General features: G+C 37.5%; 1 protein-coding gene across 1 annotated transcript; it reads left to right on the forward strand.

Moving 5' to 3' along the window:
• The first annotated feature begins 29,188 nt into the window (after nt 1-29,188).
• On the forward strand, nt 29,189-29,584 carry LOC104680071 (cytochrome c oxidase subunit 7B2, mitochondrial). The gene has a single exon (XM_010385865.1). It carries the CDS (start codon nt 29,225-29,227, stop codon nt 29,468-29,470), a length of 246 nt encoding a protein of 81 aa, XP_010384167.1. The 5' UTR covers nt 29,189-29,224; the 3' UTR covers nt 29,471-29,584.
• The last annotated feature ends 42,505 nt before the right edge of the window (nt 29,585-72,089 follow it).

Consider the following 72,089-nt stretch of genomic DNA (forward strand, 5'->3'; position numbering starts at 1 on the left):
TTGTATGTTATCTAAATTGTTGTATAGTTATTTACAGTTGTCTCTTATCCTTTGTATTTTTGTGGTATTAGTTGCAATGTCTCTTCTTTCATTTATAATTTTGAGTCTCTTTTTAGTGGGTGTAGCTAAAAGTTTGACCATTTAGTTTATCTTGTCAGAAAACTAATTTTAGTTTCATTGATCTTTACTATTGTCTAGTGTAGTTTTTTCATTCTTTCACCTTTAACATTTCATTCATTCTGTTAACTAGTAGCTTAGTTTATTCTTGTTCTGGTTCCTTGATCATTAAAGTTAGATTGTTTATTTGAGATGTTTCTTTTACTTAATGTAGGCACTTACTGATACAGACAAGAGGCAGAGAAACGCTAGGTAGAGAAGAATGGGGTCCCTGGCGAGGGTTCCACCCTCAAGCCTGGACCCATGGCCCTAAATGAGAACTCCACATCTCCATTTTCCCACCAGAATTTTGCCTTTTGGCCTGCCATGCCCCTGTCCTGATCACATAAAAGCCCCAAACTCCACTGGCAGAGGAGCAGAGTAGCACGGCAGAGGAGAGAAGAGAAAAGCATCTAAATGTCGAGAGGAGAAGCAGCTAGATTTTGGAGACTATGTTTGAAGTGAAGTTTGCCTGGGGACGGCTGAACTCCAGGGGAAGACTGCCTTCCCATTCCATTTCCTTTCCAGCTCCCCATCCTGCTGAGAGCCACTTCCATTGCTCAATAAAATCTCTGCATTCACCATCCTTCAAGTCCATGTGACCTCATTCCTCTTGGGTACCACACAAGGACCCAGGTGCGGGTGCAAGAGGCTTTCACACTGTCTCTCCAGCGAGCTGTTTAACACTTACACCCTCCATGGACACAGCAACGTTAAAGAGCACGCTGCAACACACACCATTTGGGGCTCCAGAGGTTGTGGGCAACCCCTGATGCTGCTGGGACCTGTACAGGGTTCCTTCCTGCCAGTGCCCAAAGGCACTCGCCCCAGCCCTTGCACCTGCTTGCCTGCATGCTCTCCCTCCTATAAGGGGTTTGAGCACTGCAAACTAAGTGAGCCACACCTTCAACGGTCAAGGGAATTGTCCCGTCTCATTATCACTATAAACTCTTAGTTTATAACTGATTTTATTGAATATCAGAAGTTTTGGTATGTTTTTTAGTTTCCATTGTTTAAAGATATTTTATGATTTCCTTTTTGATTATTCTTTGAGGAGTGTGTTTTATTTTCACATATTTGTGAATTTTCCAATTTTTCTCTTGTTAGTGATTTCTAATTTTATACCATTGTGATAGGAAAATATATTTTATATGATTTTATCTTCTTAAATTTGTTGAGACTTTTTGTAGCCTAATAATATCTAACCTGGAGAATGTTTTGTGTGCTTTGGAAAGAATGTATATTCTGCTCTTGGATAGAATGTTCTGTATATGTCTGTTAAGTTTATGTGGTCTGTTAAGTTTATATGGTCTATAATATTGTTCAAATGCTATATTTCTTTATTGGTGTTTTATGTTTGGATGATCCATTGTTGAAAGTGGGGTTTTGAAGTTCCTTACTGTTATTGTATTGTCTATTTTCCCTTCAGTTGTGTTAATTTTTGCTTTATATACTTAGGTAATCTGATTTAGAGTGCATAAATATTACAACTGTTAATTCTCCTGATGAATTGTCCACTTTAGGATTATATAGTAACTTTCTTTGTCTTCTATGACAATTTTTGACTCAAATTATATATTGTAGTTGTAGGTACCCTACTTTCTTCTGTTTGCCACTTGCATGGAATATCTTTTTGCATCTCCTCACTTTCAGCCTTCATGTGCCTTGAAAGCTAAACTCAGTCTCTGTAGGGAGCACAGAGTTGGATCTGTTTTTTGAATCCATTCAGTCACTCAACGCCTTTTGATTGGAGTATTTAATCTATTTATAGTTAAAGCAGTTATTGATGGGTAAGGACATTAGTTGTCATTTTGTTAATTCTTTTCTGACGGTTTTGTGGTTCCTTTGTGTTTTTCTTCCTCTCTTGCTGTATTCATGTATGATGTGATAATTTTTTTGTGGTAGTATGCTTTGATTCTTTTCTTTTTATGTTTGGTATATCTATTACAGAGGTTTACTTTGTGGTTACTATGGATCTTACATAAAATATTTTATAATTGTAGCGGTCAGTTGAATGCAGATAACATTTAACTTTTTGCAACCACATGCAAAAATTCTACACTTAAACTTGCCTTCCCCTGACTTTTTCTTTTCTTTACTTTTCCTTTTTTTTTTTTTTTTTTTTTTTTTTTTTTTTTTTTTGAGGTGAAGTCTCTCTTTGTCACTCAGACTGGAGTATAGTGGCACAATCTCAGCTCACTACAACCTCTGCCTCCTGGGTTCAAGTGATTGTCCTGTCTCAGCCTCCTGAGTAGTTGGGATTACAGACATGTGCCACCACGTCTGGCTAATATTTTTTTATTTTTATTTTTGGTAGAGATGGAATTTCACCATGTTGGCCAGGCTGGTCTCAAACTCCTGAGCCCAAGGGCTACACCCGCCTTGGCTTCCCAAAGTGCTGGGATTATAGGCATGAGCCACTGTGCCCGGCCCCCTTCCCCTGACATTTTATGATGAAGTGTGACAAAAAAGATATCACAGTGTACACCTTTTGATATTGTGGATTTATTAACAAATTACTGCAGGTATAGATATTTTTAGTACTTTTGTTTTTTAACTTTTATATAGACTTAAATGTTTTACACACCACCATTACAATAAAAGAATATTCTGAATTTTACTATATTCCTATACTTCATGGGGTGTTTTATGTTTCTTTGTATGTTTTCATACTATTAATTAATATCCTTTTGTTTCCGCTTTAAGCACTTCCTTTAGCATTTCTAGTAAAGCAGTCTAATGTTGATGAACTCTGTCATCATTTGTGTTGAAAACAGGGTCTGGCTGAGTGCTTGTGTCTGTAGGTTTATGCCTGGAGCCTGTGTACACTGAGTGGACCTGGACTGGAATATGCATCCACATGGGCAGTCTTGGCACCTGGATCCATTAAGACTATCCCAGTGCTGGAGTGGGCCTGAAGACTAGATCCCTGGAGGCTAGCCTGGAACCTATGGTTGTGGGAGTCAGCCTGGCACCGGGATAGGTCTGCAACCTTGATCTGCAGGGACACACCTGGGTCCATATGGGCTGGCCTGATGCTAATATGGGCCTGGAGCCTTGGTTTGTGATCCTGGAGCCTGAGGACTCATTTGTGGTCCTTGAGCTTAGCGCCCCAGGGTCCAGCCTATAGCCTTGGTGTGCAGTAAAGTGCCTGGGGCCACATGGGCTGGCCTGATAATTGAGGTGGGCCTGGAGTTATGGGGCCTGGCCTGAAGCCTGAGACCACAGCAGCCAGTCTGGAGCCCAGGGTCATGGGGGATTGTCTGCTGTTGGGCCAGGCCTGGAGCTTCAGTTTGCAGTGACTTGCCTTGAGCTGGAGAAAGCCTGGAACTTGAGTCTAGGGGACAGGCCATGTCATCAGTCTGTGGAGAGTGGCTTGGATCTTCGGGCTACAGAGGCTAGCCTAGAGTCAGAGTTCACCAGTGTTGACCTGGTTCCTGTGACTGGTCTGGTGCTAGGATTCACTGGAATGCACATGCTGCTAGGGTCCATGGCAAAACTGAGTACTCACTTCACTCTCCTTACTGCCTGCAATGGCTCTGTCTCTCCATGCTGTACAGGCTTGAGGGAGGGATGACACAAGTTTTGTGAAACTGTTTTTCCTACTCTCTTCAGTGAGTCCTTTCTTATTCTGTATGTCACCCAGGTGCTCTAATATCTCACTTGAATTTCTTAGCTCTTGAGAATTTTTTTTTTTTTTTTTTTTTTGTGCATGGATAGTTATTCAAATTGATTTCTCTGAGGGGGCAAGTGCTAGAAGCTTCTATTCTGCCATCTTGTTGACATCACTTCTGCTTAGCATTTCTTTAAATGAAAAAATTATGTATTTTATTTGTTTTGAACTTTGTGCATGTTAACACTTCAGAATAAGTTCAGAATAAGGATATTTATCTTTTTTTCTTGCCCTGTTGTCATTTTGTTAATTCTTTTCTGACTGTTTTGTAGTTCCTTTGTGTTTTTCTTCCTCTCTTGCTATATTCCTGTACGATGTGATAATTTTTTTGTGGTAGTGTGCTTTGATTCTTTTTTCTTTAGGTTTGGTGTAGCTATTACAGAGATTTACTTTGTGGTTACTATGGAGCTTACATAAAATATTTCATAACTGAAAGGGTCAGTTTAATATAGATAACATTTAACTTCAACCACATGCAAACGTTCTACTTTGTGTTTTTTTTTTTTTTTTTTTTTTTTTTGAGACAGAATCTCGCTTTGTTGCCCCGGCTGGAGTTCAGTGAGCCACCATGCCTGGCCAAGGATTTATCTTTCAATAAATGTGTACATTTCAATGTGACAATATTTTCTTTCTTTCTTTTTTTTTTTTTTTTTTTTTTTTTTTTCATTTTTGAAACTGAGTCTCGCTCTGTCGCACAGGCTGGAGTGTAGTGGCCTGATCTCGGCTCACTGCAACCTCCTCCTCCAAGGCTAAAGCAGTTATCCTGCCTCAGTCCTGAGTAGCTGGGATTACAGGCACCCACCACCACACCCAGCTAATTTTTGTATTTTTAGTAGAGAGGAGATTTCGCCATGTTGGTCAGGCTGGTCTCAATCTCCTGACCTCAGGTGATCCACCCGCCTCAGCCTCCCAAAGTGCTGAAATTCCAGGCGTGAGCCACTGTGCCTGACCCCAGTATTGTCTTCTTATATCTCTAAATAACTGTTATTAAATGGATAGCATCTTCAAAAAGAGGAACTTAAGTAATGCTCACTGCCTTAATATGTACACTCAAAGGTTGTACATAATAAGCAACTATGTTAAAGAATCCTGTAGTAGCAGTTCTAGAAGATAAATCATTATGGAAAGATAATCTTTGAGATCAGTTTCAACCAGCCATGTAGGTGGTAATCTGCTCCCTTACCTGAGTATATTGTTCATAGCCATATTTTTAATTCCAAACTCTTTCTGACTGCCCTAATGTCCGACAAGAGTTTTAATTGTTTTCTTCATATAGCTAAATTATATTCAGGCTACACGAACAAGTTCAAGTATTAGCTTAAGTAAAATCTGGACTGGGGAATCAGTTTTTTCTAAAGTCATTAATCATTTGTCTGTTTCAATGTATGTGTGTATGTGCACACACACATATGTTTATATATACATATGTGTTTATGCAGCTTCACGTGTAATTCTCAAAGTCTCTGTTGTTTAGTCTTTAGTCCATTAATCGAAACCTTGTTTTTTCCATTTAAGAAATCATATATAATATATACTCTATCCTTGTCTCTTGCTGGATCTCTTCTTTTGTAAGTTCATAAAGTGTGTAATCCATTTGGCAGGGGTAGGGAGATAGTTATATATAAGTGTGATGAAATTTGTCTGAATTATAAACATGTGCATGAACTTAATAGAAATGGTCAGAAGCAGAATGGGAGGCCATGTTTTGTGCATGAAAATTTAAATGTAGTCCTCTGGAAAATGTTTCAAAGAAATGTTTAAAGACAACTCGAGCAGCTGGATCACCACTGGTAGGAATAGGATTTAACACTTGGGCCTGCTATAAGACCATGCAACACATAGAGAACACATATACACAAACATGAGAAAACAAGCAATAGCTTTTCCTCTAAGAACATGAAATTATACGCTTTATAGAAGGGGAAATTGAAACAAACAATTGTGTGTGTGTGTATATATATATTATCGTGTATATATATATATTATAGAACAATATATATTTCCCTTGAACTGATAAAACATATGAACACCTTGATGCATGACTTTCCTCTTACTCCTCCATTTTGTTGGCTTCTTTAATATGGCCCTATAGCTGGACACCTGGCCTATCATTCATTCACTCGGCAAACATTGAGAACTTTTATATGTAAGGCACTCTGATTGGTGCTAAGAATTCAAATATGAATAGAAGAGTCCTTATTTTCAACAAGTTTATGATTAAGTAGTAAAACAGAGGGCAGCCATTATTAGTATAGTTTGGTATATGCAATGAAAATTTTAGATATGCTGCTTTCTAATGTTCTAAACTCTGAGTTAGAGAGCATAGAAAATCTGCAGAAGTGGATATTTGACTGCATTGTCCATGACCAATGTCTGTTATTATTTCTTCTCTCTGCTTGGTGTATTCCGTTGTCACCTGGTACTACTCTCATTAAATCTATTATGAGCCATTTCTGTTTAGACTACAATGGGTGTTATTATCTTCATATACATATGAAGAAAGGGAACAAGGAAAGTTTGCATCCTGCTCAAGGTCACATAATTAATAAAGTTGCAGAGCTGACACTAGCAATTTTGGGGATCCTGTACGCACAATCATACTGTTCATATGGTTATTTGCAGTCTCGCTTAATGTTTTTTTTTTTTTTTTTTTTTAAGTAGGTGAGTACACAGCAGTTATGATTAAAGAGATCAGAAAGATGCCTTAATGGACGGTGGGATTTTGGGGTCTTTTATAATTCACTCATCTCAACAACTTCTGACCTATAGTTAGAATTTCTGATTTCTCCTGGGCTCTCTTGATTTTTAATCCCTAGTACTTCCAAAGGTCTGAGAAGGGCAGAACAAAAAGCAATTCATCATGTGGGCGAGCAGAGATCTATATTTCCCTGGAGCAAAGCAATGAACCTTTGAGTTTCAACCAGCTTATGATATTGAGTCCAAACATTCGGATTTCAGACATAAAATGGTGAAAGAACTAGTAACCTCTGGAAAATGCATTCTCAGCTTGAAATCTTCTCCCTCAGAAAGAAAGAATGTTACTATAACATAAACAGTAACAGTTCAGCTCTTTCACCTGCCCTGGGACCAGGAGAACACAGTGGGAATGATTGACATATTAAAGCAATATAATCTATATGTGGAAGGAAAAGGAGACTGTGTATTTAGTGAAGACCATTTCTAATGTGCCTTTCTAAGCTGTGCCAGCTCTTTAATGGATACCTTGGCTGCATGAAAACAGCAGGGAACTATATTGCACTCCAGATGCTACCATTTAGGTGGCCCCCTGCTACTGGTTCTGCTGACAAGTAGATTGTACAGATAGAACAGGGGCTATTTTTTAAGAAGCTCTGGTTTCTGATGTCATAGCATCCTTTTAAAAGCTTGTCCTACTCACTTAAAAATGCTCTAATTGAGATAGAGCTCAGGTCCTACTAAGTGAACTAAGTTTTCCATGGAAAACTTCTTATAAGGCAGATGAGCTACTTATATATCAAGCTAAGTTTTCTCTTAGTAGGAATAAATATTGCCTCAGTTTTTGTAGAACAATGTTATAATTCTTATACTAGTTACGAAATTACCATAAAGTATTGTAGAATACTTATAGAATGATATTACCATAAAGTATTGTAGCTGCAAATAAATCTAAAATTGCTTGGAGGCCTGCAAGCTTCTGCATTATGCTCTCCTGCTGACCCCTCCTAGCTTACCTGATGCCAGCTTCCCTCCACCACATGATGCCCCAGTCACATTGGGCTTTTTTTGGTTTCTGCCTCAGGGCCTTGTGTGTTAAGCTTTCTGCTTATAATTGCCTTTCTTCTTTGCTACAGAACATTTCTCTTTTTATTTTTATTTTTTCAGTCCACAAATATTTATTGCACACCTGAGCTGTGCCTGTCTCTTAACAGCAGTGGATAAGACAGATTTACACAACAGTGAACAAAATAGCATAAACTCAATAAGAATAGGAGTTTATATTCTAAGGTCGGAGTGACAAACAATTGAACAACTCCCAAAATGCACAGGATGTATGGGGAACAGTTTGGCTCGCGAGAGTATGTGTAAGGACTGGGGAAGACAAGATTTTGTAGAAGTAAGGCTAATTGGTAAAGATATTTGGCTTGCAAAAGGGCAATGTTTTGGGGGTTAGCAAAGCAGAGAAGTGACTAGTGAGTTTTTAAAAAAATAACTTATTGTAGTCAATTTAAGAGGTACAAGTGCAGGTTTCTTACATGCATATATTGCATAGTGATAGAGTCTAGGCTTTTAGTTCACCCATCACCAGAATAGTGAACATTGTAACCAGTAGGTAGTTTTTCAACCCTAATCCCCCTCCCACCCTCCCACCTTTCATAGTCTCTAGTGTCTACTATTCCACTCTGTATATGCATGTGTACATATTGTTTAGCTCCCACTTATAAGTGAGAACATGTAATATTTGATTTTCTGTTTCTAAGTTATTTCACTGAGGATAATGGTCTCCAGTTCCATCCATGTTGCTGCAAAAGACATGCTTTCATTATTTTGTATGACTAAGTATTATTCATAGATAGATAGATAGATAGATAGATAGATAGATAGATAGATATATCACACATGTTATAGATAGCACATTTTTATCCAGTCCTCTATTGATGGACACTTAGATTGATTCCATCCATATTTTTGCTATTGTGAATAGTGCTGTGATAAATGTACAAATGTAGGTATCTTTTTAATATAATGATTTCTTTCTCTTTGGGTATGTACCCAGTAGTGGGATTGCTGGTTTGAATGGTAGTTCTATTTTTAGTTCATTGAGAAATATCTAGCTTGTTTTACATTGTTTATACTAATTTACACTCCTACCAACAGTGTATAAGTGTTACCCTTTCTCCACATTCTTGCCAGCATCTGCTGTTCTTAGACTTTCCCTAAAAGCCATTCTGGCTTTCTTTTAGAATGAGATGGTATCTCATTATGGTTTTTATTTGCATTTCTCTGATGACTAGTCATGCTGAACATTTTTTCATATGTTTTTTGACTGCTTGTATGTCTTTTAGAAATGTACGTCCTTTGCCCACTTTGTAATAGGACCATTTCTTTTTCCTTGTTGTTGCTGAGTTGCTTGAGTTCTTTGTAGATTCTAGATATTAGTCCTTTGTCAGGTGCATAGTTTGCAAATATTTTTCCCATTCTGTAGGATGTCTGTTTACTCTGTTATTTGTTTCTTTTGCTGTGCAGAAGCTTTTTAGTTTAATTACATTCAATTTGTCTATTTTAGTTTTGATTGCATTTGGTTTTGAGGACTTGGTCATAAATGCTTTGCCTAGCCCAATGTCCAGAAGAGGATTTTCCTAGGATTTTTATACTTTTAGGTCTTATGTTTAGGTCTTCAACCCATCCTGAATTAATTTTTGTGTGTGGTGAGAAATATGGTTACAGTTTCATTCTTCTGCATATGTCTATCTGATCTCCCAGCATCATTATTGAATAGGGTATCCTTTATCCAGTGTATATTTTTGTTGATTTTGTTGAAGATCAGTTGGTAGTAGGCAAGTTGCTTTATTTCTGGGTCCTCTTCTCTGTTCCATTGATCTATGTGTCTATTTTTATATCAGTACCATGGTGTTTTGATTACCATAGCTTTGTAGTATAATTTGAAGTCAAATAATCTGATGCCTCCAGCTTTGTTCTTTTTGGTTAGGATTTCTTTGGCTATTTGGGCCATTTTTTGGTTCCATATAAAATTTAAGATTATTTTAAATAATTCTGTGAAAACAGATACTGATCATTTGATAAGGATTATATTGACTCTTTATATTATTTTGGGCTGTGTGATCATTTTAACAATTTTGATTCTTCCAGTTCATGAGCATGGGATGTTTTCCATTTGTTTGCATCATCTACAGTTTATTTAATCAATGTTTTGTAGTTCTCCTCATAGAGATCTTTCACCTCCTTGGTTAAATGTATTCCTAGGTATTTTATTTTTGTATCATGTTAAATGGGATTGCCTTCTTGATTTGGTCCTTAGGTAGATCATTATTGGTGTATAGAAACACTACCAATTTCTCTAACTTTATTTTGTATCTTGAAACTTTATTGAATTCATTTATCAAATATGAGAATTTTTTGACGGAGTCATTAGGATTTTCTAGATATACTATCATGTGATCAATAAACAGGGATACTTTGACTTCTTTTTAAATTTGAATGCCTTTTTTTTTTTCTCTTGCCTGATTGCTCTGTTGAGGGTTTCTAGTGCCATGTTGAATAACAGTGGTGAAAGTGGGCATCGTTTTCTTGTTCTAATACTTAGATTAGAGGGAATTAGAAATCATCAGAGGGAATGATTTTAACTTTTCCCCATTAAGCATGATGTTGGCCTTGAGTTTGTCATATATGGCCTTTATTATGTTGATATATATTGCTTTTATGCCTTGTTTGTTGAGGATTTTTATCATGAAGCAATGCTGAATTTTATCAAAGACTTTTTATGCATCTACTGAGACGATCATGTGATTTTTGTCCTTAATTCTGTTTATGTGATGTACAACATTGATATGAGTATATTGAACCATCCTTGAATCCCTGGGATAAAGCTCACCTTAATATTGTGTATTATTTTTTGATGTGATGTTGGATTTGATTTGCTAGTATTGTGCTGAGGATTTTTGCATCTGTGTTCATCATTGCATAGTCTGTAGTTTTCTTTTGTTGTTGTTGTTGTGCCCTTATATGATTTTGGTATCAGGGCAATACTGACCTCATAGAATGAGTTAGGGAGAATTCCCTCCTGCACAATTAAAAAAAATAGTTTCAGGAGGATTGGTATTAATTCTTTGTGTGTTTGGTAGTATTTGGCTGTGAATCCACCTGGTCCTAACATTTTTGTTGTTGAGAAATTTTTATTACTGATGTAATTCTGCCACCCATTACTGGCCTATTCCGGATTTCTTTTTCTTTCTGCTAGAGAAGATTTCTAATCATTGTCTGGTCTCACCCTAAATGTCTTTTCCTCAATGAAGTCTTTTCTGCCCACCTAATATAAAACAACTCCTATTATTCTCATTTTTATATCACTGTATGTTTTATATACAGTTTATCTCATACTACAATTATATAGGGTTGTGATTGTTAAATAGCTTGCTCTCACACTAAACTGATTTCCACAAGGGCAAAGAATGCATCTGTTTTATTTATCACCACTATTTCAGTATATGCTTGAGTTGACAATAGCATAATGTAAAGATATTGTTTCATTTGCTCTAAACTGAATATAATTAACATATACATTTTTTGCTAGAAGTGAAAAGAGAATTAAATGCTGATATAAGAAATGGATTATAAAAGTAGACATATAAATAGTCACTAAATAACATGGTATACACTCTACCATAAACAATGAACAAGTTCATATGTATGCCTGTGCAAAATTTTAAATGATGCATGACATATACCTAGTTTGTCACTTTGAAGTAATTGAAACAATAGATGAGACAGTATAATATCTCCTCCCAGAACAATCTGAGCTGATGACAGGAGCAGTAGTTGGAATTGACTATGTGAAGTGAGAAGCAACAAAACTAAAACAAAATCTTTGGGAAGAAGGAATGTGTGTTCCAGAAAACTGAAAGAAAGTCACTGGGATGTGGAAAGTGAATAGCAGATTTGTGTGAAATGTTGCTGATTAAGTGGTCAAGGACCATGAAAGCTTTATAGTTCATTGTTATGGACTGTTTGTGTCCTCCCCAAAATTCATAATTTGAAGCCCTAACCCTCAATGTGTCTATATTTGGAGATAGGGTCTGTGAAGAGGTGATAAAGGTTAAATGAGGTTATAAGAGTGCATCCCTAATCTGAAAGGGCTGGTGATTTTAAAAAAAAAGAGACATCAAAATGAGCTTTCTTTCCACTGTTTGAGGACATGACGAGAAGCTGGCCATCTGCAAGTCAGCAAGAGAGCCCTCACTAGAAACGACCCTGCTGGACCTTGATATTGGAATTTCTAGCCTTCACGACTTTGAGAAAATGTATTTTTGTTGTTTAAGCCATGCAGACTCTAGTATTTTGTTTGGGCAACCTAGGCAGACTGAAGAAGTAATATCAAAGAAGTTAACCTTTACCTTAAAAGAATTTAGAAACCATTGAGTGGTATTCTGTCCTGACTTAAAACAATTGACCTTTCCACCATTTTCAAGTTATTTTGGTAAATATCTGGACTCTTTAATAATTATATCAGGAACATAAAGAGTCTTGATACTAGGTGTCATTATAATAAAGTAAATTCTCATTTATTTGTTTTTGTTTTTGTTTTGAGACAGAGTCTCTTTTGCCAGGCTGATGGAGTGCAGTGGCATGATCATAGCTCACTGTAGCCTCCCATTTCTGGGCTCAAGCAATCCTTCCGCCTCAGCCTCCTGAGGAGCTAGGACTACAGGAATGTGCCACTACACCTGGCTAAAGAGTGTGTGTGTGTCTGTGTGTGTCTGTGTGTGTGTGTGTGTGTGTAGAGATGAGATCTCATTGTGTTGTCCAGGCTGGTCTTCAACTCCTGGCCTCAAGTGATTCTTCCACTTTGGCCTTCTGAAATGCTGGAATATAGGTGTAAACCATGCACCTGGCCAATAAAAGAAATTCTTAAACTTGTTCTGTCAAATATGTGGAATTGGATAGAACTTAAGTATAGGAATGTACACCCAGTGAAGTCCTTACTCTTTGTCCTTTGGCATACTCCTTACATTAAAATAAAGCCAATGGTATTCCTTTAATGGTAGGTTTGATAGTTGGAGCAAGCGGTTTGGTAGTTGAATCAGATAATAGAATTCTCTGTGCAGAGGAGAAACTGTAAAACTCTAGATCTGAATTCTTCCCAGTGCGTCAAACTGCTATACTTGCCAGATTCTCATACTTTATCACTACGAAGGCATTAGGCCTGACATAACCTTTCTAATCAGTCACATATCTTGAATATCATTCATCTCATCTCATCAATGAAAAAGTATTTCTAGTATCCACTAGATGAATTAACACACCCTCTGATTTATACTTCTATAATTGTGTGGCAGGTATATCTTGTAGCCATTCCTAGAGTGTGGATCTCTGATTAGTGTACTTCAAATGCAAACTAGCAATCCTTACACTATAAATTGAAGTTAATTTATTTACATGTACATAACACTATTTATACTAAAATGTTTTTAAAGTAAATTATCACATAGAGAGTATAACAAAGAGTTTTCATTGTGGATGTGATCTAATCACATTTCTTCTCTTAGGCCACCTTGTTAGCAGTGAGGAAAATAGATGGAGGATGGGGAATGGCAGAGGTATTGTGGAAAGACCATTTAAAGAAAGTATATGAAGTGAAGTTAAGCTAGGATGGAGACATTTTGGATAGAGGAAAGTTAGCAGATTTGGGATATTTTTTAAAATGAAAAATTAAAAGAATTTAAAAAATTAAAATTTAAATTTAATTTCAACTTAAAAATTAAAGAGTTAAATATATATCGTGAGGGAGCTGAAGGCATCAAGAATGATTTCTACATTTAACTTGCTCAGCTAAATTATGGAGATGCTGTTCACTGGGATGAACATCAATCCCAGGCATTGTAATGCACTTATTTGAAACTTTAGATGTAGAAACAAAATCATAAAGGAGGAAACATTCGTAAGGATCAAACCTGGGAGTAGAAGAACATGATTGTACACTGATTCTATTGATTTTGCTGACACTTTTGAGCTATTTTAGGAGAGATGTTGGGAAGGAAGTTTAATGTACTGTATTGCACTGGAACTGACAAGAGAGTTTATATGTTCAGATATAACATGGGAGTCATCTAATTGCACATGATAATTAAGTTTGTTAGTGTGGTTGAACTACCTAGAGAGAGAGAGAACATAAAAAGCAAAAATAGATGAGAACCTATGAGTGAGCCCTGAAGAACTCCCACTTCTAAGAATTTGTTAGAAGATGAGTTTGTAAAGAAGAAATAGCCATATAGACATGAAGAGTAATAAGGGAATATCATGGAAGCTAATGGAAGAAGAATTTCCAGAAAAGGGAAGCATCTTTGGTATTATTGCAGTGAAAAGTCATAAGTGATCTAAAATGTTCATTTTGCGGGATAGAGAGGCCGTTGACCTTTGGACTACCTACCGATATAGAATGATGGAATGGAAACTGCATGCAGTGAAAGAAGAGTGACTGGAAGTTCAGGAAGTGGCCAAGGTTTTTTGAATAGTTGTCTGAACCCAGATTCCTTTTCCTGTGGGCAGCGCCCTTTGCTCTTGCCCACCACCATTATATAATCTCAAGCAGTGTGCAGTTCACACAGTATAAATTGCTGTTTTAGCATAAAGTATTTTTTGTTTTGAGACTGTTTTCTTCAGTTAAGTAAATGAATGTTTTATTTAGGTTACTTTTCTTGGTGGGTATATGCTTTATCAGTATTTTTGGTCGTTGCTAGCATTTCAGGAGTAATAATTTGTAGGCTCTTAAGACAATTTGTGACAATTGTTGTAAGACATACTTAAGGGAATACCTTCATAAATCTAGCTTAAGTCTGGTCCTGGATGAAGCATGTGCTTATGAAGCATGGCCACTATTGAATTGGCCAGTACTGGTTCCAAGATTTTTAAATTTATTCTTTCTGGTTCTTTAATGTAAATCAGAAAGTTATAGGTGTTGATGCAACAGCATGAACTTTGAAATAAATATAAATGGCTCCACTTTAGATTCTGTTAATTCTAAACACAGTTAGATTTTAACTATCTTGACTCTGATTATTTTGTATATATTCAGTATTATAAATTACATTTTTCTTAAAGATGTCTGTGAGGCATGTCAGCTATTATTTCATAGTAACATTAAATACAAATTTTATGGTGATTACAACATGATGTTCAATCAAGATGAAAATGTGTTACATCATTGGCAAAAAGCCAGAAGGAGCTTTATTCCAATATGATGTTTAAGTATAATATCAATATTATATATGCCGTCATTAGGAATTTGACATTAAAGGAGATTCTCTTGATTATATATGGTTGGACTTGAAGGTCACCTTTAAAGGAGAAGTGTTTGAAAACTATATTTTGTCATTGATAGGTAAAGAAAAGTCCACTTATAAGTGGGGGCTAAGGCTGAGTACAGTGGCTCATGCCTGTAATCCCAGCACTTTGGGAGGCCAAGGCGGGTGGATCACGAGGTCAGGAGTTCAAGACCAGCCTGACCAAAATAGCAAAACCCCGTCTCTACTAAAAATACAAAAATTAAGCAGGCATGGTGGCATACACCTTTAATCCCAGCTACTCAGGAGGCTAAGGCAGGAGAATCACTTGAACACGAGAGGCAGAGGTTGCAGTGGGCAGAGATTGCGCCATTGCACTCCAGCCCGGACCACAGAGCAAAACTCCGTCTCAAAAAATAAAATAAAATAAAATAAAATAAAATAAAATAAAATAAAATAAAGTAAAATAAAATAGTAAGTGGGAGCTAAATGATGAGAATACACGAACACATAGAGGGGAACAACACACACTAGGGTCTTTTGGAGGGTGGAAGGTGGGAGAAAGGAGAGGATCAGGAAAAATAACTAATGGATACTAGGCTTGATACCTGGGTGATGAAATAATCTGTACAAAAAACCTCCATGACACGAGTTTACTTATGTGGCAAATGTTATATGGGTAAATTTACTCCAGGAGGCTTTTCCTGGTCTGTTTGTTTGGGAAAGATGTCTTGTATTTTTGGTGACATAGCAGCCTAATCGTATTTTTTATTACTTTTTGCATGTTGAAACCTTATCATTATCTGTTTGTCTCTTCTGCTGAGCATTCCTGTAAAGATAAATCATTCTTACCCATTTTTTTGTGGTAATTCCCATGTTTAGTAGGCTGTAGTCACATAATAGGAGCTCAGTTTAATCATGTTTAAGTAAACAAAATAAGTTTAAGTAACAAAATAGTGCTATTTAGGGTTTTCTAAGGGATCTTGTCATGCACTAAAAACCTTGGAAAGGGCAACTTTTGTTTGTGGAAACAAGTTGCATAAAAAGACTGCGTGTTCCCATCCTCACACATTTAGATTTCCCCTAGCCTTAGACTCATTCTCTGGGGCAGTGTATCACATTTATTTGAAACTTTAGATATAGAAACAAAATCATAGAGGAGGAAGAAGCTTTAGAAAATCTAGTCCACTGGTCTCTGTCACTTAATGAATAAACCTCTTCATTTCCACCGCACTTTCAATGTATAATGGACATATTTTGTTTCTGTCCCATTCAATATCCATTCTGCCTACCTCTGATGACAGCATACTCTATGTTCCACTCTTGGTCAATGCCCTGATTTTAGAGGAGGACAAAAGATTCAGGTCCCTTACCTGTTCTACATTTAGATGTTTGTGCCACTTTTATAATTACTTTTCATTAGAAAACACATATATGAGTTTGGCTCTCTGCCTCTTCCTCAATTAGAACGTGAATCCAGGAAAGGAGTATTGGATTCTGTGTATTTGCTATTTGCCATTCACACTCTAATTTCTACCCACATTATTCTTCAACATGCATAAAGTCATGAATGTCCAGTGACCAAAAGATTATTAAAAATATTAAAGGGCCATATAAAGTGATCACTAGGTCTTTCAGAGCTGATGATTTTTATTTGATGAATATAAAATACATTATCTGTATAAGAAAGCCTACCATTCCATTATCAACAGGTGTGTATAGTTTAGTATAGCTCTAAACTATACATATTGTATCTACTGTGTGAAAATTATGGCCTGTTTGCATAGAAATCTTACTTTTCCAATTAACAAATATTCAAATGATTAAATTATGTTAATTTACTTTAGGGGTGCTCTTTTAAACTAAGAAATTTTAGACTCTATTAGATTAATGAAATAGAGGTTGAAACCTTGTAACCTCTCTGAAACGAGAATGTAATTGGAAATCGTAGGATTTCAAAACAAAAATCTGTATTCTGATTTTTTATTGCATGTTTTGAGATGGGTAACCTCTTTTAGGCTTGCTTTCTTCTTTGAGATCCTTCCCTCAGGAACTTAAAAGAAGAACTAAAATGAAATATCAGTTCACTAAAATAAGCACCCTGCCCCAAGGTTTAGCAAAGTGCATCGTGTCTCACTGTTTCTGCTGAGGCATCTATAAGAAGGGAAAAAAAAAAAAAAAAAAAAAAAAAAAAACAGTTTACCAAAGGTTTGCCCCTCTGGCCAGTTTTTCTCACTTACAAATAATGAATCCAAGGGGGAAAAAAGGAAAGGCAAAATATCTTTTAAAAAGTTTTTTGACAATATCTTTTGTAAAAGTTTTTTTAAAGTCTCCAAAATGTTATGAAAGTAAAAAAAAAAAAGAAAAGTATACTGAAAGCACTGGACTAGTAAAACAACTTGCAGTGATTAGAGTTCCTACTTCAATGCTGTAATATGTTCATTTCATCAGATGAAATTTCTCTGCAAATGCACCATAAGTTGTCTAGGTGATAGCAATAACAAGCACCTTATTCATAAAAAGATTAATTAACAGGTATATTTTGAGCAGAATTTAGGAGGACAGAGATGGTCCAAGTTGGAAATAAATAATCCAGAGTTTGCAGAAGCAAGGTGGAAAAGAGTACTTTGCAGTGCTAAATCTTCCAGTCTAAAGGGGTAGTTTTATCAAAATTAACTTCTGAATTGGACCCTTACTGGCTTGAGTTCTGGTTGGCAACTGCCAACAATTTTAATGCAAAATGGAAACAATTGGTAAATGTGTCTTTAAAAATTAAAAGGCCAGGTGCGGTGGCTCACGCCTGAAATCCCAGCACTTTGGGAGGCCGAGGCGGGTGGATCACGAGCTCAGGAGATCGAGACCACGGTGAAATCCCGTCTCTACTAAAAATACAAAAAAATTAGCCGGGCGTGTTGGCGGGCGCCTGTAGTCCCAGCTACTCGGGAGGCTGAGGCAGGAGAATGGCGTGAACCCGGCAGGCGGAGCTTGCAGTGAGCCGAGATCGCGCCACTACACACCAGCCTGGGCGACACAGGGAGACTCCATCTCAAAAAAATAAAAAATAAAAATAAAAATTAAAATATCTGGCTGGGCGTGGTGGGTCACGCCTGTAATCCTAGCACTTTGAGAGGCTGAGGCAGGCGGATTGCCTGAGCTCAGGAGTTCGAAACCAGCCTGGGCAACACAGTGAAACCCTGTCTCTACTAAAAACACAACAAAATTAGCCAGACATGGCAGTGTGCGCCTGTAGTCCAGCTGAGGCAGGAGAATTGCTTGAACCTGGGAGGTGGAGCGTGCAGTGAGTCAAGATTACGCCACTGCACTCCAGCCTGGGTGACAGAGAGACTCCGTCTCCAAAAAAGATAAAATAAAATAAAGTATGTTTGATATCTAAAAGGCCAATGTTTCCTGTATACTTTTACCTAAATATATCAGTGATAGATTAAAGGCAGAAATGACTTTGACAAGTCTGTTTCAAAGTTTTAATGAAAGTCTCAGATTATGCAATGAGGGGTCATTGATTCACCTCTAGTGGCCACTGTAGAATCATGAAATATTTTCATGAGTGAGTCCATTTAGTTAATAAACATGAATGTGTGACCTTAACACCAAGGGTTTGGTCTAGGTTCTGCTGCTCACCACGCAGAAAGCCAATGACTGAGACGATTATAGCAGAGGTCGTGTGCTATAGCCAAGGAGATGGGAGGGAGCTCAGTCTCAAATTTGTCTCTCCGACCAACTAAAATTAAGGGCTTATATAGCAGGGAAGAAATGTAACAATGCATAGGAAAATAGGAGTTCAGGAGGCCTAAGGAGATAATCATGATGAATGAGGGGCCTGGTGTCCCATTGTCTGGATGCGGGGATCTGGTACTTTGATACTTTTTGAGAGGCCTGGGGGTCCTTTCCGTAGGAAGGAACTCAGATGAAACAGATGTAAGTTTCAAGCTTTAAAACAAGAAGCCTCAATTTTCTATGTTTATACAACAACAACAACAACAAAAAACTATGGGACTGTTGGGTCAGTTTTAGATGTTGAAACCAGAAAAACATCGGCACAAATATTAAAACTGCCAAAGTTAGAATCATATAATGAAGGCTAGAGTTCATTGCTCTTATGAGTGCTGTTAAGACAAACTGGGATTACCACACATCCTGTACTCCTTGAATCATATGTTAAAAGTTCCCACAAGGAAATGATTTAGTTTGTGAGATACCTCCTGGATCCATTAAGCCTTTGGAAATGAGTACAGTGATGTAGCAGTATTGAGAACACAGAGGCATCCTTTGGTTTTCCCCTAATTGTGTTCTGCAAAACACTAACCTGGAGATATGCTTCAGGGGAAAAAAAAGCATGATATGTTTAGCTACATTTGGAATACACCACATACCATCCCTCTCAAAGAATCACTGTTCAGCACAATAGAGTTTGGAAAAATACTTCAATACAGAAAATTTGACTTTGTTAACTGCATACTTCTCAAAACTTAGATGACATTGAAACCCCGTTCTCAAGTAACTTCTATTAATATAGCATCAAAGAGAACTAGTGAAATAGGCATATTTTGGGAAATACTGACATAAGGTCCCTTTTCAATTGGAATCAGTGTCAAACTATTAAAGCTAATAGACTATGTATTTCAGCCATTGGGATGGAATATAATTTTTTAAGTTAATGAAATACATTCCTAATTTCCAGTTTATACATCAGTTTCTGAGAGTTCATTAGCATGAGACAGATCCTCAGAGGTTTGTCCTTTTTAGATACCTGTGCAAAGTAATTGTGATCTTGCCTTGCAAAGCTGAAGATTGTATGCAGAAATGTGATTACACTAAGGGATTAGCACATTTTGGGACCTTAACTGGTAAACTGTACATATTTGAAAGGTACTGTAATGTAAAAATAACATAGACATCCACTTTGAGGAAATGTGGTGGGCCTACTTGAAGTTTAATAATGAACAAAATAAGAATTGTTGCACAGTTGGGACACTGACATGCAGTGTGACATGTAGAAAAGCCTTCAACCTGTATGCCACTGTTTGTTATCTCTTACTCATAGCTATCAGAAAGGAAAAAGAGTGATTATAGTTGGAAGAACCTTCTGATTAAAGAAAATATTATGGGTACTTAATGAGTGAACCACCTTAATGTGATCCACTCCATAAAAGAAACTGCCTACATTAACAGTGTGATTATTCTCAGACAGGACATTACTGAATACTTTCAACACTCCATATGAGATAGAAATGATCTGTTCATTTAGACTGTGACTGGGAAGAATGTGAGCGAGAGTGCATACCCCAATATCCCTTTACTCTTCAGGCAACATATGGCATTTGAGGACACCAGCTCACAGGTTCTTTGTCCACTCTCTTATTTTTCCTCCTGGCATAACAATTCATTGCTATCATCTGCCTTTCTGTTCGTTTAGGTAGCATCTATTTATGTAACTTTTTAGGCTTAATAAAGTGACATAAAACAGCCTTAAGCAAATGGTCATACTATCCATCAATTCAGTGACTTAGGAGATGATGCCATTACATATAAAATAGGACCATTGTTCAGCATTTTTACCAGCGGCATTGCTTCTTTAAGAGTTCGCATATTTCCTGTTACCAAATGGCTGAAAACTTGAATACATTGTGAAGGGGGACACTTTGCACTGTGGACACTTAATCCCTACTTGAGCATCATCATCTGCTGACAAATACATAAATGAACTGAAGACACTGCAGGTTATGTGCATTTCCATTTCAGGAAGATAGTCTTTTTATTGTTTCTTATTTTGCATTGATACCATGAAGCTGTAAAAAGAAGAATGGAAATAAAAGCAAGTGGAAATGAAGGTATTTCAATTGAGTAGTGTCCGGGAGTCCTGGCTCCAAAAGTACATCATTCATTTATACAGCAGAACACCTGTATTACTAATGCTTTTAATGTTTTTAAATGCTACCAAATGTTTCTCTTGACTAACTTATTCCCACAGGGTCCCTATAACTCTTTCAGGTCACTCAGGTACTGCTTTCTAAATTACCATGGTAGTAGATTCAATTACTACTGTACACTTTCAGTGGCCTAAAAGAATAAATGGTCTTCCTAAAATGCTTCTTTTTATTTTTCCCCTAAGGAAAAGCCCAGGATGTTAGAGCTGGATAGTACCTTAGAGATTATCTGATCCAATGTTCCATAAATATTTCTGATGATAAAACCCTCCTGAGAATTTGTTTCAAAAATATAGATTCTCAGGCTGCTCCCCTCAGGCTACTCTGTTACAATACATTTGAAATTGAACCTAGGAATCTACATTTTGTAATAAAGATTCCAGATGACTTTTAGGATCAGATAGGTTTGGAAAAACCAAATTCGTTCAACATTTTTATTTTATAGGGGGTAAGCAGATGTCCGGGTAGCTTAAGTGATTCACCTGAATTGTATCATACAACATTTTAAATATTGGGATTAGTTCTGGAAAAATGTTGATGGGCAACCTTTGTGCATCCCATGGTGGGGACTAGGAAAATGTATTTTCTTAGATTTTAAGTTGCCTTTTCTATTGTATATTGTAAGTTGCATTCTATTGTATAGAATGATGTCATTCATGGTGGAGAAGTGACAGGAGAGGATACACCTTGCTGTATATACAGCAGTGGTTCTGAACTGGGAATGACTTTGCACCCCAGGTAACATTTAGCAAGGTCTGGAGACATTTATGATTTCAAAACTAGAGGACACTACTGCTGTTATTTAGTAAGTGGAGGTAGGGATGCTACTAAACATCTTACAATGCACGGGATTACTTTTCCCCTCTCCAACAATGAATTATTCAGACCAAAATGTCAGTTGCATACACATTGGGAAACCCTGATATACCCCTAAATCCCTTCTTGAGCTTCATCTTTCTCTGAACTATTTTAAGAGTATTATCTGGGCAATTTGAGAAATAGGACTCTGTTTTGTTTCTTCTTGAGATTACACAGAAAGCCTATTATTGAAGCTAAGTGGGTCATTTGTTGGTCCATGTTGGGCTATACTTAGACTGGATACAGTTATTATTTTGTTTTTGGATCATACAGCAAATCCTTTCAAGATGCCTCCCCCTTCTACTCAGGCATCTGAACCTGCCTTTCTGTGGCACGCCTCAATTATGTATGCTTTGACCTTTCTGTATTCCGTGTCTAGATCACCCAAACTCTGATTCCCAAGGTCAGCAACAAGCTACAGTGTCAATATCTGCTGATTTTGAACAGAAATCAGGACAGAGGTTTTGGGTGAAATCAACCCAGAGATTAAGAGAATGGAATACTCAATTTAGTTTAGAGTAACTTACTTACTAAATTGATCTGATTTTTATTTTATTTATATTTCTCAATTCTATCTTCTATTTCAGGTATCAGTACTTAACTTAGATCCTTATTTTCTTTTTCATGAAGCATTACCATCAATGGTTAACTAACATCTTAAATTTTTGCCATTTTTGTCATCTCTCCATCCATTTTACACCTAACAGTTATGTTTGTAAATGTGTTTTCTGATTATACCAAATCAGTAGTTTCTCCTCACCTATAGGACTGTTTCTCAAACTTGAGTTATGTTTGGAATCTTCTTAAAGGAAAAACATTATTTCATCACTTGTACCAGCTTAAATTATTTTATTATAAAATCACTTACATATGGGTAAACTTGAAACTGAATTAATCTTCATTATGTTGGGAGCTTAATACCATGATAAAACCAAAGCATGTTTTCAAATAAAAAATGAAACCAACTGTATAACAAATAAAGTTCAAATTTGTTATATTAACTTAGTATAACAGTTAACATTGTCCTGAAACTCTAACACTGTAGTGATCATAGTTCTTTTATTTTCACATGTCTGTGGTTAGTAAGCATTGGTATGACTCCATTCTTCTAATTCTTTATTTTGTCCCTTGCATGAGAACACTTTAACATAATAGCTGCATCTATTCTTTTTGCATTAACCCGGGGCAAACAATTGCTATATACCATTGCAGCTAAAGTGCAGAACAAAGATAAACAGAAGCACTAGAAGTTGATAAGCTACATCATCCAGGTCTCATATTATTTTTATATTATCATGAAAATAATACATTAAAAATGAATTTTAATTTAATTTATTAAAATGAATTAAAAATTCTCATATTTAACTCACAGCAAAGGTTGTGAGTATGGTAACTATTTTTTAAATAGTGGGAAACACTGACCTGTAGAATTGTGTCAAATGCCATAGCAAGGCATGTAAAGTCCCCAGTGTGCCCTTCTTTTCTGATGTCTCCAGGCTCATTTGTTGGGCATTTGTTGCTTCAACGCTTATTACGTAGTGTTACTGAGCTCACCAGATTGCCCTGTCTCCATATTAATTCCAGCCTGTGTGCTTATGCTTTCTTCTCCATCTGTGTATTCCATCCCCCTACCACCAATTTTTGTTTCTGTCTATTTCAAAATAATATTGCAAGCTCTAGCTTAGGTATCATGTATTCTAAAACCATTCCTAGCATCCCAGGATAAAATGCCCCCTCTGTGGACTAAATAAACCCTGTGCTAATTTCTGGCCTACTTCTTTCTCTAGAGCAATAATTATTTATTCATCCACTATACCGTAAGCTTCTTGAGAGTAGACATTGTACTGATGACATCTACCCCAGGCTCTAATGTACAGTAATTAGTAGGTAAATAAATAGCAAAGCACTGTGAGCCATTTCCAATTAAAGAGCCATCTCTGGTAACCAGCTTGGTTTTGTTTTGTTTTGGTTGATCATTTTTCAATACTCAGAGTTGAACACACTTTAAGAAAACATGGTATGGTTAAAGAATTTGTTGGATTTAGAATCAGAGGACTTACATTCACATCCTTTCCTGTGATTTGTTCTTAGGTATAAAATGGGGTTAAACAGTCATCCTTCCACACCATTTTTTCAGATGTACAAAATCTTGAAACAATGTCTAACACATAGGTATATACTTAATAAATGTTAGTTTCCTTACTGTTTTACTTCTTTTGATAGCCTTCAGTGATTTGAAATTATTATTGTTACCAGTGAAGCTTCAGATTTATATACTTATTACAGTTAGACTGAGATCAAATATTAGTTATTTTTTTCTGAAAGAACTTTAAGATGACTGCATATAATAGATGACACAATCAGTCTTTCAACTTCAGTGAATACTTCACTCCCTTTAACTATTTATATTTATTCAGAACATATTTCTTTTTTTGCCGTGGGCATGAGAGAACTTTTACTTTGTTTTCAGTACCTAGAGAAATCTGTCTTCCTCCATCTTTTTTAGTTTATTTTCATCAGAAAGATCTACTTTGAGAAACATTTCCTTTACCTACTATATTATTGAATCTCTTTTTTATGCTTTCATATGGATATTAGAACCTGTAGCTTTAGTTCTTTAGATAATAGGAGTTGGACTCACTGATAACAAAAAAATTATTGTAGATGTATGTAATGTGAGTTTAAACAATATGGAAAATTCCTTGAATTTTCTTAGCTTTTACATGTATTTTATAAATAAAGATAAAGATAAGATGGATCTGAAGGCAGTTGAGACAGATGTAGCTGATGCCGACAAGGAAAAGAAAAAGAGAAAAGAGACTGCAGTTTGTTTATTATAGAATGAAATGCCAACTGCAAACTATGGAAGGAGTTCCTAAAAGAAAATTCTTAGTAGTACACACTTACTGGTTCAAGAAAATTCAGGCTAGATGGAAAAGAAAAGCTTTATAGATATGGGAATAGCCAAAGGATGAACTAAGCTTCTAAGAAATGTGATCAATGTCACTAGAGACAAAGGATCTGAATTTAAATGTAACATCATGAGTGTAGGAAAAATGAAATCAATTTGTCATAAAGCAGCATGAGCCAACCCACTAGAGATCCCTGTTATCACAAATTATTCTCTATTTGTGTGTCTTCCTAAAGCATGAAAGCAATGTGTGGCACAGGTCCTTTTGTACTGGATTAAGGCTGCACTTGTCATACCCTGACCGATGTCACCTTCTGCCTATTCTCTGAATTCAATTCAAATGAAAACCTTGGTGTCTTTGAGTGGAAAGATTCATGACTAACAGGAAACATCTTTGAATATCTGGAACCTCAGAAGAAATTAATTTGGCTCTGGTTTGCCCTATTTGTCACAATCATGATGAGTGCCACTTAGACCATATGGTAGGAAATAAAAGAGAACCGTGGGGTCTTGTTTTCAAAGTTGGAATAAAGTCTTCTGAGCTGGAAAATCTCAGTGAATAGCTACAAGTTTACAAGTACTGACCTCAGGGCCTTTTATATCTGTGTTGCCTACATTTGGGCCCCATTTAACATATGTGATTGCTGAAGACAGAATGTTGTTTGACAACTTGCACACAGGAAGAGAAATTTAAAGAATTATTTTATGTTTCTACTTCCAGATTTCTTGTAACTATCTAAGAAATAAAATAATTTTGGCTATTATGAAATACACATCTAATTTCATTGTATTTTGACTTGTTCTTAGTATTCATTTTAGCTTCCTTTGAGGATACCAATATTCACTTATATTTCGGATTGGTTTTAAAAAGATCTTTTTATGCTTTTGTGTCAGCTACTTTATATGCAGTTATTTCCCTTGTTCTTAGATAACTTGCAGTTTATCAAAGGAGAATAAAAACATAATTTCTTAAGAGAATGACAAGGCAAGCCACAGGCTTGAAGAAAGTATTTACAAAATCCATATCTAATTGAGGACTGTTATCCAGAATACACAAAGAACACTTAAAATTCAACAATAAGAAAATGAATAGCCTGATTTTTAAAAATAAGCAGAAGGCCTGAAATAGACACTTCCCAAGGGGGAGATAAAGATGGCAAACAAGCATATAAAAAGATGCTGGACATTATATGTCATCAGAGAACAGTAAATTAAACACCTATTTACTGATTAGAATGGCCCAAAACCAGAACACTAACAACATCAAATGCCGGCCAGGATGTGGAACAACAGAAACTCTCATTCACTGCTGGTGGGCACTCAAAATGGTACAGCCACTTTGGAAGGCAGTTAGGCAGTTTCTTACAAAACTAAACAAATTATTACCATGTAATTCAGTAATCATGCTCCTTGATATTTACCTAAATTGGTTAAAAACCTATTCAGACAAAACTCTACCTACAGATGTTTATAGCAGCAGCAGTTGTGTCTGTGCTGGTTGAATCTTAGAAGCAATCAAGATGTCCTTCAGTAAAAGAATAGATAAATATTGTGAATAGTGCCACAATAAACATACGTGTGCATGTGTCTTTATAGCAGCATGATTTATGATCCTTTGGGTATATACCCAGTAATGGGATGGCTGGGTCATATGGTACATCTAGTTCTAGATCCTTGAGGAATCGCCATACTGTTTTCCATAATGGTTGAACTAGTTTACAATCCCACCAACAGTGTAAAAGTGTCCCTATTTCTCCATATCCTCTCCAGCACCTATTGTTTCCTGACCTTTTAATGATTGCCATTCTAACTGGTGTGAGATGGTATCTCATTGTGGTTTTGATTTGCATTTCTCTGATGGCGAGTGATGATGAGCATTTTTTCATGTGTCTGTTGGCTGTATGAATGTCTTCTTTTGAGAAATGTCTGTTCATATCCTTTGCCCACTTTTTGATGGGGTTGTTTGTTTTTTTCTTGTACATTTGTTTGAGTTCCTTGTAGATTCTGGATATTAGCCCTTTGTCAGATGAGTAGATTGCAAAAATTTTCTCCCATTCTGTAGGTTGCCTGTTCACTCTGATGGTAGTTTCTTTTGCTGTGCAGAAGCTCTTTAGTTTAATGAGATCCCATTTGTCAATTTTGGCTTTCGCTGCCGTTGCTTTTATTGTTTTAGTCATGAAGTCCTTGCCCATGCCTATGTCCTGAATGGTACTACCTAGATTTTCTTCTAGGGTTTTTATGGTATTAGGTCTAACATTTAAGTCTCTAATCCACCTTGAATTAGTCTTTGTATAAGGAGTAAGGAAAGGATCCAGTTTCAGCTTTCTACTTACGGCTAGCCAATTTTCCCAGCACCATTTATTAAATAGGTAATCCTTTCCCCATTTCTTGTTTCTCTCGGGTTTGTCAAAGATCAGATGGCTGTAGATGTGTGGTATTATTTCTGAGGACTCTGTTCTGTTCCATTGGTCTATATCTCTGTTTTAGTACCAGTACCATGCTGTTTTGGTTACTGTAGCCTTGTAGTATAGTTTGAAGTCAGGTGGCGTGATGCCTCCGGAATCAACCCAAATGTCCATCAGTGACAGACTGGATTAAGAAAATGTGGCACCTATACACCATGGAATACTATGCAGCCATAAAAAAGGATGAGTTTTTGTCCTTTGTAGGGACATGGATGCAGCTGGAAGCCATCATTCTTAGCAAACTATCACAAGAACAGAAAACCAAACACCGCATGTTCTCACTCATAGGTGGAAACTGAACGATGAGATCACTTGGACTCGGGAAGGGGAATATCACACACCGTGGCCTATCATGGGGAGGGGGGAAGGGGGAGGGATTGCATTGGGAGTTATACCTGATGTAAATGACGAGTTGATGGGTGCTGACGAGTTGATGGGTGCAGCACACCAACATGGCACAAGTATACATATGTAACAAACCTACACGTTATGCACATGTACCCTGGAACTTAAAGTATAAAAAAAAAAAAAAAAAAAAGAATAGATAAATAAATGGTGGTACGTCCAGACAGTGGAATATTAATTAGCGCTAAAAAGAAATGCACAGTCAAGCCACAAAAAGGTATGAATGAACTTTAAATATATATTTTAAAGTGAAAGAAGCCAGTCTGAGCAGGTATACTGTATGATTACAATGATTTGACATTCTGAAAAAGGCAAAACTGTGGAGACAGTAAAAAGATCAGTGGTTGCCAGGGGTAAGTCAAAACAGAGAGATGAATAGGTGAAACTGAACCATTACCCCGTAGACTGTTATTTTTGATAAACATAGAAATTGACCCTTCTGGTGTTAAGAAGCTTGAAACTTATATTTATTTTATCTGAGTTTCTTCCTCAGGAAATGACCTTTAGGCCTCTCACAAAAGTATCAAAGAACTGAAACCAGATCACCACACCAGATGCCGGTGTGGCATCATTCACCATGATTGCTTCCTTGCTCCTCCCAAAATGCCTGTTTTCTTAACACATTTTTGCATTTCTTGCCTGCTATATAAAGCCCGGGTTTAAGTCAGTCAGGGAGATGGATTTGAGACTGAGCTCCCATCTCCTCAGCTGCAGCACCTGATTAAACCCTTCTTCCTTGGCAGTACTTGGCGTTTCAGTGATTGGCTTTCTGGGTGGTGAGCAGCAAGACCTAGACCGAACCTTTGGTGTTTCGGTAACATAAGCAGAGCACAGAGGGCTTTTTAGGGCACTGAAACTAATCTGTATGATAGTAAAATGATGGATACGTGTCATTATACATTTGTTAAAACCTATAGAAAGTACAATATCAGGAGTGAACCTTAATGTAAACTATGGACCTTGGGTAATAATGAAATGTCAATGTAGGTTTATTGATTTTAACAAATGTGCAACTCTGGTGGAAGATGTTGATAGCTAGGGAGGCTGTGGGTGTATATAGTCAGGGTACGTGGGAACTCTCAATGTCCTGTGCTCAATTTCACTGTGAACCAAAACTGCTTTCCCAGAACACATCTGTTTAAAAAGATAATGCCTCAATGTTAAGTGTTATGAAAAAAAGGTTGTAAAATATGCGATAACCCAGAGACAAAAGGGCATTTTCAACTTAGCGAGATTTGAAAAAGACTTCACAGAAGTGGTAACTCTTAGAGTGGAATTTCAAAGACAAGCAGAATTTTGGCTGTAGGAGGGGGAAGGCAAGTATTATAGATAAAGGAGAAGGAAAGGGGTTAAGCAGGAGGGCAAAAATGAGGAGGCGGAGAGTGAGGAGGCATGGCATGTTCTGTGAATTTCTGGCTATTGTAGCCATGTTAGTAAGTTTGCAGTCTGTCTGTAGAGTCAACGCATTGAATATTTGTGAGGAGTTGAAAAGTTAACATTTATTACATGCTTACCTTGTTGTTGTTTTGTTTTGGATTATCACACGTAATATTGAGGCAAAAAGAGGTTACATAAATGCCCCAAGTTCATATAGCTAATCCGTGGCAAAGCTGGGATTCGAGTTCAGATATCGTGATATCAAAACTCACATTCCTGAACACCACTCCAAGGGGTGATGTAGCCAAACATTCAAAGTGGAAGGAATTGAATGAAGATTAGACATCAATGCATTTTTCTTTCTCTCTCTCTCTCTCCCTCTCTTTCCAGGCTTCTTTGCAACAAAATAGACCAGTAGCTGCAGTCACCTGCAATCCTTCATGATGTTTCCCTTGGCCAGAAATGCACTAAGCAGTCTCAAGATTCAAAGCATTCTGCAAAGTATGGCAAGACAGAGCCATGTAAAACACTCACCAGATTTTCATGATAAATACGGTAATGCTGTGCTAGCCAGTGGGACCGCTTTCTGTGTTGCTGCATGGGTTTTTACAGCCACTCAGATTGGAATAGAATGGAACCTATCCCCTGTTGGCAGAGTTACCCCCAAAGAGTGGAAACATCAGTAACCATCACAGGTGCTGTAATGACAGAATTGTTTAAAAAACCAACTTGTCGTGTAAGCACTCTACTGCTTATTAAAATATAGCACAATTGAAAAAATAAAATGTGTTTTAAATCTTTAAAAAGTCATTGCAAATGGTCATTATATTGCCTGGAAACCATACAATAATAGTGGGTATAGATTACAGGGGATTATGAATAGCAAATATTTGAATGTAGGATTAATAAAACATGTATTCCTCTGGTTTAGTGACTTACACCAGGTATCTTTCAGTGAATATACACACATATGTAATTTACAAATTAATTTATTTGGGTGGAAAATCCTGTTGAATCTTCCTTGAAACTCTACAGATGTTTCTTGACTTGGGGTTACATCCCAGTAAACCCATTGCAAATTGAAAATATTGTAAGTTGAAAATACAATTAATACCCTTCATACCCATTGTAAAGTCAAAAGGTTGATCCATTGTATGTCCAGATGCTCCTCCATTTATGTTACATCTAGATAGATAAACCCCTCAAAGTCAAAAAATCACAGGCTGAACTATCCTACATAGGGGACTATCTGTGTTCAGAAACTGACCATTTTTCACGTCCTTCATCATTCCCACCCTGGTCTGAACCATTATATTCACTGAGATTATTATAAAAACGTTCTAACCAGCCTTCTTGTCTCTGTAGTTTCTGTCCTCCAAACCTGCCCCCCACCACCACACACAATCTTTTTTCAGCTCATCTGCCCGTGTTCATTTTAAAACATAGTCTAGTGATGTGACTCTTCATTCAAAACCTGATTCTCATTTCATTCCAGAGTTAATGCTAAAGTCCTTAGAAAGGTACACAGGTCCCCTCAATGCCACACTGGCCAGTTTACCTCCTGCATCAACAGGTTGCTACTGTCTCCTCCCTCTGGGTGGCATGCACTTCTGGATTCTATATGACTCTCTCACACCTTTCTGGGTTTTGTTCATGTCATCTTTTCAGAAGAGGCCTTTATCCTTTCTAAAATTGCAGCCTTTATTTTGGCGTGGCTTTCTCTCTCTTGCTTCTTTACTTTTTTCTATATCACTTATCATAATCTCACTTAATATGTATATGTTTATTTATTTGAGATGCAGTCTCATTCTGTCACCCAGGCTGGAGTGCAGTGGCACAGTCTCAGCTCACTGCATCCTCCGCCTCCTGGGTTCAGATGATTCTCCTGCCTCAACCTCCCGAGTAGCTGGAATTAGAGGCACCCGCCATCAAGCCCAGCTAATTTTTGTATTTTCAGTAGAGATGGGTTTTCACCATGTTGGCCAGGCTGGTTGCGAACTCCTGGCCTCAAGTGATTCACCCGCCTCGGCTTTCCAAAGTGCTGGGATTACAGGCGTGAGCCACCGCACCCGGCCCACTCTTAAAATACATTTAACTTATTTGTTTATTGTCTGCGTACAAAACTCCATAAAAGCATAGGTTTTGCAGATTTTTTTATAAGTTTTTCACAGGACTTGGTGGCTTTAAACTAGTTTGAATTAATGCATTAATGAGTGGCTTTAGGTAATTCGGAGTCCCCATCAGTCTGAAATTAAGAATTTGCTTGTCATTGTGGGTTTCAGTGATTATTGGAAGGCATATTAGTTCTATATTGCTGTTTTGCAAATTATTCCAAAACTCAGTGGCTTTAAACAACACTTGCTATCTCATAGTTTGTGTGGGTCAGATTTGAGCATGACTTAGTTGGGTGCTTCTGGCTCAAGATCTGACATTTCTACAATCAAACTGCCAGACAGGGCTGCGATCATCTCAAGGCACAACTAGGGGAAGAAGCACATTTAAACTCACTCATAAGAATGTTGGCTGGCCTAATGATCTTGCTGAATGTTGACTGGAACATCATTCCTTTGTCATGTGGGTCTCTCCATAGAGCAACTGATGATACAGTAGCTGTCATCACTTAGAGTGAAAGAGGGTACCCAAGACAGGAGCTTTTTGTAACCTAATCTTACACGTGACATATCACCCCTACCACATTCTGTTCACAAGAAATGAGTCATCAAATCAAGCTGATACACAAGGGGAGGAAATCATACAAGGGCATGATTACCTGATGGCAGGAACCACTTGGGACTATCCTGGGGGGTATTTACCACAGTTGGCAGTACAGACCTCCTCCTGTTACTGGATAACCAACTTCAATCAGTCTGTTTCTCAAGCTCTGTTATATATTAGTATCATTATTCTCTAGATAGAGATCATTACATGTGCCCAACCCCATTTTTACTATTTGAAAGTTTCTATATGGTCCCTCCTTGATGTGAAATTGGTAGGTCTTAGGGATTGCCCATTTACAGTATTTCTAAATCATTCTCCAAACTGGTTAAATGGTTTACAGTCTCACCAGCAATGTAAATAACTTCCTCTTGTTCTACCTCCAGACTTACTCTTAGAGTTGTCAAATATTTTAATATTTTTGTTCTTTCAATGAGTGTGAAATAGTAGCTCATGGCTGGGGGCGCTGGCTCACGCCTGTAATCCCAACACTTTGGGAGGCCAAGGTGGGCGGATCACGAGATCAGGAGTTTAAGACAGGCCTGGCCAATGTGGTGAAACCCCGTCTCCACTAAAAATACAAAAAATTAGCCGGGCATAGTGGTGGGTGCCTGTAGTCCCAGCTACTCGGGAGGCTGAGACAGGAGAATGGCGTGAACCAGGGAGTCTGAGGTTGCAGTGAGCTGAAATCACACCACTGCACTCCAGCCTGGGCGACACAGTGAGACTTCATCTACAAAGAAAAAAGAAAAAAAAAAAAAATGACCCGAGCGTGGTGGCATGTTCCTCTAGTCTAGTCCCAGCTACTTGGGAGGCTGAGGCAGGAGAGTCGCTTGAACCCAGGAGGCGGAGGTTGCAGTGAGCCAAGATTGCACTAATGTATTCCAGCCTGGATGACAGAGCAAGACTCTGTCTCAAAAATAGTAATAATAATAATAATAATAATAATAGCTCATGTTTTAATTTGTATTTCTCTGATTACTAATGAGGTTGGATATCCTGTGTTAGCTCTTTCCTTTCTTCTGTTTTGTGATTTTTCTGTTTGTCCATGTTGCTGCTTTTCTATTTGGTATTTGTCTTATTCATAGATTTTTTTTTGTATATTTTGCATACTAATTGTATCAGTCAGGATTTAATGAGTGAGGCAGAACCAGTATGAATAGTATGCAATACAGGATTAATTATGGAAATTAAAATGAATGCAAATATGGGAACTGGGGGAGAAATCTTTACAATGCTATTGCCTCCATGTCTGGTATTGAATGGTTCTCAGTAAAGGAAGAAAACTGCATGTGAAGTAGCAAAGAGCTAGAACCAACTTAAATTGGGAACACTGAAATCAGGAATACAAATTGGAACGTGTGCCTTTTTCTCACTTTATCTAAGATGACATGGATGACCTGCAGAAGTTGATGCCCTTCACTACAGAGCTGTATATTCAACTGGCCCAGAATTCAACAAAGCTGAAGGAGAACAATTGGTGGGATTTTGAATAGCTGTCAGTGCAGCAGGCCAGAAGATCAGCAACAAATTGCATAAGTTGCCACAGCGTTGGTGCTCTATGCCCACTTTCTAAATATAAAATGGTTGGTGTTTCGTGTTCATCTTTCCTATCTCATACATTTTTTCTTGTGGCCAACTCTAATCTGAAAATATAAAGGAAGGATGTAAGTAGTTCAAGCTTAGCAAAGTTGACACTCAAAGAGCCACAGTAATCTAACCTGTGTCAACTCCCTATCGGTGTACATCTTTTCTGAACATACCTGTATTTCCAACAAAGACAGTAGCAACACATGCTTCTACTAGCATGAGGACAACTTTTCCTCATAAGACTAAAAATATACTGTTTCCCCTTACCCTCGGGGTGGTACTCTTGATTTCCAGTTTAATGACACCATTGCTATGATCCATAGTTGACAACTAAGACTTCTAGAACAGCAAAGCCTAAAGTAATGGAAACAAGAAACAAACGTTTCTCTAGTGGATCGCAAGGGATAATAGTGAAAGGAACCACTCACATATTCACCTCTTGATTCCCGGATCTATAAACCTTGGGTCTGGGAAAATAGCACCATGTATTTTTGCTTATTTAGAGCATATTCAGCATTCTGGGAGACATTACCTCAGCCTTGCAAGGTGGTATTATCCATCTGTTACTGTAACTAACAAACTAACACTTCAAAAGGTTATTACTCCATTCTGCCAGTGATGGGAAACATCGCAATACCAGTGACTCCCATAAACATGAGCTGATTGCTGCACTCATTTGCTGTAAAATGAGTTTCTTCACCAAAGTAAGTGATGCATGGTATACCATGATGCTGAATAAGGCATTTTTGCAAGTCCATGGATTTAAGAAGAGTTTTAGGGAGAGTAGGTAAATCTACACACTTAGTAGATGTACATTGATGCGAAAACAAAGTGCTGCCTTTTCAACAATGGAAATGGTCCAATGGAATCAACCTGACACTGATGGCTGCATGATCCCCTACCTTTCCCCAAGAAATGGTGCCAAATGGAGATGCAGTGTTGGTCTGTCCATTTGGTAGGTTGGGAACTTAGCAGTGGCTATAGCCAGACTAGCCTTGATAAGTGAAACTCCATGTTGTTGAGCCCATGCCCAACCTCCATTTCTGCTGACATGGTCATTTTGTCTCTGAGGAATTGTGAAAACACAGGATTGCTAGGAAAGGCTGATGGACATAAGGATGGGTCATCTTGTCCACCTGATTATTGAGATACTCCTCTGCTGATTATCCTTTTGGTGAGCATTGATATGCAACATGAATATCTTCTTCTCTGTGACCATTTGGAGAAGTCTGTTCACAAAATCCATTCCCAGACTTCTTTTCACACATTTTGCAATAGTGTCTTTCCTAATTTCCCAACCATCCTGTCAAGCCACTGGCTGGAACCCATGACTCAGTGTAGAATTGTATCTTTGGCTATCTCTCCCTCCAGGCAAAATGAACAACCATGTACATTATTTAATGCACTGCCCACCAGGAAAATTTCCCTTTTCCTTTAGGGCCAAAATGGAGTTAAATTACATGGCTGAAGCTGTCTACTTTCAGGTATGGTCAGCATATCTTGCAGAACCAGACTTGAATTTTTTCTTCTTTGGACAGCTCATAATAGGAAGTCCTACTTGTAAACTTTAGGTTCAAAGTGACATGAAACTTTCTCAGACATACAGCTTACAAAGAATGGAGCCAGGACTCAAGCCCAGATCTCTCTGGCTTTAGAATCTGTTCTTTTACTTGCAAGTTACACTGTTTGTCAGTCTTTCTTCATATATATAAGTGGCAAGTTCTGGAGAAGGATTCAACTGGAGCTAGAAAAGACAGGAAGTCATTGTAGATCGTTGTAAAAATTATGGAAGTGAATAAGATCAAGAGAGTGCATCAGCCTGCAAATGGAGATATAAAATGCATATGGAATGTAATGAGCTTTTTGGTTGTTTTTTTTGTTGTGGTTTGTTTGTTTTTTGAGACGGAATCTCAGCTAACTGCAACATTTGCCTCCCGGGTTCAAGTGATTCTCCAGCCTCAGCCTCCCAAGTAGCTGGGGTTGCAGGCACGCAACACCACACCCAGCTAATTTTTGTATTTTTAGTAGAGACAAGGTTTTGCCGTGTTAACCAGGCTGGTCTCGAACTCCTGACCTCCAGTGATCCACCCACCTCGGCCTCCCAAAGTGTTGGGATTATAGATGTGAGCTACTGCACCCAGCCTGGTTTTTGTTTTTAAACAGTCTTGCTGTGAGGCCCAGGCTAGAGTGCAGTGGTGCGTTCTTGGCTCACTTGGTTCAAGTGATTCTCATGCCTCGGCCTCCCTAGTTGCTGGGACTACAGGTATGTACTACTATGCCTGGTTAATTTTTTGTATTTTTAGTAGAGACAGGGCTTCACTCTGTTGCCCAGGTTGGTCCCAAACTGCTGAGCTCAGGCAGTCTGCCTTCCTCGGCCTCCCAAAGTACTAGGATTACAGGTATGAGCCACCACACCTGGACATAGTGAGCATTTTTAAATGATAATTTATTTCTTAAATTTATTTTGAATATTTTCTGATTTGAAATTAGGATTAAAGTCTACCTCTTTGAGTTTATATATGTATATATGTAAGTTCATATCTGCGGAAGAGAGAGAGAGAATGTGCATGTGTATGTATCTATATATCTGCCTTTATAGATAGATAGGAATAGATATACATGTATACATAGGCATCGGTTTTTTTTTTTTTTTTTTTTTTGAGACACAGTCTCACTCTGTTGCCCAGGCTGGAGTACACTGTCACGATCTCGGATCACTGCAACTTCTGCCTCCTGGATTCAAGGGATTCTCATGCCTCAGCCTCCCAAGTAACTGGGATTACAGGTGTGCACTACCATGCCTGGTTAATTTTTGAAATTTTAGTAGAGATGGGGTTTTACCATGTTGGCCAGACTGGTCTCAAACTCCTGACCTCAAGTGATCCACCCACCTCAGCCTCCCAAAGTGCTGCGATTACAGGTGTGAGTCACCACACCTGGCCTACACATCTGTATTTTTAGGAACAAAATTATTTTAGGAGCATATATATGCTTAAAATTATGATTACATCTAAATTTTTGGCCACAGATTTCTTATAATCAAACTCAGATGTTGATTTTATCTACTGTTTCTTTTCTTTTTTTTTTTTTTTTTTTTGAGAAAGAGTCTCACTCTGTCACCCAGGCTGGAGTGCAATGGCACAATCGCGGCTCACCACAACCTCCGCCTCCTGGGTTCAAGCAATTCTCCTGCCTCAGCCTCCTGAGTAGCTGAGATTACAGGCATATGGCACCACACCCTGCTAATTTTTTGTATTTTTAGTAGAGATGGGTTTCACCATGTTGGTTAGGATGGTCTCAATCTCTTGACTTCAGGTGATCCTCCCTCCTCAGCCTCCCAAAGTGCTGGGATTATAGGCATGGGCCACCGTGTCTAGCCAGTTTTTTTTTTTTTTTTTTACTGTTTCTAACCTTTCTCACTGGAAATTTTATTCAGCCCATATGTAAAACATAAAAAATAAAAAAAAAGTGGGCTGCTTTCCAAGATGGCTGAATAGGAACAGCTCTGGTCTGCAGCTCTGAGCATGATCGATGCAGAAGCTGGCTGATTTCTGCATTTCCAAATGAGGTACCTGGTTCATCTCACTGGGACTGGTTGGACAGTGGGTGAAGCCCATGGAGGGTGAGCCGAAGCAGGGTGGGGCATCGCCTCACCCAGGAAGCTTCTCGCCAGCAATAGAACAAAGCTGGATGGAGAATGACTTTGACGAGTTGACAGAGTAGGCTTCAGAAGGTCGGTAATAACAAACTTTTGTGAGCTAAAGGAGGATGCTTGACCCATTGTGAGGAAGCTAAAAACCTTGAAAAAAGATGAGATGAATGGCTAACTAGAATAAACAGCATAGAGAAGACCTTAAATGACCTGATGGAGCCGAAAACAATGGCACGAGAACTATGTGACGCATGCACAAGCTACAGTAGCCGATTTGATCAAGTGGAAGAAAGGATATTAGTGATTGAAAATCAAATTAATTAAATGAAGTGACAAGAGAAGTTTAGAGAAAAAAGAGTAAAAAGAAATAAAGCCTCCAAGAAATATGGGACTATGTGAAAAGACCAAATCTGCATTTGATTGGTGTACCTGAAAGTGATGGGGAGAATGGAACCAAGCTGGAAAACACTCTTCAGGATATTACCCAGGAGAACTTCCCCAGCCTAGCAAGGCAGGCTAACATTCAAATTCAGTAAATAACACCACAAAGATACTCCTCGAGAAGAGCAACTCCAAGACACATAATTGTCAGATTCACCAAGGTTGAAATGAAGGAAAAAATGTTAAGTGCAGCCAGAGAGAAAGGTCAGGTTACCCACAAAGGGAAGCTCATCAGACTAACAGTGGATCTCTCAGCAGAAACTCTACAAGCCAGAAGAGAGTGGGGTCCAATATTCAGCATTCTTAAAGAAAAGAATTTTCAATCCAGAATTTCATACCCAGCTAAACTAAGCTTTATAAGTGAAGGAGAAATAAAATCCTTTACAGACAAGCAAATGCTGAGAGATTTTATTACCAGCAGGCCTGCCTTACAATAGCTCCTGAAGGAAGCACTAAACATGGAAAGGAATAATGAGAGCTATTTGTGACAAACCCACAGCCAACATCATACTGAATGGGCAGCCAGCCACTGCAAAAACATGCCAAACTGTAAAGACCGTCAATGCTAGGAAGAAACTGCATCAACTAATGGGCAAAAATAACCAGCTAACATCATAATGACAGGATAAAATTCACACATAACAATATTACCCTTAATGTAAATGGCCAAAATGGCCAATTAAAAGACACAAATTGGCAAATTGGATAAAGAGTCAAGACCCATCAGTGTACTGTATTCAGGAGACCCATCTCATGTGCAGATACACACATAGGCTCAAAATAAAGGGATGGAGGAAGAGCTACCAAGCAAATGGAAAGCAAAAGATAGCAGGGGTTGCAATCCTAGTCTGCAATCCTAGTCTCTGATAAAACAGACTTTAAACCAACAAAGATCAAAAGAGACAAAGAAGGCCATTACATAATGGTAAAGGGATGAATTCAGCAAGAAGAGCTAACTACCCTAAATATATATGCACCCAATACAGGAGCACTGAGATTCATAAAGCAAGTCCTTAGAGACCTACAAGAGACTTAGATTCCCACACAATAATAATGGGAGACTTCAGCAGGGCGCAGTGGCTCAAGCCTGTAATCCCAGCACTTTGGAAGGCTGAGGCAGGTGGATCACGAGGTCAGGAGATCGAGACCATCTTGGCTAAAATGGTGAAATACTGTCTTTACTAAATACACACACACAAAAAAGAATTAGCTGGGCATGGTGGCAGGCACCTGTAGTCCCAGCTACTCAGGAGACTGAGGCAGGAGAATGGTGTGAACCCGGTAGGTGGAGCTTGCAGTGAGCCGAGATCACGCCACTGCACTCCAGCCTGGGTGACAGAGTGAGACTCCATCTCAAAAAAAAAAAAAAAAAGGGAGACTTTATTTTTTTTAATTTTATTTTTTTATTATACTTTATGTTCTAGGGTACATGTGCACAATGTGCAGGATTGTTACATATGTATACATGTGCCGTGTTGGTGTGCTGCACCCATTAACTTGTCATTTATATTAGGTATATCTCCTAATGCTATCCCTCCTCCCTCCCCCCACCTCACAACAGGCCCTGGTGTGTGATGTTCCCCTTTCTGTGTCCAAGTGTTCTCATTGTTCAATTGCCACCTATGAATGAGAACATGCGGTGCTTGGTTTTCTGTTCTTGCGATAGTTTGCTGAGAATGATGGTTTCCAACTGCATCCATGTCCCTACAAAGGACATGAACTCATCCTTTTTTATGGCTGCATAGTATTCCATGGTGTATATGTGCCACATTTTCTTAATCCAGTCTATCATTGATGGACACTTGGGTTGGTTCCAAGTCTTTGCTATTGTGAATAGTGCTGCAATAAACATACATGTGCATGTGTCTTTATGGCAACATGATTTATAATCCTTTGGATATATCTCCAGTAATGGGATGGCTGGGTCAAATGGGATTTCTAGTTCTAGATCCTTGAGGAATTGCCACACTGTCTTCCACCATGGTTGAACTAGTTTACAGTCCCACCAACAGTGTAAAAATGTTCCTATTTCTCCACATCCTCTCCAGCACCTGTTGTTTCCTGACTTTTTAATGATCACCAGTCTACCTGGTGTGAAATAGTATCTCATTGTGGTTTTGATTTACATTTCCCTGAATGCTAGTGAAGACAAGCATTTTTTCATATGTCTTGGCTGCATAAGTGTCTTATTTTGAGAAATATCTGTTCATATCCTTTGCCCACTTTTTGATGGGGTTGTTTTTCTTGTAAATTTGTTTGAGTTCTTTTCAGTTTCTGGATTTTAGCCCTTTGTCAGATGAGTAGATGGCAAAAATTTAAAAATGGGAGACTTTAACACCCCACTGTCAGTATTAGATAGATCAGTGAGACAGAAGGTTAACAAGAATATCCAGAAATTGAACTCAGCTCTGCACCAAGAAGACCTAATAGACATCTACAGAACTCTCCACCCCAAATCAACAGAATATACATTCTTCTCAGCACCACATCACACTTATTCCAAAATTGACCACATAGTTGGAAATAAAGCACTCCTCATCAAATATAAAAGAATACAAATCACAACAAACTGCCTCTCAGATCACAATGCCATCAAATTAGAACTCAGGATTAAGAAACTCACTCAAAACCACACAACTACATGGAAACTGAATAACCTGCTCCTGAATGACTACTGGGTAGATAACAAAATTAAGACAGAAATAAAGATGTTCTTTGAAACCAATGAGAACAAAGACACAACGTACCAGAATCTCTGAGACATATTTAAAACAGTGTGCAGAGCTGGTTTTTTGAGAAGATCAACAAAATTGATAGACCACTAGCAAGACTAATAAAGAAGAAAAGAGAGAAGAATCAAGTAGATGCAATAAAAAATGATAAAGAGGATATCACCACCAATCCCACAGAAATACCAATTACCATCAGAGACTACTATAAACACCTCTATGCAAATGAACTAGAATATCTAGAAGAAATGGATAAATTCCTGGACACATAGACCCTTCCAAGACTAAACCAGGAACAAGTTGAATTGCTGAATAGACCAATAACAGGCTCTGAAATTGAGGCAATAATTAATAGCCTACCAACCAAAAAATGTCCAGGACCAGATGGATTCACAGTCAAATTCTACCAGAGGTACAAAGAGGACCTTGTATCATTCCTTCTGAAAATATTCCTATCAATAGAAAAAGAGGGAATCATCCGTAATTCATTTTATGAGGCCAGCATCATCCTAATACCAAAGCCTGGCAGAGACATAACAAAAAAAAGAGAATTTTAGACCAATATCCCTGATGAACATTGATGTGAAAATTGTCAATAAAATACTGGCAAACCATATCCAGCAGAACATCAAAAAGCTTATCCACCAAAATCAAGTTGGCTTCATCTCTGGGATGCAAGGCTGGTTCAACATATGCAAACCAATAAACGCAATCCACCACATAAACAGAACCAAAGATAAAAACCACATGATTATCTCAATACATGCAGAAAAGGCCTTTGACAAAATTCGACAGCTCTTCATGCTAAAAACTCCCAATAAACTAGGTATTGATGGAACGTATCTCAAAATAATAAGAGCTATGTATGACAAACCCACAGCCAATATCATACTGAATGGGCAAAAACTGGAAGCATTCCCGTTGAACACTGGCACAAGACAGGGATGCCCTCTCTCAGCACTCCTCTTCAACATAGTGTTGAAGTTCTGACCAGGGCAATCAGACAAGAGAAAGAAATAAAGGGTATTCATTTAGGAAAAGAGGAAATCAAATTGTCCCTGTTTGCAGATGACATGATTGTATGTTTAGAAAACCCCATTGTCTCAGGCCCAAATCTCCTTAAGCTGATAAGCAACTTCAGCAAAGTTGCAGGATACAAAATCAATGAGCAAAAATCACAAGCATACTTATACACCAAAAACAGGCAAACAGAGAGGCAAATTATGAGTGAACTCCCATTCACAGTTGCTACAAAGAGAATAAAATACCTAGGAATCCAACTTACAAGGGATGTGAAGGAACTCTTCAAGGAGGCCAACAAACCACTGCTCAACAAAATAAAAAGGGACACAAACAAATGGAAGAACATTCCATGCTCATGGATAGGAAGAATCAATATCATGAAAATGGCCACACTGCCCAAGGTAATTTATAGATTCCATGCCATCCCCATCAAACTACCAATGACTTTCTTCACAGAATTGGAAAAAACTGCTTTAAAGTTCGTATGGAACCAATAAAGAGCCCACAATGCCAAGACAATCCTAAGCCAAAAGAACAAAGCTGGAGGCATCACGCTACCTGACTTCAAAACTATACTGCAAGGCTATAGTAACGAAAACATCATGGTACTGTTACCAAAACAGATATATAGACCAATAGAACAGAACAGAGGCCTCAGAAATAATGCCACACATCTACAACCATCTGATCTTTGACAAACCTGACAAAGACAAAAAATGGGGAAAGGATTCCCTATTTAATAAATGGTGCTGGGAAAATTGGCTAGCCATATGTAGAAAGCTGAAACTGGATCCCTTCTTTACACCTTATACAAAAATTAATTCAAGATGGATTAAAGACTTAAATGTTAGACTTAAAGCCATAAAAACCCTGGAAGAAAACCTAGGTAGTACCATTCAGGACATAGGCATGGGCAAGGACTTCATGACTAAAACACCAAAAGCAATGGCAACAAAAGCGAAAATAGACAAATGGGATCTAATTAAACTAAAGAGCTTCTGCACAGCAAAAGAAACTATCATCAGAGTGAACAGGCAACCTACAGAATGAGAGAAAATTTTTGCAGTCTACCCATCTGACAAAGGGCTAATATCCAGAACCTACAGAGAACTCAAACAAATTTACCAGAAAAAAAAACAAACAACCCCATCAAAAAGTGGGCAAAGGATATGAACAGACACTTTTCCAAAGAAGACATTTATGCAGCCAACAGACACATGAAAAAATGCTCATCAAAGCTAGCCATCAGAGAAATGCAAATCAAAACCACAATGAGATACCATCTCACACCAGTTAGAATGGCAGTCATTTAAAAGTCAGGAAACAGGTGCTGGAGAGGATGTGGAGAAATAGGAACACTTTTACACTGTTGGTGGGAGTGTAAACTAGTTCAACCATTATGGAAGACAGTGTGGCAATTCCTCAAGGATCTAGGACCAGAAATACCATTTGACCCAGCAATCCCATTACTGGGTAAAGGATTATAAATCGTGCTACTATAAAGACACATGCACACTTATGTTTATTGCGGCACTATTCACAATAGCATAGACTTGGAACCAACCCAAATGTCCATCAATGATAGACTGGATTAAGAAAATGTGCCATATCTACACAATGGAATACTATGCAGCCATAAAAAAGGGTGATTTCATGTCCTTTGTGGGGACATGAATGAAGCTGGAAACCATCTTTCTGAGCAAAGTATTGCAAAGACAGAAAAACAAACACCACATGTTTTAACTCATAGGTGGGAATTGAACAATGAGAACACTTGGACACAGGATAGGGAACATCACACAACGGGGCCTGTCATGGAGAGGGGGGATTGGGGAGGGATAGCATGAGGAGAAATACCTAATGTAAATTACAAGTTAATTGGTGCAGCAAACCAACATGGCACATATATACATATGTAACAAACCTGCATGTTGTGCACATGTACCCTAGAACTTATGTATAATAAAAAAAAAATTTAAAAAGCAAGCCATATTGCTGTTCTCTATGTATCTGAAAACTAAGTTTTGAACAAGTTTTTCAAATTACCAGCCACAGCGTCAATGTTATATTGCTTCACACTCTTCGTAGAAATTACATTATTATGTATTATTATGAGAAAAATGTTACTTGACAGTTACTGAAAGCTTCATTTTGACCTGTGTTCTTCCTTTATTTGGAAAAACTGTGTTATTAGGGCTGTGTTTTCCCACTGCACTGTGGATAAGTGTGAATAATAAGTGTAGAGAGAAAACTTAGGATTTGCCATATCAATGTGTCGTGACAGTTGTTAAAGGATGGATTTTTTTTCCCATTTGAAATATACGGTAATCCTGTAAAGTCCATAAGCTGGTCATTTACCCTGTTGAATCGATTTTTACCTATTATTAGCCATGGGTTGGTTAAGTGACAAGGAAGTCACTTAAAAATAGAGATAGAAATATAATCCACACCTCTTGCCTTGTAGTCTACTGGGAATTTCACATACTTCCTCCAACCAGACAACCTTGATCTCATCCTAAGTGATGATGGTAAGTGGATAGATAGTGTATCTCCATGCCAAGTTTTGGGAGAATTGGCAAGTAAAAGAATTTGACTGGTGAACAAGGCCAATATGAGGCTGTGTGTTTGATCAGTACAATTTATGTGCAGCCGCTTTAATGGGATTTGAATGTGAGGTCCAGTATTTACTGGTTCACAGCTTCATCACTAATAGTAAGATCTATCCAAAACACCGTATGGATGTTGGTCTCAGGTGTGACCAATGGATAAAGAGATGTATCTCTGCCATGGAATTTTACTCATGTCCTTTACTGACTTAACAAATGCACTGTGTGACATCTTTAAAAATGTGGTGTAAGGAAAATGAAGTGGAGATTGCAAGCCAGTTATCAGTAATCATTGCTAAAACATGTTTCATTAAAACCCCTTTTAAAAGAGTGTCTGCTAATTTGGGAAATGATTCAAGTATCATGATAGCTCCTCATTTATTACAAATGCAGAAAAGTGCATACGTGTGTAACATACGTCATAAAGTCTTTAATGTTTTGCAGTAGCAGCAGTTGTTTTCCTTAGGTGATGACATTAATTTGAGCAATATTTCTTATTTTCTAATAACCTTATACATTACAAAAAAATCTGCAACTTCATTTTCTTCCCGTCTGGAAACCATAGAAACCGATGTGAAATTATAGCTAAGAAGCTCGTCACTGGGCTATCTCAAGCTGATCTCCATGGAAACATTTCACATTCTTGAAATGAAAGATCTTCCAATCAGACACACAACCATAACTGATGGGTGTCTGACAAATATAACAACAAAAAGAAAGAAGCATGTAGATATTTTATTGGATAATATATGCAGGAGAGTTTTTAAACTACTTCAAAAATAAGAACATTTAAATGGTAAATATGATGCCAACTACAGAAATAAAGTAGAATACCATTTTGAAAACAACATTCTGTCTGTTACTCTTTTTACATATTGTTCTTCTAGATTTTTGCATTAAAGACAACTTCCTGAAATAGTATGGACTTTAGATTCAGAAAAATCTGTATTCAGAGGCTAACTCAGCCCTCTAGCTAACTGGCTTATTGCTCCCATTTTCTTATTATAAAGTTGAGGGGAATACCTGATTTACAGAATTTGAAAGTTAAAATAAATGCTTAATAAGTAAACATAGAGTTTTATCTGATGAAATGAATAATTGAGTAAAGGAAGTATTGACGATAAGGATGATAATGTTGATCATGTTTTCAACTTTGTAAAAATTTGGGGTAGTACTTAAATATGAATGCCACATTCTCTAATATAAAGAGCTCTATTATTTAACTTTGATAATACAAAATCTATTCCTAGTTCAAAATATGGATAATCTCCGAAAATTCACTTTTATGATTGTTTGCAGCTTGGATCACATGAATGGGGTAGGGGAAACAGCTTCTTCATATTGTAGGATTGGACTCTAAAAATAAACCTGTTAAGGTAAAAATTATATTTTCAAAATTATCTTAAATTACACATGTAATTTATACATACAATTTTAATATAGCTTTCTCTTATGCATATATGAAACGTATATAGTAATATACATTTGCCAAGGCATATACATGATGAATATAATTGGACAGTAGACTCACAGAGTGTGAAGATGTGCCCTTTTGTGATGGGGAAGTGCAATCAAGGAACATGTAGACTTGTTGAGCAGAAAAATAGATGGAATTTTCAGCCCTATGTACATTTTTTGTGTCCTTTTTTGTCTTTGTGATTCTATAGCTGCATTCCAGTCTCTTTAGTTTCTCCCTCCCTTTCTCTCTGTTTGCCTTTCCACTGTCTCTGTTTCTGTCTTTGTCACAATGCCTCTATAGTTGAATCTAATTAAGTTAAATACACATATGATGTGATTCCACTATATTACCATAGAAACAATATTAAAATTAAGCAGTTTTTAAACTATTTTTGCTGCAACACATGCTGAATAGGGGATGTATGAAAAATTTCTATGTATATATTCAGAATTTGATTTTTCAAAAATAGGTGGGGAAATAAATTGATAGAAACAAATGTGGGTTAAGAAGTCATAAATGGGGCCGGGCGCGGTGGCTCAAGCCTGTAATCCCAGCACTTTGGGAGGCCGAGACGGGCGGATCACGAGGTCAGGAGATCGAGACCATCCTGGCTAACACGGTGAAACCCCGTCTCTACTAAAAATACAAAAACTAGCCGGGCGAGGTGGCGGGCGCCTGTAGTCCCAGCTACTCGGGAGGCTGAGGCAGGAGAATGGCGTAAACCCGGAGGCGGAGCTTGCAGTGAGCTGAGATCTGGCCACTGCACTCCAGTCCGAGCGACAGAGCAAGACTCCGTCTCAAAAAAAAAAAAAAAAAAAAAAAAAAAGAAGTCATAAATGTTTATTAAATTGTTTCAGGCATACATAAATAAATTGATTATATAATTTCTCAAATGACTGTTAATTTTAAGGAAATAACTAGAGATGCATAGGCCATGTGTACATTATTGTACTTTTAAAAATTTTGCTGGGGGGCAGAGCAAGATGGCTGAAGAGGAACAGCTCCAGTCTCCAACTCCTGACGCGAGCGACACAGAAGACCGGTGATTTCTGCATTTTCAACTGAGGTACTGGGGTCATCTCACTGGGGAGTGCCAGACAATCGGTGCTGGTCAGCTGCTGCAGCCCGACCAGCGAGAGCTGAAGCACAGCGAGGCATTGCCTCACCTGGGAAGCGCAAGGGGGAAGGGAATCCCTTTTCCCAGCCAGGGGAACTGAGACACACAACACCTGGAAAATCGGGTACTTCCCACCCCAATATTGCACTTTTAAGCAAATGGGCACACCAGGAGATTATACCCACACCTGGCCGGGAGGGTCCCACGGCCACGGAGCCTCCCTTATTGCTAGCACGGCAGTCTGAGATCTAACCGCAAGGCAGCAGCGAGGCTGGGGGAGGGGCGCCCGCCATTGCTGAGGCTTAAGTAGGTAAACAAAGCCGCTGGGAAGCTCGAACTGGGTGGAGCTCACAGCAGCTCAAGGAAACCTGCCTGTCTCTGTAGATTCCACCTCTGGGGACAGGACACAGCTAAACAACAGCAGGGGAAGCAGCAGAGGACTGTGCAGACGCGAACGACTCTGTCTGACAGCTTTGAAGAGAGCAGTGCATCTCCCAACACGGAGCTTGAGATCTGAGAACGGACAGACTGCCTGCTTAAGTGAGTCACTGACCCCTGAGTTGCCTAACTGGGAGATATCCCCCACTAGGGGCAGTCTGACACCCCACACCTCACAGGGTGGAGTACACCCCTGAGAGGAAACTTCCAAAGGAAGAATCAGACAGGTACACTCGCTGTTCAGCAATATTCTATCTTCTGCAACCTCTGCTGCTGACACCCAGGCAAACAGGGTCTGGAGTGGACCTCAAGCAATCTCCAACAGACGTATAGCTGAGGGTACTGACTGTCAGAAGGAAAACTATCAAACAGAAAGGACACCTATACCAAAACCGCATCAGTGCGTCACCATCATCAAAGACCAGAGACAGATAAAACCACAAAGATGGGGAAAAAGCAGGGCAGAAAAGCTGGAAATTCAAAAAATAAGAGCGCATCTCCCCCTGCAAAGGAGCGCAGCCCATCGCCAGCAACGGATCGAAGCTGGTCAGAGAATGACTTGGACGAGAGGAGAGAAGAAGGCTTCAGTCCATCAAACTTCTCAGAGCTAAAGGAGGAATTACGTACCCAGCACAAAGAAACTAAAAATCTTGAAAAAGGAGTGGAAGAATTGACAGCTAGACTAATTAATGCAGAGAATGTCATAAACGAAATGACAGAGATGAAAACCATGACACGAGAAATACGTGACAAATGCACAAGCTTCAGTAACCGATTCGATCAACTGGAAGAAAGAGTATCAGCGATTGAGGATCAAATGAATGAAATGAAGCGAGAAGAGAAACCAAAAGAAAAAAGAAGAAAAAGAAATGCACAAAGCCTGCAAGAAGTATGGGATTATGTAAAAAGACCAAATCTACGTCTGATTGAGGTGCCTGAAAGTGAGGGGGAAAATGGAACCAAGTTGGAAAACACTCTTCAGGATATCATCCAGGAGAACTTCCCCAACCTAGTAGGGCAGGCCAACATTCAAATTCAGGAAATACAGAGAATGCCACAAAGATACTCCTCCAGAAGAGCAACTCCAAGATACATAATTGCCAGATTCACCAAAGTTGAAATGAAGGAAACAATCTTAAGGGCAGCCAGAGAGAAAGGTCGGGTTACCCACAAAGGGAAGCCCATCAGACTAACAGCAGATCTCTCGGCAGAAACTCTACAAGCCAGAAGAGAGTGGGGGCCAATATTCAACGTTCTTAGAGAGAAGAATTTAATCCCAGAATTTCATATCCAGCCAAACTAAGTTTCATAAGTGAAGGAGAAATAAAATCCTTTACAGATAAGCAAATGCTTATTTTGTCACCACCAGGCCTGCCTTACAAGAGACCCTGAAGGAAGCCCTAAACATGGAAAGGGACAACCGGTACCAGCCATTGCAAAACATGCCAAAATGTAAAGACCATCGAGGCTAGGAAGAAACTGCATCAACTGACGAGCAAAATAACCAGTTAATATCATAATGGCAGGATCAATTACACACATAACAATATTAACCTTAAATGTAAATGGACTAAATGCTGCAATTAAAAGACACAGACTGGCAAACTGGATAAAGAGTCAAGACCCATCAGTCTGCTGTATTCAGGAGACCCATCTAACATGCAGAGACATACTTGGCTCAAAATAAAGGGATGGAGGAAGATCTACCAAGCAAATGGAGAACAAAAAAAGGAGGGGTTCCAATCCTAGTCTCTGATAAAACAGACTTTAAACCATTAAAGATCAAAAGATACAAAGAAGGCCATTACATAATGGTAAAGGGCTCAATTCAACAGGAAGAGCTAACTATCCTAAATATATATGCACCCAATACAGGAGCACCCAAATTCATAAAGCAAGTCCTTAGAGACTTACAAAGAGACTTAGACTCCCATACAATAATAATGGGAGACTTCAACACTCCGCTGTCAACATTAGACAGATCAACGAGACAGAAAGTTAACAAGGATATCCAGGAATTGAACTCATCTCTGCACCAAGCGGACCTAATAGACATCTATAGAACTCTCCACCCCAAATCAACAGAATATACATTCTTCTTAGCACCACATCGCACTTATTCTAAAATTGACCACATAATTGGAAGTAAAGCACTCCTCAGCAAATGTACAAGAACAGAAATTATAACAAACTGACTCTCAGACTACAGTGCAATCAAACTAGAATTCAGGACTAAGAAACTCAATCAAAACCACTCAACTACATGGAAACTGAACAACCTGCTCCTGAATGACCACTGGGTACATAATGAAATGAAGGCAGAAATAAAGATGTTCTTTGAAACTAATGAGAACAAAGATACAACATACCAGAATCTCTGGGACACATTTAAAGCAGTGTGTAGAGGGAAATTTATAGCACTAAATGCCCACAAGAGAAAGCAGGAAAGATCTAAAATTGACACTCTAACATCACCATTAAAAGAACTAGAGAGGCAAGAGCAAACACATTCAAAAGCTAGCAGAAGGCAAGAAATAACTAAGATCAGAGCAGAACTGAAGCAGATAGAGACACAAAAAACCCTCCAAAAAATCAATGAATCCAGGAGTTAGTTTTTGGAAAAGATCAACAAAATTGACAAACCACTAGCAAGTCTAATAAAGAAGAAAAGAGAGAGGAATCAAATAGATGCAATAAAAAATGATAAAGGGGATATCACCACCGACCCCACAGAAATACAAACTACCATCAGAGAATACTATAAATACCTCTACGCAAATCAACTAGAAAATCTAGAAGAAATGGGTAATTTCCTGGACACTTACACTCTTCCAAGACTAAACCAGGAAGAAGTTGAATCCCTGAATAGACCAATAGCAGCCTCTGTAATTGAGGCAACAATTAATAGCCTACCCACCAAAAAAAGTCCAGGACCAGATGGATACACAGCTGAATTCTACCAGAGGTACAAACAGGAACTGGTACCATTCCTTCTGAAACTATTCCAATCAATTGAAAAAGAGGGAATCCTCCCTAACTCATTTTATGAGGCCAACATCATCCTGATACCAAAGCCTGGCATAGACACAACAAGAAAAGAATTTTAGACCAATATCCCTGATGAACGTCGATGTAAAAATCCTCAATAAAATACTGGCAAACCGGATCCAGCAGCACATCAAAAAGCTTATCCACCATGATCAAGTGGGCTTCATCCCTGGGATGCAAGGCTGGTTCAACATTCGCAAATCAATAAACATAATCCAGCATATAAACAGAACCAAAGTCAAGAACCACATGATTATCTCAATAGATGCAGAAAACGCTTTTGACAAAATTCAACAGCCCTTCATGCTAAAAACGCTCAATAAATTCAGTATTGATGGAACGTACCTCAAAATAATAAGAGCTATTTATGACAAACCCACAGTTAATATCATACTGAATGGGCAAAGACTGGAAAAACTCCCTTTGAAAACTGGTACAAGACAGGGATGCCCTCTCTCACCACTCCTATTCAACATAGTGTTGGAAGTTCTGGCTAGGGCAATCAGGCAAGAGAAAGAAATCAAGGGTATTCAGTTAGGAAAAGAAGAAGTCCAATTGTCCCTGTTTGCAGATGACATGATTGTATATTTAGAAAACCCCATTGTCTCAGCCCAAAATCTCCTTAAGCTGATAAGCAACTTCAGCAAAGTCTCAGGATACAAAATTAATGTGCAAAAATCACAAGCATTCTTATACACCAGTAACAGACAAGCAGAGAGCCAAATCAGGAATGAACTTCCATTCACAATTGCTTCAAAGAGAATAAAATACCTAGGAATCCAACTTACAAGGGATGTAAAGGACCTCTTCAAGGAGAACTACAAACCACTGCTCAGTGAAATCAAAGAGGACACAAACAAATGGAAGAACATACCATGCTCATGGATAGGAAGAATCAATATCGTGAAAATGGCCATACTGCCCAAGGTTATTTATAGATTCAATGCCATCCCCATCAAGCTACCAATGAGTTTCTTCACAGAATTGGAAAAAACTGCTTTGAAGTTCATATGGAACCAAAAAAGAGCCCGCACTGCCAAGACAATCCTAAGTCAAAAGGACAAAGCTGGAGGCGTCACGCTACCTGAGTTCAAACTATACTACAAGGCTACAGTAACCAAAACAGCATGGTACTGGTACCAAAACAGAGATATAGACCAATGGAACAGAACAGAGTCCTCAGAAATAATACCACACATCTACAGCCATCTGATCTTTGACATACCTGAGAGAAACAAGAAATGGGGAAAGGATTCCCTATTTAATAAATGGTGCTGGGAAAATTGGCTAGCCATAAGTAGAAAGCTGAAACTGGATCCTTTCCTTACTCCTTATATGAAGACTAATTCAAGGTGGATTAGAGACTTAAATGTTAGACCTAATACCATAAAAACCCTAGGAGAAAACCTAGCTAGTCCCATTCAGGACATAGGCATGGGCAAGGACATCATGTCTAAAACACCAAAAGCAACGGCAGCAAAAGCCAAAATTGACAAATGGGATCTCATTAAACTAAAGAGCTTCTGCACAGCAAAAGAAACTACCATCAGAGTGAACAGGCAACCTACAGAATGGGAGAAAATTTTTGTAATCTACTCATCTGACAAAAGGCTAATATCCAGAATCTACAAAGAACTCAGACAAATTTCCAAGAATAAAACAAACAAACAACCCCATCAAAAAGTGGGCAACGGATATGAACAGACATTTCTCAAAAGAAGACATTCATACAGCCAACAGACACATGAAAAAATGCTCATCATCACTCGCCATCAGAGAAATGCAAATCAAAACCACAATGAGATACCATCTCACACCAGTTAGAATGGCAATCATTAAGAAGTCAGGAAACAACAGTTGTTGGAGAGGATGTGGAGAAATGGGAACACTTTTACACTGTTGGTGGGAGTGTAAACTAGTTCAACCATTATGGAAAACAGTATGGCGATTCCTCAAGGATCTAGAACTAGATGTACCATATGACCCAGCCATGCCACTACTGGGTATATACCCAAAGGATTATAAATCATGCTGCTATAAAGACACATGCACACGTATGTTTATTGCGGCACTATTCACAATAGCAAAGACTTGGAATCAACCCAAATGTCCATCTGTGACAGACTGGATTAAGAAAATGTGGCACATATACACCATGGAATATTATGCAGCCATAAAAAAGGATGAGTTTGCGTCCTTTGTAGGGACATGGATGCAGCTGGAAACCATCATTCTTAGCAAACTATCACAAGAACAGAAAACCAAACACCACATGTTCTCACTCATAGGTGGGAACTGAACAATGAGATCACTTGGACTCGGGAAGGGGAACATCACACACTGGGGCCTATTATGAGAAGGGGGGAGGGGGGAGGGATTGCATTGGGAGTTATACCTGATATAAATGACTAATTGATGGGTGCTGACGAGTTGATGGGTGCAGCACACCAACATGGCACAAGTATACATATGTAACCTGCACGTTATTCACATGTACCCTGAAACTTAAAGTATAATAAAACAAAATTAAAAAAAAAAAATACAATACATACAGATTGGGAAGGAAGAAAAAAAAAAAAAAAAACAAATTTTGCTTACCCCAGGTAAGGAAATGAGGTTTGCAGTTACGACAAATTTCAAATACATTATATTTGGCCCCACACCTTTCTATCTCAATGAAACATGGATATAGAAATACTGGTATGTAAGAAAAGCATATACTAGGAATAACCTTAAACCTTAAATTCTCTCCAACTACTTTCTTTTTCTTTGTTTATGGAGATGAGATCTCACTCTAGCATGTAGGCTGTAGGGCAGTGTTGCGATTATATTTCACTGCAGCCTTGAAGTCCTGGGCTCAAGTGATATTTCTACCTCAGCCTCCCAAGTAGCTGGGATTGTGATTCACCATCCCTGGCCGAACTTGAGTATTTAACTCTTACAACTATAATAGAGTGCTCACAACAGTCTATTATTATTGCATCAACTGATGTAATCAGCATGGTGATTAGGTTCATAGACCACCCTAATAAAGTTTGTGTATCTCATAAGTTCCTTAACTTGTCTACAATTTAACAGTTCCAGTTACTCCATAAATTACTACCCAAGAATACAAAAGCAATAGAGGTTATCATGCCCCATTGAATGGGATAGGACTTCTGACCTCACACCATTTCAGAAAAGTTATTCATAAGTTAATTACTTATAAGTAACTGCTCAGTTCTCTTATATACGTGAATATTCAATTTGTCAACACATTTACAAGGTACTAAATCTGAAATGTAAGTACATTTGAATTATGCTTCTATTATGTTCCTACTGTGACAACATTAGGACAACATGAAGTGTATTTGTTGAACATGATAATTATTTTGTAAAGTTAAAAAGATAGTATTCATTTTACTTTATCTTGATAGAACCATATTGAAACAGTGATTTTCTAATTTTCAAATTTTTGGTTAAAAGAAAAAGTAGAATTTTTATTTGATATGGAGCATCTCTCTGTCACCCAGGCTGGAGTGCAGTGGCATGATCTCGCTCACTGCAGCCTTCGCCTCCTGGTTTCAAGTGATTCTCATGTGTCAGTCTCCTGAATAGCTGAGATTACAGGCGTGTGCCACCATACCTGGCTATCTTTTTTATATATATTTTTAGTAGAGACAGGACTTTGCCATGTTGGTCAGGCTCGCCTCCAACTCCTGACCTCAAATGAACTGCCTGCCTCAGCCTCCCAAAGTTCTGGGATCACAGACATGAGCCACTGCGCACAGCTCGTGTTTTCTATATTTATTAAATGTTATACAGCTTAAAAGTGACCAATTCTTGAGCTATTTCCTAATATGTGAGGAAATGTAGAATGGTGGGTTTTGTGAAATACAATTGTAAGAAGAGAAATATATTGTTTGGAGATACTTAATCTGATATATGGAAATTTTAAGCAATATTATTCACTTGATCTTAAGTGTTACTCATTTATATAGTCATTCAGCGAATAGTTTGCATTTATTTATTTATTTATTTATTTATTTATTTATTTATTTATTATTATACTTTAAGTTCTAGGGTACATGTGCATAACGTGCAGGTTTGTTACATATGTATACTTGTGCCATGTTGGTGTGCTGCACCCATCAACTCGTCAGCACCCATCAATTCATCATTTATATCATGTATAACTCCCAATGCAATCCCTCCCCCCTCCCCCCTCCTCATGATAGGCCCCAGTGTGTGATGTTCCCCTTCCCGAGTCCAAGTGATCTCATTGTTCAGTTCCCACCTATGAGTGAGAACATGTGGTGTTTGGTTTTCTGTTCTTGTGATAGTTTGCTAAGAATGATGGTTTCCAGCTGCATCCATGTCCCTACAAAGGACGCAAACTCATCTTTTTTTATGGCTGCCTAGTATTCCATGGTGTATATGTGCCACATTTTCTTAATCCAGTCTGTCACAGATGGACATTTGGGTTGATTCCAAGTCTTTGCTATTGTGAATAGTGCCGCAAAAAACATACGTGTGCATGTGTCTTTATAGCAGCATGATTTATATCCTTTGGGTATATACCCAGTAGTGGGATGACTGGGTCATATGGTACATCTAGTTCTAGATCCTTGAGGAATCACCATACTGTTTTCCATAATGGTTGAACTAGTTTACAATCCCACCAACAGTGTAAAAGTGTTCCTATGTCTCCACATCCTCTCCAACAACTGTTGTTTCCTGACTTTTTAATGATTGCCATTCTAACTGGTGTGATATGGTATCTCATTGTGGTTTTGATTTGCATTTCTCTGATGGCGAGTGATGATGAGCATTTTTTCATGTGTCTGTTGGCTGTATGAATGTCTTCTTTTGAGAAATGTCTGTTCATATCCTTTGCCCACTTTTCCCTTTAGAAATTAGTAACATACTGGATTGTGTTAGGAGTACCCTGAGAATACATAACTAGTTTATGGAATTGAATTACTAGAATTTGAAGTGATTGTGGGGAAGAAAGTGGCAAATTACAGAAAGCATCTTCTTTTATGAATTAGTCCCAAATGCAAGCCACATTTCATTTTCATTAGGTGGAACTGATCATTTGATGAAGGTATCTTGTCACTGAGCTAATCTGTCTTTGGAGCTACAAATTTGTTAGGTTTGTCTATGATTAGTTATATACAGTAAAGTGAAGCTGAATAGAGAGACCAGATATGCAGTCTCAAAAAATAGAAGTTTATGTCTCTCCAATTTACCATTTCAGTTTAAGCAAACAGTTTAGAGCAGTAGGTTGAATACACCATAGAAATGACTTTCATAAAACAGAAGCCACAGGAGACTCAAGGACAAATAAAAAACATGAATGACTGAAAGGACAGTTACACATTTCTAAAGCCAAAACAGATTATGTTCTAACATTGCCCCAGAACAATATAGAATTTCTAAACAACAAAATTATGTATATGTAGTTGAAATAATATAAATATCATTATTTGAACATACTGCAATTAAAACAGAAATATCCAAAATTATAAAACAGAAAGCTCCTTCCACTTGTAATTTAAAAACAACAACAAAAACTCTGTTAAGCAACTTGTATTAGGGTTCTCCAGAGAATCAAAACCACGTGTGTGTGTGTGTGTGTGTGTGTGTGTGTGTGTATACATATTATATCGATATGTTTTGGCTCTGTGTCCTCACCTAAATCTCATCTTGAATTGTAATCCTCATAATCTCCATGTGTCAAGGGAGGGACCTGGTAGGAGGTGATTAAATCATGGGGGCAATTTCCCCCATGCTATTCTTGTGATAGTGAGTATTCATGAAATCTGATAGTTTTATAATGGACTCTTCCCTCTTCACACACACTCTCTCTCCTGCCATCATGTAAGACGTTTCTGCTTCCCCTTCCTCCATGATTGCGAGTTTCCTGAGGCCTCCCCAGCCATGTGGAATAGGGTCAATTAAACCTCTTCTTGTAATACATTACATAGTCTCAAGTATTTCTTTATAGCAGTGTGAAAATGGACTAATATATATATGTGTTAGAATACATATGTATTCTATATATAGATGCATTATATATACACAGGTGATGCACATATATGTATACATTATATATACATATATATGTATGTACATAGTATAGCTATAGAAAGACATTTGTTTTACTATACTGGCACAATTATGGGGCCTAAGACATCCCCAGACCTGCAGGTGGCAAGTTGGAGACCTAGTAGGGTCACTGTGTAGTTATGTATATGTACATATATATGTAATACACATATACATATACATTATATGTGCATATATATGTCTATATATATACACACACATATGGAAAGATGTATATTTACCAAATTGACTGACATGATTATGGAGGCTAAGAAGTCTTGAGACCTGCTGTTGGCAAGCTGGAAACCCAGGAGAGCCCACATTTAGTTCCAATTCAAGTCCAAAGTCCTAAAAACCAAGACAGCCTATAGTATAAGTTCCAATTCAAAATCCAGAAGGCCCAAGACCCAAGAAAAGCTGATGCTTTAGGCTGAGCCCAAAGATCAGAAAGGACTATATCCAAGTTCAACAGACAGTAGGAGGAGTTAGTTCTCATTCATGAGACTATCAGGTTTTTTGTTCTATTAACGCTTCAACAGATTGGACGAAATCCACCCACACTGGGGAAAGCAATTTGCTTTACTCCGTCTACTGATTTAAACATTAATCTCATTGAAATAGTCCCTCATTGACACACTCAAAGTCTGACCAAATATCTGTGTACCGTGTGACTCCATCAAGTTGACACATAAAATTAACCATCATATGACTGTTGTGTTGAAGAGAATGTACTAACATTTCAGACCCAAGAAATAAGGGATCATGATAATGCAGTATTCAGAACTGGTGGGATACAGCAAAGTTCAGGTATTAGAGAAAAGTTTGCAGATTATATAAATACTTGTAACAATAAAAATGAAAAGTGTATTAAATATTCAACTGCTGGAACAAGAAAATTTTAGAAAGGACTATACAAACATATAAATCAGAGCTGACTCCAAAACTGAAATATATAGCAAACAGAACACCATTAAGAACCAACAATAAATCCAAAAGTAAACCCTGTTATTTGAAATTATCGACTAGACTGAATGAACAACTAATGTTTTTATAAAGTGAAGGGCAGGAACACAAATACAGAAAATTAGAAATGACAATGTTTCCTTCTCAACTGAAGGAAGAACACCACAGATTATTCTGCATACTTCTATGCAAATATATTTGAAAATCTTGATAAAATGAATAATATTTATAAGCTATCAAAGAAATTGTACAAGATACAAATAAATGGAAGTATCCTTCCCTTTATTATCCTATGTTTATAGATTAGAAGAATTTATTTATTTATTATTTATTTATTATCCTATGTTTATGGATTAGAATAATTAGTATTGTTAAATCTTCATAATACCCAATGGAATCTACAGATTCAGTGTTACTCTTATCAAAATTCCAATGGCATTTTCAGATAAATAGAAAAAATGTCCTAAAATTCACATGAAATCACAAAAGACCTTCAATAGCTAAAGCAATTTTTAGAAAGGACAAAGGTGGATAACCATCACACTTCTTGATTTCAAACTATGTTACAAAGCTATAATAATGAAAACATTATGCTGCTAGCATAAAAACAGGCATACAGACCAATGGATTAGAGAGCCCAGAAATAAACCCACACGTATATGGTTAACTAATCTTTGATTAGAGTTCCAAGAATACACAATGAGTAAAGGATAGTCTCTTCAATAGTCTAGGGAAAACTAGACATCTACATGCAAAAGCAGAAACTGGACCCTTATTTTACACTGTATACAAAATTAACTTCAAATAGATTAAAAACTTAAATAGCAAATTTGCCATTTAAGATCTAGAACTATAAAACTTCTAGAAGAAAACCTGCAAAAAGGGCTTTGACATAGGTCTTGGCAATGGTGTTTTGGATATGGCACCAGAGGCACAGGCAACAAAAGCAAAAATAAACAACTTGGACGATATCAAACTTAAAAGCAAAATCAACAGTCAGCAAAATGAAAAGGCAAACCACAAATTGAGATAAAGTATTTGCAAATCATGCCTCTGGCAAGGAGTTAATATCCAAAATAAAGGAAGTCACACAACTTGGTAGAAAATAACCAAATAACCCAATTTTAAAATGCTCAAAGGACTTGAATAGACATACAAAAGGCCAACAGGTATATGAAAAGGTGCTCAACAGAACAAATTGTCAGGCAAATGCAAATCAAAACCACAAATGTCACCTCACACATGAGAATGTCATTGTCAAAAAGACAAGAGACACAAAGTGTTGGTGAGGGTGTGGAAAAGGGAAACCTGGTACCCTGTTGTTGGGACTGTAAATTGGTGCAGCCATTATCAAATACAGTACAAAGTTACCTAAAAAAATAAAAACTACTATCATATATCTACCATCCCAATTATTCTTCTTGTCTATCCAAAGGAAATGAAATTAATATCTCAGACAGATATCTGCATCAGCATTATTCATAATTGTTAAGCTATGGAAACAATTCATGTCTATTAAAGGAGGAATGGATAAAGAAAATGTGATGTGTGTGTGTGTGTGTGTGTGTATGTGTGTGTGTGTGTGTATTGTGCACACACACAATGGAATGTTATTTATCCATAAAAAAGGAGATCCTGCCATTTGGACAATATGGGTATGCCTAAAAAACACTATGTTAAATGAAAGAACTCACGTGTAAAAGACAAATACTGCATGATCTCACTTATATGTGAAATCTAAAAAAGTTGCGTTGAAGCAGAGATTAGAATGGTAGTTACCAGGGACTGGGAGTGAGGGAAATGTGTAGATTTTTGATGGAGGGGAAGACTAATTTCCTAGCAAAATACAATTAGTAAAAATGAAATGATCCTAAAACATACAAAGTTTAAACATATTTGCCTTAGGACAAATAGAGGAATTACTTAATGAGATTACACAACAAAGCAAAACCAAAACCAAAAATAAACCTGAATGGTTCCAGAGGAGAATTTTGCCAAAATTTGAAAATAAGAAAATCATAAGTCTGTCTAAACTCTTCTAGAACAGAGGTAATAAAGAAAAACCCAAATTCGTATCAGGAAACAAGTATATTATTGATTCCGAACATTATACAGATTGTTTCAAAAATAAAATTACAATCAAATCTCATTTCTTAATATTGGAATAATAAATAATGACCATGTTGAAATCAAACTATTCTTGCATCCCAGGAAATTAGCAAACAAATTCCAGGAATGCAAGGATAGTTAAAAGTTAACAGAAAACTCTAGGAATAGAAGGATAGTTAAATATTAACAAACATATAATATAATCCATTTTATTAATAGGGAGATAAATCATATACTCATATGCATAGATGCATAAAGAGATTTGACAATATTTAAAATCTACTATGCTTTAAAAATAAAAATCTATGACTTTTATTTGTGTGACCATGTATACACATTCAGACATATACACATCTTGCCTGAAATTCAGTCTCTCACCTAGTGGGAAAACATTGGAGACTTTCCCCTTCATGTCAGGTACAAGGCAAATGTATTCTCTATTTCTATTACTATTCATCATTTTATTGCAGATATTAGGTTACAAGATTAGTTAACAAAAACATAGAGGCATAAGAATTGGAAAATATGAATCAATTTCAGATGATATGATTATATATATCGAAAATCAAAAGAATTGGTAGAGAAACTAAGAATTTGAGGGTGGTATCAGCGTACAAAATCATAAAACGAATCTTCAAAAAGAGGATAAGGATGAAACAGTATCATTTACAAAAGGGAAAATAAACAGAATACCTACATGCAAACTGTTGTCCAACAAATATGTATTTGTGTGTCTTTGTGTGCTATAAACAAAAACACATATGTTCTTGGATAGGGAGACTTAATGTCTTAAATTAATTATGAACTTTATTTAAAAGAACAAATAATAAAGACATAAAAGTCAGGAAAAGGCTAATTTTATTAATTATTATTATTATTTTTTTATTTGAGATGGAGTCTTGTTCTGTCACCCAGGCTGGAGTGCAGTGGCGCGAGCTCCGCTCACCGCAAGCTCCGCCTCCCAGTTTCACGCCATTCGCCTGCCTCAGCCTCCCAACTAGCTGGGACTACAGGCTCCCGCCACCATGTCTGGCTAATTTTTTGTATTTTTAGTAGAGACAGGATTTCACCGTGTTAGCCAGGATGGTCTCAATCTCCTGACTTCGAGATCCACCCGCCTCGGCCTCCCAAAATGCTGGAATTGCAGATGTGAGCCACCCCGCCTGGCCTTTTATTAATTATGAAAACATTGTCTTGAGTCTCTAAATTACTTTATTATTGTACAAATAGAAGCTAGACCGATGGAATAAGCAATGCATAAATAGACTTGCTGCATATGTAAATGTAGTTAGTATATGCTAAAGGCAACATTAAACAGTGGGAAGGAGATGGACTTTTAATAAGTGATGATGAGACAACTGGTAAACCACAGGAAAAATAGATAAAGTTGTATTTATTTCTGACACTATAGACAGGATAAATTCCAACTGGTTTAGAGTTCTAAATGAAAACATAAATTATACAATATCAAGAAAATATGGGAAAACATGAGAATGAGGAAATGTCCTATGAATCAAAATTCAGACACAATAGAAAAATATTGATTAATCATATTAAGAAATGACTTTTGCATTGCAAAAAAATAAAGTAAAAAACACAAATGACTAATTGGAAAAAGTGTTTAAAAAGTCAGCCGGGCGCGGTGGCTCACGCCTGTAATCCCAGCACTTTGGGAGGCTGAGGCGGGCAGATCACGAGGTCAGCAGATCGAGACCATCCTGGCTAACATGGTAAAACCCCGTCTCTACTAAAAATATTTTTTAAAAATTAGCTGGGCGGGGCAGTGTGGACCTGTAGTTCCAGCTACTTGGGAGGCTGAGGCAGGAGAATGGCCTGAGCCCGGGAGGCGGAGCTTGCAGTGAGCTGAAATCACGCCACTGCACTCCAGCCTGGGGGACAGAGCCAGACTCTGTCTCAAAACAAAACAAAATAAAATAAAAAGTATATCAATTAAACTAATTACTATCCCTAATATTTATAAACCTTCTGAAAATAGAAAAGTAAAAGATCAATGAGCAAAAAAGATGAAAACAGTTCACAGAAAAAGAAATGCAAATAGCTCATATATATATGAAAATACAACTCTCTCATAACAAGAGGATGTGCTAATTAAAACTAAACTGAAATACTCTTTCTCACCCATCAGATTGGTAAAAATCCCAAAGTTTGACAATACATGTTGATGAGACTGAGAGAATACAGGGACTGTGATAATTAATGTTGGAAATGTAAAATGATAGCTATCCTAGGAGGAGAGTTTCTCAATATTCTGCATTTATCCTTTGACCCAGCAATCTCATTTCTAGGAATCTATCTCAAAATCTGATAAATGTATGAAAAATTATATGGATAATGCTACTCACATAGCAATGTTTTTTTGTAACTGAGGAGACTGTAAATGAGCCAGCTATTAAACTCTTGTGTCTCAGCTTCAAAACTCACCCTTCTATAATTGACTTGGTATGCATGCTGGGATGCATCCCTCCCCATTTGTTTGCTTGCTGTTTTTTCTCAGTCTCTGTCTGCAGGAGGCACTATAAGAAAATTGGAACCTCCAGGGAAAATAAAATGATGATAGCCTTCCTGTCTTGCCTCCAGTTCCTGTGAGTGTCACAACAGCAAAACTTCTTCATCCCAACTACAAGAATTTGTCCCCCACTGATTTAAATACTTCTTTTATTATGTACTTAGTGCTTGTGTCTGGAGCTTGACATGTTGATTATAAAATCCCATTTAAAAGAAAAAACAATATCCAGAAAAACCTTGACTTTTTATAAGTAATTTTGAGCTAACTGATTAACCATAGGAAAAATAAATAAGCTGTTTCAATTTCTGATACCATTGATAGGATTAGTTCAAAATTATTCAGGGGTTTAAATATTTTAAAAATGAAATTATTTAGCTAGAAAAAATAGGAATACCAAGATTTTACACAAGTAATAATGAGAAAAAACAACTACTACCTATGACCAAGAAAATAAAGGAGGAAAGTTGCAATTTTTAGAATTTGGAAGCATAAAGAGGGGCTCAACAGAACTGGGACTCAGAACTATGAAGAAGGGGTACTGTTTAGATGGTGCTGGTATCTTTGAACTTGGAAGTCCTGTAGAGTAGGCACTCAGACCTCCAAGAGCAGGCTTGTGCTGGTTGGTATCTGCAATCAAATGCTAAAGATCCTTCCACTAGAATTAGAAAAGCTCTAAAATAGAATCAACAGCTCCCTTTGAAGAATATTAGGAAATCACCTCATTTTAAAAATGTATATGTGTGTGTATATATATACACATTTAAATTAAATATATATGTTTATATATTTAAACATTATATATATATACATTATGCGTAATAATTATTTTAATAATTTTACATATTTTTCTATATACATTGTATATACATATATAATTCATATATAGATATTTTATATATAACATATTTTCAATCAAGTATTAATCCTACCTCTTTTATGACTGTAATAAAAAGTAAGCAAGTACATGGATGATGAGGGGAAGTTTCTTTTCATATTATTCCAACCAATAAATGGAAGGAAAAAAATAAATGATAATTAGGATATTTCCATCAAATGAAAGAATGTATTGAGGCAATGATAATTAGTGACTATTAATATAAAAAAGAAAACAGTCAGACTTGCACCAACTGGTTGTACAAATGCCATCTATTAGCTACTCTTGCCAAAAAACACAAAGCTGAATTTCAATCTAACTACCAACTTACAGGAACTAAGGAGACAGAGAAAAATGTTGGATGACACCATGGGACTGTAGTGAAGTCAAGACTGTGGGAAACTCTTCTGTACAAATAACCAGTTTCATCCACAAATAAATGGCAGAGAAAGAAATAGAGGGATTGGAAACCAATTTATTAAATGACCCTGATGTGGTTATTAAACATTGTATACCTATATCAAAATATTTCATATACCCAATAAATACCTACAACTACTATTTACTCACAAAAGTCAAAAATATAAAAATTAAAGAAACAAATGAGACTAATAAGACACAATAAAATCACAAGTTATGGCCCTTTTTTATCTTAATTCAAATAAACAAAAGGTATGGGGAATTTGAACAGTGTATATATGACAATTTCGAAGGAGTTTTAGATATAATGATGATATATCAAGTTATGCTGAAAATATAAGTGCTCACCTTTTAGAGCTATAAAATGATGAAGCAAGATTTTTCTTCTCAGTCACTCTGCAAGCCAGGCACCTCCGGCCGGCAACACCCCACCTGTGCCTTGCTTGGCCATGCTGGCATGGCCCAGCTTGCCTGTGTTATAGCTTGTACCCATGTTCAATGGCTCCCAAGCTCTTATACTCCACCCAAAAAGAAAGAGGATATTCTGGACATTGAAAGGTGAGAAGGGTGAAGAAGAATTTTATTGAGTGATGAAAATGGCTCTCAGCGGAGAGGTGAACTGGAGAGGGGACAGGAAGAACAGGTTGTCTTCCCCAAAGTCAGGCTGTTTCTTCCCTGAAGTTGGGCTGACTCTCCCTATATTAGTCTACTTTAACGCTGCTGATGAAGACATACCTGAGACTGGGCAATTTACAAAATAAAGAGATTTATTGGACTCACAGTTCCACGTGGCTTGGGAGGCCTCACAATCATGATAGAAGGTGAAAGGCACATCTCACATGGCAGCAGACAAGAGAAGAGAATTTGTACAGAGGAACTCCACTTTATAAAACCAGAAGACCTCCTGAGATTTATTCACTGTCATGAGAATAGCATGGGAAAGACTTGTCCCCATGATTCAATTACCTCCCACTGAGTCCCTCTCACAACACACGGGCATTGTGGGAGCTACAATTCAAGATGAGGTTTGGGTGGGGACCCAGCCAAACCATATCCCTCCCTCTACTGACTGAGTTTGGGGTCTTTATAGGCACAGGATGGGGAGCGCATCCTGATTGGTTTAGGACTATGTAAAAAAAGGTTAAAGCAAAGGCACCACTGGAAGGTGGGCACAATAGTGTAGAAAACCAATTAGGAAAGGGTATCTGTCAAATAGGTGAAGGGGGACGAATCAGATAAAAAGCACACCAAATGGGAAGACAAATTCTCAATACAGTCCTAGGATTTAACTTTAGTTCTCAGTGACTTGGCTTTTGGGCTTTAAACTGTCTTTGGCTTGGAGATGCGGTTTCACTGAATACCATGCCTATCTGCTTAGGCATTTGGCTGCCTCTGTCACTATCAATGAGATGTTGTCTGGAACTTGCTTCAAAATAATCCAGTGTTGAGAGGATGGCAGAGAGAGTATGCATAAATGAAACAAGATTGGCCGTTTATTGAAAAGTATTAAAATGCTTAGAATTGTATCTACGAGAGGATTTTTAAATTGCTTTTTTGTATTTCTATCTTGTATTTGAAATTTTCCACAATAAAAAAGAAATACATTTAGTATACTCATTTGCAGTATATGTTTTTGATATTCATAATGATGACAATGTGCATTTGAGTATTACTAAGAGGTGAAGCCACCTGGGCTTCTGGTTTGGGTGGCGACTCAGACAACTTTTCTGTCTAGCCAAAGGATTGTGAACACAACAATCAGTGCTCTGTGTCTACCTAAAGGTTTGTAAATGCACCAATCAGCACTCTGTGAAAAGGGACCCACTTCGGGAAGGCAAGGCAGGTGGATAACAAGGTCAGGAGATCGAGACCATCCTGGCTAACATGGTGAAACCCCTTCTCTACCTAAAATACAAAAAATTAGCTGGATGTGGTGGTAGGCGCCTGTAGTCCCAGCTATTCAGCAGGCTGAGCTAGGAGAATGACGTGAACCTGAGAGGCAGAGCTTGCAGTGAGCCGAGACGGTGCCACTGCACTCCAGCCAGGCAGTCAGCCAGACTCTGTCTCAAAAAAAAAAAAAAAAAAAAAAAAAAAAAAAAAAGGACCAATCAGCACTCTGTAAAATGGACCAATCAGTGCTCTGTAAAATGGACCAATCAGCAGGATGTGGGCAGGGCCAAATAAGGGAATAAGAGTTGGCCACCAGTGCCAGCAGCAGTAACCCCTTGGGTGGCCTTCCACATAGTGGAGGCTTTGTTTTTTTGCTCTTCACAATATATCTTGCTGCTGCTCACCCTTTGGTTCTGCACTACCTTTATGAGCTGTAACACTCACTGTGGAGGTCTGTGTCTTCACTCCTGAAGTCAGCAAGACCACAAACCCACCAGAAGGAAGAAACTCCGGACACATCTGAACATCTGAAGGAACAAACTCCGGACACACCATCTTTAAGAACTGTAACACTCATCACGAGGGTCCGTGGCTTCATTCTTGAAGTCAGCGAGACCAAGAATCCACTGGAAGGAACCAATTATGGACACATTATCACGTTTTGGTCACTATAAATGCATGTCAAATGTATTATTTCTTGATATCCTCCCAATAAATATTTGATCTGTGCATGTTTATCCTCATTTGTTTGATTTCAAAACCTTTACAACTGCCTCTCTGCTGTTATAATTGATACAAGGTGATAATAATTTTAGCTGTAAGTCTGTCAGTTAATACTAAGCCCTTTTATTATTATTATTATTATTATTATTATTATTATTATTATTTTCTTTTAAGACAGAGTTTTGCTTTGTGGCCGGGCTGGAGTGCAGTAGGATCTTGGTTCACTGCAACCTCCACCTCCTGGGTTCAAGTGATTCTCCTGCCTCAGCCTCCCGAGTAGCTGGGACTACAGGCACGTGCCACCATGCCCAGCTAATTTTTGTATTTTCAGTAGAGACGGGGTTTCACCATGTGGTCCAGGCTAGTCTCGATCTATTGACTTCATGATCCGCCCACCCCGGCCTCCCAAAGTGCTGGGATTACAAGCGTGAGACATCACACTCCCCAGACCTATTATTAATATTTAATCATTATGAAATAATAATGGTTAGTGTTCATTAGTGTTATGTGCCTGGCACTATTCTAAGGGTTTATATGTATTTATTTAAAATTTTCAACTACTCTGTGAAGTAGAACTACTATTAGCATTGTTTTATAGATAAGGAAATCGAGTTTGCTAAAGGTCATGCAACATGTGAATTGCTTATACATTTTAGAATTCGGATTTGAACCTAGATAGTCTTGTACAAGCACATGATATGTGCTTACCTTTGTACTTCCCTCCCCAGAAGAAGGGCTGAATGAAAAAGATTTAGCAATTTATTGTGCTTGGAAAGCTTGCATCGATTTGAGAGTCACCTATCCAGAATTATTTAAGTAATTTATCTTCTGTTAGAGGTGTAGATTTCTCCTTCATTACTATTGGCAACAGTACTATATTGAGCAACTGTATACACAGATCTGGAACCTTCATTTTGGCATTTTTTAGGAAGAGTCTTATGACTCTACTAGGTATAACCAGTTTTAAACTTTTGTTACATATTGTCAAAATGCTTTGTGGAAAAATTTTGCTAGCTGTCACCAGTTTCACACAGTAGTTTCAACACTATATGAGGTCTGGAATATTTTAGTCCCACTTAGTAATCTTATTTTTAAAAATGAAAAACTGAGAGGTGAAAAATACCATGTCATTTATATGTCAATTTTCATTTCTTTGATGATTAATAGTATCACATATTCTAAAATATGATTGTTGTGTGTGTGAATATGTGCATGTGTATGTACTATCCATTATTTTTCTTCATCTGTTTTCTGACTGACGTTCTTGTCATTAAATGGTAAGACCTTTTCATATAGTACAGTGCCCGTTCTTTTCGTCATATATACTGGAAGTATTTTATTACTTCATTGTTTGCTTTTTTCATGTGTTCCCGATATTTTTGACAGGTGAGTTTTCAATTTTGATGTAGTTGTTTAATCAATTATATCCTTTGACCTTTTCCAATGGACTTTTTACATATGTAGTCTTTTGGGATCACATCAGAGAAGCATTTACAGACTCTTGCCGTAATTCATTAGATCTTGAAACATTGTTCTGCCCTTTTTTCATGTTTTAGACAACTGATTTTCCTTCCGATCCTTCAGTCTACCAAGCTCTTTGCCAACTTGGGCTGGAAGGGACACGTAATGCCTTCTCTTTTGGAAGTTCAAAGCTGGACAAGCCCAAGTTGTTCAAAGCTGTTTTGTAGTCTGTATTAGTTGAAGAATCCTGGCTGTCAAAGAGCCTGATCTCAGCAGGGACTTCCTGGGATTGAGTTGAGGAGCATTATTAGTCTAAAGGCTGCAAGACTCAACTTGTGACTAGAGAATTAGCAACGCCTTGCAATATGAGCATGTGGTTATGATGGAAATAGGTCAGGAATAGAAAAGACAGAAGAGAAGTAATGAAAAGGCCTCAACATTTTTAAAGCAGGACTTAATTTTTGTTGACATTGACTCTTTAGCAATGACATAGTCAATATTTTGTAAAATTCTTGGACTATTTTATTCATGTACGTGGCTTATCTAAACTTGAATTTCTAAAGTTTCTTTTCAGTCTTTAACTCACATATAGTACATATTTGACTACAGAAATTCAATGACAACAACAAAGTAAATCTTTCCATTTAATACTTTGGAGATGACTTTCTGTGTCTATTTTCACTACTCAGTATTTGAGTCAGAGTTAAAGCAATTGTGAATTTCAAAATATGATTTTTTGTTTAGAAATCTTATTATTTTGAGAAGGAACATTTTGAAACACATTTTTTTCTTCTATTTTTAACACATTAATTTGTAACAAAGTAATACAAGTGCATGGTTTCAAAACTCAGGGAGTGAGGAAAACCTTAACCTAAAAACAAGCCTGCTATTATACCTCCTTCTTTCTTCAGTCTCTTTCACTAGGACCATTTTACAATTTTCTAATTGGTTTTCTGTTTTTAGTTCATCTTTTAGCTCTACTTCATAAAATTAAATTGATATTTCTTGATTAGTCTGTTGTAGCCATTGTCTATTGATGTCTTATGATAGATGATTTTTAGCACTTTATTTCTAATAATGTCATGTCCTTATTTTGGGATTGCAATACTTTTTTTAAACATCTGTGAGATTGTGGGTCAACTTTTTAAAGTTCTTTTCAATTCCAAGATAATCAATATTTCCACCGAGGAAGGTTTTCAAATTTGTTCATCCTGATCTTTCCCTTGCTGTAAGATTTTTTCTTCAATTACTAGTATTTATTGATTATCCTGTCACATTGACAATAACTAGTAATGTCAGGTTTACAAATGGGACATTTCAATTGGCAGACTTCACTTTAGAATAAGTGAGCAGAGAACTGGAATTTCTGTAATTGCGAAAGTGGGATAGTTTTTCTTGGGGGGTAAATGCCAATCATTCCAGTTTACCCACATAGAGCCATTTCAGTTTCATTAGAAACAAACCACCCCACCCAACCCCACCACTTTGTAGGTGTGCATTGTATAGGGGTAGGTGTAGATGGAAACTATTTCACCCCGTTTATAAATTAACCCAGAGGTGTTATAACTGGAAGGCTGTCTCCCTCTATTTTTGTATCCCTTCTCCATCTGCAATGAATTTTGTGGGCCAAAAGTTTTTATTCCTCTTTATTAAATTTATTTATACATTTTATTCTTTATTGTCCTTTTATGAGGATCTTAAAGAAAAATTTGTATTTAATCTGCTACTCTGAGCCAGAATCCACAAGTTACTTTTTAAAGTAAATTGTACTGTATTTTAAAAATAAATATATACTAATTGAAGAAAATGTGTAATACTTAGAAACATGTAAATAAGGAAATAACCATCAACAATGATCTCATCATTGATAATAATGATACTCGGGATTTCGCCCCTAAAGCTATCTCTTTCTACTTCTATACATATATCTATAGTGTGCTTTTGTGTCCTACTTTGAATACAGCATTGGATAGTGCAAATTTTTTCATGTAAATGATAATTACTCATAAATAAATTTTAAAGAACACATAATCCTCCATTTTCTGCACGTATGTACTATTCCCTCATGGTGGCAATTGGAAATGTTTTCTTCCTCATCATTATTATATATAATGCTATAGGCCAGGTGTGGTGGTTCATGTCTGTAAACCTAGCACTTTGGGAGGTTGAGGTAGGCGGATCATGAGGTCAGGAGTTCAAGACCAGCCTGGCCAATATAGTGAAATCCCGTCTCAATTAAAAATACAAAAATTAGTCGAGCATGGTGGTGCACACCTATGGCCCCAGCTACTTGGGAGGCTGAGGCAAAAGAATAACTTGAACCCAGGAGGCGGAGGTTGCAGTGAGCCAAGATCGATCATGGCACTGCACTCCAGCCTGGGAAACAGAGCAAGACTCTGTCTCAGTAAGTAAATAAATAAATAAATAAATAAATAAATAAATAAATAAAATAAAACTATAATGATAATTATGTATGAAAATCTTTACTTGCATCTGTAATTATTTCCTTGGGATTTTATCTTAAAGTCAAACTTATGAATTAAAGGCTATAAAATATAAAAATAGTAAAAGTTCACAATCTGTGTGCCAAATTGCTTTCCAAAAATGTTTCCATCACTGGCATAGAAGAGGGCCTTTCTCACGAATGATTTTATAGAACATAGTAGTAAAGTTTTTAAATCTTGCCAGCTTTATAGACAGAAATTGCATCTGGTTTTACTTGTTTTTTCTTTGATTATTAATGAGGCTTAAGCTTTTTATTTTTAATTGGATATTTTTGTTTTTCCTTTCATGAATTATCTGCTTGAATCTTTTGCTAATTTTTTGCATTCATGACATTTAATGGTTGCATTTTGATTTTTGTAGCAAACAAAATAAAAATTTGTTCTTTATTGAAAATATGTACATATTAATAGTTCGTTTTAGAAATGTTGTAGTGTATAGTCTGACTAAAATGTTCAATTTTTAAGTTTCCTGTGGATATTTTTATCATCTCCATATGATTATATGTGCTGCCAAAATTTTAAAAGTAAATAATAAATGACAGAAACATAAACAAATAGCAAGAATTGTACTAGATTTTTGTTCAAGGAAAATAATTGGAAGACAACTAGAAAGAATGTAAAAAAATGTGGTATCTAGCACAGAGTCGGCCTTGGAGGCTGTCACTCCATAAATATTTAGAATGAAGGAATCAGGAAATTATGACCAAGCAGAGTACTACAGAGTCAGCTGGTGATAATATCAACTCCCTCTTTCAGTCTTTTCTGCAATTCAATAAGTAAATAAAGCAAATCAGAATTTCTTCTGTTGTTTTAGTTTTTCTGTATGGCTGAAAATAATCACATCTTTAATACGAAGAATGTAATAGCTGGTGTTGTCAAAAATGGTTTAAACTCTTCAAAATAGAGTTGGACAAATATAAGTGGTTCTTATCAAGTTATAATAATGGAGAGATCATTAAATTCACATTCAAGGCAGATACAATTGCAAAATTGGTGTTTCTTTAAATAGCAGGTGGTTTGGTTGTTTCTATAACAATAGAAACAATCTTCAAAATGTTTTAAAATAATTCTCTTGTTTTCAAGAATTCTTTTTTTCCCAAAACTTATAATTGTAAAAACAATGTAAGAATTGCAATAAAGATAATTTGGGGAAAAAGAAACAAGATATTTTAGAGGCACAGCTGCTGTTAATTTACGTTGTATTTTTCTTCACTGTTAACGGACGTATATTTGTTAGAGGCTATTACAAAACTAAAATTGGGTGAGAGATTTAGTAAATTTTCAGTGAATTTCAGCTTCATGTGCAAAAAGTAAATAAAAATGATGTTATGTGTAAGAAATTTCAATTGTCCATTCAGATGGCTAAATCCATTATCTGAACCTTTTTTTGAGACCCTGCTAGGTTAAAAAACACAGAATTTATGTGTGACCTTTATATCTTGTCTATATTCCTTCCTTGGGGTAAATTCATCTCCTCTATATGGAAGACTCCTGGCTACTGGACAAATAACATAATCCATGCTGGCTTGTAAGAATAACTTACTTTCGAGAACAATAACAGCATCAGGACTTTTCAGATGATTAATATAGATATTGGGGCTGGGTACTGTGGCTGACGTCTGTAATCCCAGCGCTTTGGGAGGCCAAGGCGGGTGGATCACCTGAGGTCCGGAGTTAGAGACCAGCCTTACCAATATGGTGAAACCCTGTCTGTACTAAACATACAAAAATTAGCCAAGTGTCGTGGCACGCGCCTGTAATCCCAGCTACTCGGGAGGCTGAGGCAGAAGAATTGCTTGAACCCAGAAGGCAGAGGTTGCAGTGAGCCAAGATTACGCCACTGCTCTCCAGCCTAGGTGACAGAGCAAGATTCTCTCTCTCTCTCCTCTCTCTCTCTCTCTCTATATATGTGTGTGTGTGTGTGTGTGTGTGTGTGTGTGTGTGTGTGTGTGTGTATGTATGTTGATAGGAAAGGGACCATGATACTTCCATGACAGAAATATTAGCGATAAGGAAACAGCAAGCCTAGAACTCCCATCTTTGTTGAGATGAGGACATTGTCCATTTGAAAATGTGGAGAGAGGATTTTATTGGTAACATTGGAACCTCTGAATGGAGTCATGCATGAAGCAAGCAATGCATGAAGCAAGTATAATAAGAATGTACTTTCTTATTAAATGAGCCAACAGATTTCCTTTTTCAGCCTAAGCTAATTTGGGTTGGTTTTCTGTTCCTTGTTAAATAATAATATCCTGATGACTTGTATAGACACTGCCTGAGTATATAGCTTCCCACTTCAAGTAAAACTAGCAAAAAGCAATCTAAATCCTTGTGACCTAGTGTAGATTTGTGTAGAATGCTGCAGCAAGTGCAGAGAAGCTCAAGTAAGTACAGTAACTTGTGTTAAGACCTCGAGGTAAGAGAGATACCAAGACATTAAGAAAATGAACAGTTAACAACATTTGCAGTTTTCTGCTTCATCATGTAAGGAAGCCTGGAAGATCTCACTTTGTCTTAACAGTAAAATGCTGCAAAAACTGAAAATATACAACTCGTCTTAGATCCACCAGAGAATTGATATCACAAGACAAACTGTTGTCTTTCAAATTGGAGAGGCAGAAAGGCAGATACAGAATTGACATAATACTGATGAATCAAGTCTAAGATGTAAAAACGCCAGGAGGTCCAGGCTTGGGTTGGTGGGAGCGCCACACTTGTGAGTTTTACCTCCAGAAGCCCTATCAGGTTCTTACAGATAATATTGGTGAAAAATGCTCTCATGCCTTCAGTTGAGGGAGGAAAAAAATTAACTATTATGTAATAAATGCAGAGCATTCTGTTCTTCTTAATCCCTGATGTCAAGAGGAAATAATTTACTAGAGTCGAACCTATTGGGGTTTTGCCAGAGCCCAACTGTATCCCAATC

The sequence above is a fragment of the Rhinopithecus roxellana genome, chromosome 2, assembly GCF_007565055.1.
Source record: "Rhinopithecus roxellana isolate Shanxi Qingling chromosome 2, ASM756505v1, whole genome shotgun sequence".
NCBI lineage: Eukaryota > Metazoa > Chordata > Mammalia > Primates > Cercopithecidae > Rhinopithecus > Rhinopithecus roxellana.

Bases quoted from the DNA above. Each gene is read 5' to 3' on its own strand.
- LOC104680071 (XM_010385865.1), top strand. From the start codon at position 29,225: ATGATGTTTCCCTTGGCCAGAAATGCACTAAGCAGTCTCAAGATTCAA.